The sequence below is a fragment of the Tamandua tetradactyla genome (assembly GCF_023851605.1).
Source record: "Tamandua tetradactyla isolate mTamTet1 chromosome 25 unlocalized genomic scaffold, mTamTet1.pri SUPER_25_unloc_2, whole genome shotgun sequence".
NCBI classification, from domain to species: domain Eukaryota; kingdom Metazoa; phylum Chordata; class Mammalia; order Pilosa; family Myrmecophagidae; genus Tamandua; species Tamandua tetradactyla.
Window position 1 is genome coordinate 46,454 of NW_027518257.1, and position 72,089 is coordinate 118,542.

Below are 72,089 nucleotides of genomic sequence, written 5' to 3' on the forward strand. Positions count from 1 at the left end.
GAGTAGACCAATTTATCAATTTTATTTAAGGGTAAGTGCTTTCTATATCTTGTTTAAGAAATCTACACACACACACACACACACACACCCATCATCACCAGTTTAAGAAAATTCCCAGACATAGCATTTTATCCTGTTATCTCTACTGTTTCACTTTTCAATCCACCTAGAATTATTTTTGTCTATGATGTGAGACAGGAATCATTTTCATTTTTTTCTCGTATTACTGAACTGACCCAGCACCATTTATGGAATTAACTATCCTTTCCCCACTGCTCCACATGGCTGCATTCTCATAGATAGAGGGTGACAGATGAAGAATCTATTATATAAGATGTGGTGAGTAAAAAGAAAAATAAATGCTTTATGTAAGACATATGTTATACAAAACATGTTGTATTGTACTTAAATAGCTAAAGTACAAGAAGGAAAATAGAATTAAAAAAGACAGAAGACAAGCTTGGAAAAAGTTGTTTACTTTCCAAAGTAAAAAAGTTTGTTTACTTCATCTGGGTTTTATGCTGTGGTGACATATACACAACACAAAATTTCCCACTTTAACCCATTTTATGAGTACAGTTCAGTTATATTTTCATATCCCCAATATTGTGCTACCATTGCCACTACATTACCAAAATGCTTCCATCACTCCAAACAAAAACTAACTCTGTAGTTTGTGTGTTTGTTTTTGAAGTCTATTCAATTCATCTGAATACATCTCAACTTTGATCACTCTGAGTTTTCTTTTTCCCTGAAATTCCTACTCTTCTTAATTTTAGGAAAGTTCTGTTTTATTATATCATTGAACTTTAAAAAAATTCTTTTGTTTTTCTCCACATCAGGATCAATTATCCACAAAAGTCTGTGCTTAGAACTAGGGCTATTCCTTGTCTCTCTCCAAATGTTTACATCAGCTCTGCTCTGCTCTCTCTCCAAAATATCTCCTCTTTTTTTTTTTTTTTTTTTTTTTTTTCAAAATATCTCCTCTTTTAAAAAACTCCAGTAAACAAATGGGTAGAGTCAAGTCCTACCTGGAATGGGTGGACTCAGATCTCCATCTAATCAAAAGTTCACACCCACAATTAGGTGTGTCACGTCTTTGTGGAGATACACTAATCAAAAGATTTTGCCCTACAGTATTAAATCAGGATTAAAAGAAATGGCTGCCCCACAAGATTGAATCAGGTTAAAACATGGCTTCTCTATGGGACATAATAGGTTCAAACCAACAAAGTTTCCATTGCTCTTTGAAAAAAAAATTCAAATTCTTTACTTTGGCTAACTGATCATATTTCATTGCAAACAATATGATTAAATTCATGTGTAACATATCAAAGGAAAAATGAGGCACATAATAATAGCAGTACCTAACACATATTGAATGAACACTTACTATTTTCCTGTTACTAGTCTAAATGCTTTGTGTGAAATACTCAACTTATCCATGGAAATTACCTTAAGATGTAAGTATTTTTAAGATTTACAATCCCTGACCTGCAGTTTTGAAAACCAAGAATCTAATGGAGATCTTAAAAGTAGTACTGATTAATATTTCAGTATCTAATCCTGAAGTAGTATGTCCTAGTTTCCCAGGATCAGAAGCCAAACTCAAGTTTGTCACTTGCAGTATGTCCCAAAATAGATGATTTAAGCTAGTTTTCAAATTCTTTAATAACTTTTTAAAAAGTAGCAAATGAAAATAACTTTGCAATCACAACTCTAAACATAGATTCCATCCTTAGTCAAATTGTAAATGTGTAAGTCAATAATTCAAGCTTATTTGTCTCTATCATACTCTACCTAAGTTATTGTTTCCTGGTTTCAATAATTTTGGGAACAACAAAATGTTGCCAACTGAGAAAGCATTTGAATCAAGAGCAAAGAGCAATTCTCTCTTTTCATACCAGGTTAGTGGTTTCTGATTTCTAAAACAGTATGTATTCCATTACTGCTAATATCTGTGTACACAAAATGATTGTAGGGATGAAGCATGAGGATGCACTGCTTATTAAGCCACTAGTACAGAAATATTCTGATCATATTAAAGAATGTGGATAACCCTTAGAGTTGCTGATAAAGTATATACCCCATAAGGTAGAGTCTTATGTATGTAGCTTTTAGAGTTGTTGATAAACAGCATAAAGTATACATGAATGTCCAGAATCATAAACTACATTTATTCTTATTTAAGAATACAAATTAAAACTTTTTAAAAAGGTAGCTATGGGTTTTTGTAATTGGTAAGCCTCTTTGTTTTGATTTAATTCTCAGAACAGATTTTTAATTAATCTGTTAATAAAGTATATCCAAAATAAATTCCCTGGAAGAGATGTTTGAGATGAGGAATGTAGAGGATGAAGTTAGCTGTAGTTTATTATTTTTTACCAAGGGAAATAAGAGTGAATGCTTACAATTTAAGATGATACATTGGCACTACATCAAATTTTATAGAGAGTAGGACAAAAGAAAAATCCAACTGCCCTTCTCAGGAGGCAGGCATAAAATGCAAATCACACCAAAATGTTAAGGCTTTCTAAATGAATTCTGATTTTAAATTACATTTAAAAGGCACCAAAAGTAACCTTCAAGGCTGATTGCCATGATAATTAACTCAAGCAGAATTTTTCCAAAAGACCTTTTCTTAAGGATGGCAGGAGAGAGAATGGACGGCATTTAAGATCCACTTGATTTTCTCCACTGCTGTGAACAGTTAATTTGAAGTCTACTCAGATGTAAATCAAAAAGTCAACTTTTTTTTAACCCAGCCAGCTTCTTCTACTAGGTTCTCTACTTTTATATTAAATAATAAAAAGACTAAATATTGTAAGTACTAAAAAAAGATGTTTAGGGGAGAACTGGACTGGGTCTTCTATAATCAAAAGATTACAAACTATCTCTGCTCCATTTTAGGAAATCTAAGTCTCTCAGGAATATCCATTGAATGGCTATATCTGAGTGAAGGAAGCACTGGATTGGTTGGTGTGTTTGGTGCCCATTTTAGAATTACAGCATCTAAGCACTTTTGCTTTGTATGTGAGTTCCCCAATTTGAGATTACTACATTGAGCTGCCATAGCTTGATAGGTGATGTGCTTGAGAGGTGAAAGTTCATCAATCCCTTCTTGGGGTTATTCCTGTATACTAGAGGATAGGGTTTGGTCATAAGATTTTTGGTCTACTCTGGTATAGAATCATCATTTGAACATCATTGCATGTCAAAAGTTCAGTCACAGAACTGTTCAGTTGACATATTTTCTGAAACCTATTGTGCTGGTTTCAAAGGATGTGTGTCCCCTAGAAAAGCCATGTTTTAATCTAAATCCCATTTCATAAAGGCAGAATAATCCCTATTCAATAATGTATGTTTGAAACTGTAATCAGATCATCTCCCTGGAGACATGACTTAATCAAGAGTGATTTTTAAATTGGATTAGGTGATGACATGTCTCCACCCATTTGGGTGGTCTTGGTAAGTTTCTGGAAACATTAAAAACTAAAAAAGAGGAAACATTTTGGAGAATGAAAGAGATTCAGAGAAATCAAAGCAGAATGACATAGCCACGAAAAGCAGAGTCCACTAGCCAGCAACCTTTGAAGATGAAGAGGGAAAATGCCTCCTGGGGAGCTTCATGTTCACCATGTGCCCTTCCAGCTGAGAGAGAAACCCTGAACTTCATCAGCCTTATTGAACCATAGTATCTTACAATCAGTTGTATAGAGAGTGAATAAATACTGTTTAAAAAAGTGGTATACATACAATGGAATATCATTCAGCTGTAAAAGTGAATGATGTTCTAATACATACTATAACATCCATGAATCATGAAGATAACATATTGTGTAAAATAAGCCTGACACAAAATGACAAATATTGTAAGAACTTACTTATGCAAAATAACTAAAAGAAGGAAATTTCATAGTGACTAAAGGCTTCTGTGTTACCAAATTATGTTATGTTACCAAAGTTTGGAGGGGTATAAAGGGACAGGGAATTGTTGTTTGATGTTGATGGAGAAGTTGAGATAATGGACATTGGTGATAGTAGCACAATGTCATGAATGTAACTGAGCCAATTGAAATGTCCACTTGAAAGTGGTTAAATGGGAAATTGTGGGTAGTTTAAGTGGTAACACAAGAACAAATTTTTAAAAATCACAGTGGCACTTCATATTCATGAGAATGGCTACTATTAAAAAAACAAAATAAATACAATGAGGCAGTGAATTAGAAACCCTTGTACAGTTCTGATGGAAATATAAAATGATACAACCACTGTGTGAAAGAGTTTGGAGGTTCCTCAGACAGTTAAACATACAACTCTCATCTGACCTGGCATACTACTTATAGGTATATTCCCCTAAGAATGTGGAACTCAAACAGTTAGTTATACAGAAGTACTTATAGAAATGGTTTTATTATAACAAAAAAATGGAAGCAATCCAAGGATGCATCAATGGAAGAGATAAAATGCATTGAATATACATACAATGGAATATTATTCAGCTGTAGAATGAAGTCCTGACATATGCTACAACATGGTCAAACTAGGAGACATCACATGGAATGAAATGTCAGGCACATAGAGACTTACTGTATGATTTCACTCATTTGAAATAACTGAAATAAGCAAGTTCAGAGACAGAAAATAGATTAGCATTTATCTGGTGCAGGATAGATGTGCAACAGTGAATTAGTGTACAATGGGTACAAGGTTTCTGTTTAGGGTAAAGGGAAAGTTCTGGAAATGGATGGTGATGAGTATCCATCCATAGACAGTGTCTATGTAATTAAGACTGTCTATGCAATTAAGCTCAGTGAACATTATTCTTAAGAGTGTTTGATATAGTACCATGCATGTTGTATATACACTTCCACAATTTAAAGAAAGGGCAACAAAAATGTCAAGGACAATTAAATGCAATGTATACACAAGGTTGGATCTAATAATGTAGAACAATCTTGAAAAGACCTTGTTGGACATATGAAAAAACTGGAAAACAGAATATGCCTTGTAACAATATTAAATGTGTTTAACTTGTTAATTCTACATAAGGCAGTTACATTAGTGATTATCCTAGTTCTAAGGATATTTACATAGAAGTATTGTGCACAAGAACAATGATGTATCAATCTATTCTAGCCAGCCAAACATGGAAAGGCACAAGACAGTATCTGCTGGCAATCCCTCTAGGCTTCAGGTTTCAAATAGCTTTCCCAGGGTTGATTCCCTTCTGCAGCTCCAAAGGTCTGGGCCAAGCTGTGAGTGCTGAGATGAGGTATGATGAGCTGCTTGCGTATATGCTGCATTGAGCTCTCTCTTTTAAGCTTCCCATGAATTGAATTAAACATCACTCATTGAGGAAAACACTCCCTTCAGAGACTGCAGATATAATCAGCCATAGATGAGTTTCATGAGCTAATGATCCAAATCCACAGCCACAGAACTAGACACCATCACCTGGTCAAGTTGACACCTGTACCTAACTACCATTCCAAACTACTATCAAATGTTTGGGAAGGAGAAAGACCTAAAGGAAGAAAGAAGGAGTGGCAAATGTGGGAAAATACAGAAAATGTTAAATCAGGATATAAGTGACAGGGGCATATTTTAATATTCTTTATTTTTTGCATTTGTCCTGTGTTTGAAAGGATTTATGCACCGTAGAAAACTATGCTTTAATCTTAATACAATTTTGTGGAGACAACCATTTCTTTAGACCCTGTTTGGCACTGTATGTTGTGAACTTGATTAGATTACTGAGATACTGCATGCAAATAATACCAAAATGTTAAATAAGCACACTGTAATAATGGATAAGATTAAAACATAGTTACAAAAAACAAAGAACTACTATATATAAAGTGTCAACTTATCAAGAACATCTAAAAATTATAAACTTTAATGCAAGAAACAACAAAGTACCAAACATATGGAGGAAGAAATAAGTGTATGTCTATTTGAATAGACATATAATTCTCTATTATGGTAGGTAGTTCTAACACAATAGTTGGAAAGCTCAATTTCTCATTTCACAAATGAATAGAAAAACTAGACAGGTGATTGATAAGGAAGGAAAGGACAACACGATAAACAAGCTAGTTCCAGCAGAATATTCATTCTTATGAGGTCCATGTGGAACATTTCCAGAATAGACCATATGTTACCCTATAAAACATATAAAAACATTGAAAACATAAGTATCTTCTTTGACTGAAGGGAATGAAAATAGAAATTAATGACAGAAGGGAAAGTGGGAAGTGCTACAAATATGTGAAAATTGACCAACACAATCAACCAAAGGGTCACAGAGAAAGCATGAGGAATATTAGAAAACACTTTGAGATATACAAAAGTGAATACACAACATAACTTACAGGATGCTCTGAAAACCTTCCTAATAGAGAAAGTTAAACACAAACACCTATATTTAAAAAGAATAACAATTTTAAATTGAAACCAGAATTTACATCTTAAGGACATAGAAAAAGAAGACCTACCTTAACCCAAATCTGGTAGAAGGAAGGAAATAAAGATTAGGTTAGAGATGAATTAGAGAATTGAAAAGTAGAACCAACACAACTAAAAGTTGGTCTTTGAAAAGATTAACCAAATTGAAAATCCTATACCTAGACAAAGAATAAAAGAGAGAAGAAACAATTTACTAAAGTTAGTAGCAAGTGATGACATTTCTAACCTTACAAAAATAAAATGGGTTTTAAGAAAACGCTATAAACATTTCTGATGCAAGAGATTAGATATCTTTGACAACATGGGCCAATTCCTAGAAACACACCGTGTCTACATTTATTATATTTACTCTTAAAGGTTTACTTTTTTTAAAAAAAAATACATATTTAAAAATTTTTTTAGTTAATCAAGGGTTTTACTTTTTATATTACTCATAGTTTTTGTCATCCTTTGTCTTTCTAGCTTAGCTGTTAGGCAGCATTTTGAAGGTAATTAATCTCTTTGAGTAAAGGCTGTATTAGTCAATGAAAATATACAGGCAAACAAGACAGTCAATTGTCTGTCCTGTTGTGTTTAAGTTTAGTTTACAAAGGATAATTTAAAGTTAAAAAATAACAATGTTAACTTGTGCACATTGTATAGAAGAACTTCATTTTTGAGGTGGGAAAATCTTCTTGGGAAGAATAGATGTGTTTTGTGAAACCTGAAGTATTCAGCTGGGCAAAGTCCTGGAAAATTTGCTTGGTTTACAAACTAGTTTAATGGGAAAATGCAAAAAATGCAACAATAGACTGCTCTTTGCAAAAACTGAGACTGGAATGGACTGCAGGCAATTGGGATGGACTGGATGGCAAAGGGTGACAGGGAGAAGTATTCAGGGTCTGAAGACAATTGTAAGCCCTATGGCTCTTGTTCTAAGGACAGTGTGCATGCATGGGCAAATTTAAAGAATGGCATGATGAGGAATCTGTGTCCAAGTGAGCCCTTTATGCTTAAGTTGTGTTGACATAAGGACTAAAGAGGTATATCAAGAGAAAATTTAGAATAGTATTGGTGAATTTTAAATATCCAAAGATGGATGCCTATGAGCCTTAATGAAAGAAATGGGACATGTATCACAGGATGAAACATGGAAATTGAAATCAGGTATAATTTACTACTCTCTCCTTGAATCCCACCTAGACTAAGGACAGATGACTTACTTGGAGCTTCACTTGAATCATCTTGCAGGAGATCCCATTAGTGTAATCTGGTACAGTTTAAGCATCAAAATAAGTAACAGATGAGAACACACTGAATAAAATAGAATACATGAATCTTGAGTACTATAACATAGCCAGTGAGCAAGCAAGCCCTTTGCAAGGTAGAAAACCAAATAAAATATAGAAGCACTGTTAGAAATGGAAAAAATAACCAGTTGGCAACCATTAGAGTGGTGGTTGACTGGGTTGAAAGGATGGGGGTGGAGGATAAGTGGAGATGACAGCATTGATATAATCTCAAAATATGTCTTTGTAAAATATTATAATACAAAGTGAAAGCATATTTTGCATATGGAAGAACTTGCAGAAATTTCAGCAGGATATCAATTTCACATCACCAATGGGTGAGGAAAGTGGATTTTTGATCACTGTTGATGGACTGCAGTGAGTAAAGCGTATCATCAAGCTAGGTTTCTACTGGGAATGTAGGGCCTAAATCTCAAAAGGGAACACTGGGAAGATGAAAGTTGGGGATCATATATGCTCCTTAAATTTGTCAAAGATGTGAAAATGAAAGAACCACAGGAAGCACTCCATATTGAAGTTAACTGGGAAAAATAGATATTTTTGAGACAGTTTGTGAAGGGTGGAACAGTGGATAAAAGTTGAAGGGGTGTGTGAGTGGGTTTATAGCATTGAAGCAAAGTTGATTTCTGATTTGAAGTTTTCTAGGAGCATGTCTTTGTTTTGTAGATAAATATAGTGGAGTATTTTTATGAAATGTTTCTTAGTGACCAAATATATTAGTAAATTATGGTAAAATTATAACAGCTGGAGAAACTTAGTAAATGGATCAGGAACTTTTCATACCTAGAAACTTACTCTTGTAATTTTTTATACATTTGATATTATTTCAAAATAAATTACTTTAAAAACACCCATGTCCTTCTCCCAACATCCCAGCAGATCTTATTAGGGCATTACTTAGAAATCATTCCCTTTCTAAACAATTTTTGGAGTATGAACATCAATGTTACATGACTATTGAGAACATGGTTACATCTTTTCATTCATTTGGAATGCTGTTTATGTTTTTCAATGATATTTCATGGTTTTCTTCACATAGAACTTTTCTTGTTAAATATATCTTATTGTTTATGTTGCTGTTCTAGACAGGACCTTTCCTTCAACTTCTATTTCTAGTTGTTGCTAGCTTTTCTCTCATTTACTCCTATTGTGGAGAAAAACTATTATTAATTTTGCATGTAGCCATTTTACCGAATTGTCTGATTAATTTTAGTTTTGCTTTTAAACTATAGAACTTTGTGTTTTCTAAGTCTACAAACATGTTATTGGCAAAAGAAAACCAGCACATATAAATTATACAAAATTTTTAGTCTTAATGCATTTCTTTGCTGGAAACAATGCAATATTCAGTAATAATGACATTAGTAGCAAAAAAAGAAAGAAATGTTTACAAAGAACAAATGTTCTAAATGGAAAATTTCAAGATTAATTTTTTAAAAATTCATCAGTAGTCTACATTTATATTTTTCTCCAGAGTAGAGGCTTTGGCTATTATTCCTTTCTTCATATTGAGTAATGGACTTTCTACTATAAAATATGCAATTATATTTCTTTCCATGATGCCTGAGTTGCAAAAAACTCAAAAACATAGTTTATCTTCCTATATAATGCAAATATGAAAATTACATATTTCACAATTTTGTAAAATAAAAACATCCATGTCACTACCACGGCACTAAGGTATTCAGAGGCCAAATCTACCTAAATGCAATTCAACCAAAATTTTGAAACAATCAGCCTTTTAAGAGTCTGGATGTTATTAAGTAGGAAATACATCATTATTATATTAATAGCACTATGGTGTTCTGAATGATTTGGGCTCCTTGTGGGAACAGTGAGGTGTTTGCATTCAAGTTTCACACAGAAACTCCTTCCTCTGTTACATATTTTGGAGACTGCCTGCACTATATCCCAGGTTGAAAGCCATGGAGAAAACCATGTATTATATGCATCCATTATCCAAGCTAGGGATGTCTTACTCTAGAATTTCTTGTGCTCACTCTGCCTTCAAGAGGTGGATCAAATTTTAGTCATATTTCTGTACTTGGCCTTTTTTTGCCTGTTTGTGCTTGTGTGTTTCAAGGGATTATCTATCTTTTTCCATTTCAGTAGTCTTCTGCTAGATATTAGTGACTTTTGGTAGATATTAGGGAAACGAGGTTGTGACTTGATCACAGCAGGGATTTGCCAGATGAAGAAGTCCTGTGGGCTATGAAATGTGAGGGTTTATCTTTATGTGTCAAGCTGGGAGGGTAACACATGTAAAACAGGGCACTGATTCTTGTTGAAAATAATTACAAACATATATGAAATTTATTAGTCTGAGATGATATACTGCACCATGAGAAATCAGTTAATAAATCTGAACAAAATTCCAAATAATATAAAAAGGTAGATGGTTCTTAGCCTTATACCCCCTACACCATATATCATTAAAGTGATGAATAGACATGAATAGATATTCAAATTTCAAAGTAGAGAAGAAGAAAAGAAATTGAAGTGGTTCATAACCTTTTTTTGCATAGGTAGGCTCTGGGAATCAAACCCTGGTCTCCGGCACAGCAGGTAAGAACTCTGCCAGTGGGCCACTGTTGCCCATTGAAATATTGACTCTCAGAGGAAATAGGCACATACAAAATGATGAGATTGTAAACTTACTTATTTCACCTTTCTAAGGAAATATACAAAAGTAAACTAAGTGCAGACTCAGAGTTTGAATTTTCAACAAGAGAAATTTACTTTCAATGAACACATCTGAATTACAAAAAAAATGATCTTCTGACATGGGTCTTCAATAAACTTATAATTTATAAGTGCCACACAAATTTTATCTTAAATAGTTTAAAGAGTATGCAATACTAGCTTCTTAAAGTCACAATACTGTCTTAAATATCAAAAACTAGTTTCTGTTCATGCATGAACTTTACTCAATGCAAGCGTATCCTCACTTGAAGTTTGAATATTTGTTAAATTCACATAGCAAATAACCAACTTAAAGTGTACAATTAGTTCAAGGGCATTTCAGTCTTTCTCATGTCATGCAAGTATCACCTCTATTGACCTATCTATATAAATAGTATAGTGTCAGTAACAGTAAAGCAAAAGTATTTTAGTAAGCTAAAATTAAAAGTGACTGAAGTTCATGACCTGGTCATGAGAAAATTGTAAAATGTAGCATTTGAAAATAAGAAAAATTTAAAATGTATATTTCAAAAATTTTACTCAGAAATTTGCTTTCATTAAAGCCATCAAAGTAAAATTATTATGAAGGATGGAATTTGGGGTAACTAACATTTAACATTAATATTGGGAGTTGTATTACCTATACCTGCAAAGTCTTCAATGTGTTGTTCAATTATGTAACTTTAGCAGGAAAAAATTAAATAAAAAATATAAATAATAGAGGCATATACCTGTGAGCGCCATTTTCTTGGTGAGCACTTTTACCTTGGACTCTGGTAAGGCTCAGCCAGAGCTGATCTGTCCCTCTACTGCTCCACTGGAAGGCTGAAATATTTTGCATATCAATTTCCATATTTTAGAATGATTTTCCCCTGTCTTTGAATCTCTATTAGGATTGTCGCTAGGAAGAGTCCTGACTCCATGAAAAAATTCCAGTTTCTGACCTGGCAAAGCCTCCCGATAAGCAGACACTTTGCTAAGATACCTCTTGCTAAGAAAGTAAAGAATGAACTACATGTAAGGAGTGCATAAAATGAAGCTTCTGTGCTTGCGATTTAGAAATAAATCTCAGAAAAACAGCAACAAAGTTCCCTCCTCAATCTAGGCATTAACAGGAAGCTATTTACTCACGTGGATGTACTCCAAGTACTCCCAGAGCTATGAGCGCCTCCTCTGTGTCTCCCATGGGAAGAAACTGTTTTTCCTTCTTGTGGTTGTGGTGGCGGTGGGGGGGGGGATGAACCAGCAGTTGTTTCCACTGCGGTTTGGCCAGAAAAGGCATTTTCGCGCCCCCTCTGCTGGTCGGCAGTCCATACTGAAGGAAGCTTTGGGCTCTGCTTCATTGTGAAAATGTGTCTATTCCCTCGATGGCTGAATAACTGAGTCTGTGTTCAGACTGTTCAATACCCAGAGACTGAGGCTGTGTGAAGTGAATTCCTCAGCACAGTTAATATTGAAAGGATCTGCAGAAGTAATGAGAGTTCTGTAACTCCTTCTCTATGACCTGATTCCTCTGTCCACATCATGATTTGGCCCCACCCTCACCTGTCTGGACAATTCCAGGATAAAACTCCTGGTGCATCACAAAGGGTATCTGTGACCTCCCATGTGACTCCCCACATTGGCCCCACTTAGCCAGAGTCCTGGCTGCCTCCATGGCACCAACTTTCTGCCTTATCCAGTTTAGAGATACCCACAGCTTTGTTGATGAATTTGTTGGACATCAATGTAGGTGATTTGTCCAGGATCTCACTGCCACCTGGAAGCATGGGAGGCCTGATTGCATGTTCCCAGCTTAGGGTACACAGAGTTCCAGGGATCGAAACAGCTTAGGAGGGGTTGTTTAAGTCTTAAGGAGTGGTGATTGAAGTCCCTCCTCCACAGCTTTTTCCTTGGAACCTGACCCATGGAATCCCTGCCAGGTGCTTACTAGAATGGGGGTTGGAGTGGCATCATGATGTAAGTAAAGAACCTCTTCTTTTTTTCATTCTTGTGAATTTATTATATATGCTGCTATTATGGTATGTAAACATTGTCCCAAGAAAGTGAACTATGAACAATTAGAATTGCAAAGCTTGTTTTATGCTGAGAAAAAAATGATGCTCCTGAAAGACTTTATATCATAGTATCTTATCCACCTCAAGCTCCTTGTAGTCCTGCAAGGTGTAATCAAGTGCCTGAATATTGGTCTCTATCTGACACTGTGTCTCTACTGTGTCTTCACTTCTCTCTGCATCTCTGTCACCAACCATATATAAAGAGAAGAAGGAGAACAAAACCTGACTCAGAGGGCTGCCAGGAGGTTTGTGGGAACCAATTAAAGAGCTGAGAATAATACCTGTGCTCTCTTTGAACTCTTTTATGGTCTATTCTGAATTTTTAAAACTCTATGAGAAAGTTTCAGGGTAACAATTTTCCATATAAATCTCCCCTTGATACATTGTACTACAGTTCTTGCATCAGACTTATGATGTGCATGGTTCATCCATATTTTTCCATCTACCTCTTTGTAGTATTGACAAGGCAAATGAAATCACTTCTCTATGTATCTGTTGTTGGTGTGTGAAATTAGAATATTTCCAATGGGAAGCACCTGGTATAGTAAGAATGAATCATTTAATCTGAGGATTAATCATCAAAATCTGTTGGTATAGCAGTGTTGCAGCAGGAGTTTGCTGACTCCATAGCACATGGCTGACATGCAAAATCCATATTCCCCTGTGCTTTGGTCACCAAATCTCCATCCTACCTTTTAACCATGAACTACAGGTTACCAAGATAATGTGATAACATCCCTTTTTCTTGACCACTCCCATGGAAAACATAAGTAAAATGTCTTCCTATGCATAGTGGATTGGTAGCGATTTATGGGTAGGAGAAATGAGAGACTGAATTTCCCAACTTCTGAGTGCTTTCATACCCCCTAATGCTGTTAACTCACACTTTCTGGAAAAGCTCTCCTATATGCTTCTACTTACAAATCTTTACACTCTGAGTTGGAGAAAAGCCCCAGGGATGCTGAAGTGGAAGGTGGGGAGTTGAAGGTGGGGAAAATGTGGAGTCCCCATGATCTGGAACCTGGAAACATGAAAGGCCATAGAAAAAATCCAAAGTGGTTGCCACAAAACTATGTTTTCTTCAGGTCACTGAATAAGAGATCAGGGAAGATAGGATGCTAGCTATGATCTCATATACACAATGCCATATTTTTAGATCAGAAAATAAAAGAAAGAAAGAAGGGCATACTATTCCAAAGATATTTCTATTTTCCAAAACAGGAGCAACTACACACACTATAATTCACAGAATGTGTTGAATGTACAATATGAATGTATTTTCAAGATGCCATTGCTTCTCTCAGAGCTGAGTCTCCTTGGAGTTGGCTATCCTTGAAGTGAGGTATTTGCAGTCCAACTCAGAGACCAAGGTTGTTCTCGACATTTGAAATTTATAGTTCATTTAACAGAGTACTGTGTAGAGCTGGCACTGAAAAATTATGTTGAAAATTGAAAATTTAATATATATATTATATGTATGTATTTGTATATATGTGTATGCATTGCATGTATAAATCAATAAAAAATAAATAAATGTATAAACACATGTGAATTTATTTGTATGTGCATAAATAAACATTTGTATATGTATTTTGGAACCAAAGGGTATGAAGAATTTGTATAACAGAAGTATTTGCCTCTCTAAGATGAAAAATACATAAAAGATCACTTTTATTGATGTAACAGAGGGATTTGAAATATTTAGCCTCCATGTGTAACTGAAGATAGCTGGACCACCCCGATCATGTTTGGAACTTTCTTTCAAGGGCCCTCCTGGGGATAGCTGAGAAGGCTTTTCCTGTCATTATGATTCATAACTCAGTGACATCAGCTGCATTGCCTTGATTTCAGTGCCAGGTCTATCCCTACTTAGATGGTCCATTTTGGGCAACTTGCTTATCCTATCTGTCCTTCCATTTACTCTTTAGAAAGTCAATTGATTGTAACAGTGTCCAACTCAGAGGATTAATAAGAAAAGTAATATTGGCAGTGTATGGGTAGTTCAGTGGTAGAATGCTCATTGTCATGTGGGAAACCGAGGTTCAAGTCCTAGCCCATGCAACCCCCAAAAAAGGTATAAATAAATAAATAAATAAATAAATAAATAAATAAATAAATAAAAAGATGAATATTGTAAAATACTTAGAGCAGTTCATGACATATTTCATTTAAATGTTAGCTTGTTACTACGATCATTCTCAAAGCAATCTTGGCAGAAGATCATAGTTCACAACTTCACAAATAAATGAATTACCCATCTGCTATGAACCCCTCTTCCATTCCCATTGGGAACATTCCATAATGCAAAGTGGTCAGTTATTGCTTTTACCAATGCTGGTCTCACTCACTATTATTTACATTTATATTCTCTTGGCTGCTGAAGATTTCCATGATTCCATGGTAAAAGGGCTGGTCACATGATACTATCTTGTCACAATGGGAGGATATATATATATATATGTATGTATATGTATACTTTTTTTTACAGGGGCAGGCACTAAGAAATGAGCATGGGTATCCAGCATGGCAGGTGAGAATTCTGCCACTGATCCACCATTGCACCACCCTGGGAGGATATTTTTATGAGACTACTTCAGTTAAGTTGCAGCCCACATCCATCATGGGGCTTTGTAGAATCTTGTATGTTGCCCAAGGTACTCTTTAGGATTGACACCAATGGTTTTACTTGGGGGTTGGAAAGTTATGATAGGTAGTAATGTTTAACTAAAGCTTGCATAAGAGTGACCTCCAGAGTAGTCTCTTGACTTTACTTGAGCTCTCTGAGCCACTGATACTTTATTAGTTACTCTTCTTTTCCCCATTTTGTTCAGGATGGTATTGTTGATCCTACAGTGCCAAGGCCATAATCATCCCTGAGAATCATCTCCCATGCTTCCAGGAAGATTTTCACCCTGGATGTCATGTCCCACATAGGTGGGAAGGCAAAGATTTCTCTTGCAGAGTTGAGCTTAGAAAGAGTGTGTCCACATATGAACAAAAGAACTCCTCCAGAAGTGACTCAGGTATGCCTATAGGTGGGCTAAGTTTCTCTACTTGTAAGAGTAAGCCTCAAGATCAAAGTCTTGGCCTACTGATTTGGGTGTCCCTAGGTTTCAGGAGATTCCCTAATGATAAAGCTTAACAGCTCCACATTTTTTTCTCCCATCCCTCAAGGAACTTTGCCATAACTTTTTGATTATCTGCTTAATATATAATAGGATGTATCTAGGCATTACATTAAGCCAATCAGGATTAAAGACCCTCATTCTCATTCTTGGCTCCCTGTGTTTCAGTTGTTCAGCTGAGCTATCCAAATAGATTATTTATTTGATTAGATTATTTGCTACAGGAAATTTAGGCTCCAGACAAAAGAAATCTTTCTTCCTTTGGTTGCAAAGAGTAGATGTGGTTCTAAATTATAGGCAATGTCTTCCTTAACCCTGTGTTCTGAATTACCTTAATCCTGACCAGATCAGCCTTATTATTATCTCTGAATAACAGATTTTAGATATATAAAACATCCTCTCAAAATCCAGAAATAGTAATTACAACTCCAGACCAAATGTGTCTGCTAGAAGAGCTTGCAATCAAGGCCCCCATTTTCCAATAAGCATTTTCTAAAGGAAACCACACAATAATTTTTCTTTTATTTCTGGCTTATTTTGTGTCACCAAATGTATCACAGGTTCATTCATATCATTGCATACCCCACAACTTCATTCCCTTTTATAGCAGCACAATATTCCATCATATGTATACTCCGTCATTCCCCAATCTACTCTCAATCAGTGTATCCTTCAGACAATTGCATTCATTAGGTATCATGTATAATGTCCAAAGTTCACAGTCCATCAAAATTCTCAATTTTTGACAATTTCATTGTTCCAAAGAGAAAGAAAACCAATAAAAACACACTTGCCAAATAAGAAACATAAACTTCTCCTTAACTCTTGTCCCTCCCTCCATTGTTGCTGTGCTACTGTGCATGTTTTACTTTTAAACATAGCCCATAGAATGTAATAGCAGTTTACCCTCTGTATCCTGGACTTAAACACTCTTTGTACAGTCATACCTTTGTAGTAGTTCTTGCAAGAACTTATTTGTATTTCTAGAATTAATCAGTGAGACACATAGGTCTAAACAATCATTTTCAATCATGTTCACCTTCTTATAGACCCAGTATAGAACTGCCTTCACTTCCATTTATTCCTTTACATCTGAATTTAACCTCATTAGGTGACCAATCACCCATCTCTAGCTTCTATGTATCTCCAATTACCATATATTCTGTATTATAAGCCTCTGAGTTTACCTTTATCATAGTCATAAAAGTGCAGTCATATCTATATATATATGTGTCTGGCTTTTTTCACACAGTATTTTGTCCTCAATGCTCATCCATCTTGCCATGTGCTTCAGAATGACATTTTGTCTTATTGCTGCATAATATTCCATTGTATGCATATACCACATTTTATTAATCAAGGCATCTGTTGATGACATTTGGATTGTATCTATTTTTTGGTGATTGTGAATAATGCTGCTATGAACATTGGTATGCAAATGTCCCTTTGTGTCACTGCTTTCAGCTCTTCTGGCTATGTACCAAGTAGTGATATTGCTGGGTCATTGTGCAACTTGAGATTTAGTTTCCTAAAGAACTACCAAACTATCTTCCACAGTGACTGTACCATTATACATTCCCACCAGCTGCACATAGGTGTCCCAATTTCTTCACATTCTCTCAAACATTTGTAGTGTCCTCTTTGTTTAATAGCAGCCATTCTTATAGGTGTGAGATGGTATCTCATTATATTCTTGATCTGCATTTCCCTTATAGCTAATGAAAAGGAACATCTTTTCATGAGCTTTTGAGCCATCTATGTTTGCTCTTCAGAAAAATGCCTATTCATACCTTTAGTCTATTTTGTAATTGGGTTGTTTGTTCTTTTCTTGTTGAGTTGTATGATTTCTTTACAGGATACCAAACCTTTGTGCAATGTGTGATTTCCAAAAATCTCTCTTTATATGGCTGTGTCATTACATTTTGACAAAGTCTTTTGAGGTGAAGAAGCATTTGATTTTGAGGAGTTTCCATATATCTATTTTTAATTTTGTGCTTGTACTTTGGATTTCAAGTTTACCAAGCTACCTACTATTGCTAGGTCTTGAAAATATTTCCCTACATTTTCTTCTAAAAGCTTTGTGGTGCTAGTTCTTATTTTTAAGTATTGGATCCACTTTGGGTTAATTTTTGTGTAGAGTATAAGGTAAGAGTAGTCTTTCATTCTTTTAGCTATTTATATCCAGTTCTCCCATACTCATTTATTGTAAATACAATTTTTTCCTAGTTCAGTAGCTTTTGGGACCTTGTCAAAAATCAGTTGACCATAGACTTGATGGTCTATTTCTGCACTTTCAATTCAATTCCATTGGTCAATACTTCTATCTTTGTGCCAGTACCATGCTGATTTGACCACTGTGGCTTTATAATAAGTCTTCAAGTCAGGAAGTGTTCATCCTCTACTTTCTCTTTCATTTTTAGGATGCCTTCAGCTCTTTGGGATCTCTTTCCCTTCCAGATGAATTTGGTAACTATCTTTTCCAAGTCTTCAAAGTAGGTTGTTGTAATTTTGATTGGCACTTCATTGAATCTGCAAATCAATTTGAGCAGAATTGACATCTTAATTATATTCAACCTTCCTATCCATGAGGAGGGAAGATCTTTTCACCTTCTTAAATATTCTTTGATTTCTTTTAGCAGTGTTATGTAGTTTTCTATGTACAAGTCTGTCACATCCCTAGTTAATATCATTCCTATGTACTTGATTTTTTAGTTGCTATTTTGAATGGAACTTTCCCCTAACTGACTCTTCAGTTAGGTCATGCTTATGTATTGAAATGTTACTGATTTTTGCTCATTAATTTTATATTCCATCATTTTGCTGAATTTGTTTTATTAGTTCACATAACTTTGTAGCAATTTTCTCAGGCTTTTCCAAGTATAGTATCATGTCACTTGCAAATAAGGAAAGTTTTAATTCTTCCTTCCCAATTTGGAAGTCTTATTTTTTTTTTGTCCTTCCTGATTGCTATAGTACAATGTTGAATAATAGTGATGACAGAGGGCATCCTTGTCTTGTTCCTGATCTTAGGGGGACTGCTTTCAGTCTTTCTCTATTGAGTATGATGCAGGCTAGTGAGTTTTTTAGATTTGCCCTTCATCATATTGAGGAAATTACATTTGATTCTGCTCCTTTGAAGTGTTTTTCTCAGAAAAGGATGTTGAAAAACAGTTTTTAAGCATTGTATTAGCTAGGATTCTCTAGAAAAAGAGAATTAGAAGGAAATAGCTATAGATATAAAATTTATAAAATTGTCTCATGTAACCAGGGGAATGTAGAGTCCAAAATCTGTAGGGCAGGCTGTGAAGCTGAAGACTCCAATGAAGGATCTGGGTGAACTTCACAGGAGAGGCTCATCAGCCAATGCAGGAAGAGACACTGTCTCTTCTGAATCCTCCTTAAAAGCCTTCCAGTAATTAGAATAAGCATCACTCATTGCAGAAGACACTCCCCTTGGCTGATTACAAGTGCAATCAGCTGTGGATGCCGCCACTATGCTCATGATTTAGTTCTATGAGATGTCCTTATAGCAACAGACAGGCCAAATCTTGCCCAATTAAGACAAACAGGCACCATCACCTGGTCAAATTGACACATGAACCTGATCATGACAAACAGCAATCAAGTTGATCGTGTAATTTATGTTTTTCAATTTCTTAATGTGGTGTTTTAAATTAATTGATTTTCTTTTCTTGAGCCATTCTGGCATTCCTGATATAAACACCATTCAGTCATGGTGTATAATTCTTTTAATGTGTTACTGGATTCACTGCTAATATTCTGTTGAGAATTTTTTCCTCTATGTTCATTAGTGAGATTGGCCTGTAGTTTTCCTTTCTTACAGCATCAAAATGATATTCTGGTTTGCTAGCTGCCAGATGCAATATACCAGAAATAGAGCAGCTTTTAAAGGGAGTGATTTTTTAAGTTGCAAGTTTACAGTTATATTCTGTGAAAATGACCCAATTAAAGCAATAGCTACAAAAAAAATCCAATATAAGGAATCAGGGAATGGTACCTTGGTTCAAGAATGCTGATGAAGATAAGGGTTCCTCTCTCAACTGGAAAGGCACATGGTGAACATGGTGATGGCCAATAGCTTTATCTCCAGACCTCTTGCTTCATGAAGCTATCCTGGGAGAATATTCTTTCCTCATTCTTCAAAGGTTTGTGGTTGCATAGGCTCTTGTGCTCATCATTCTCTCATCATTCTGAAACTTTTTCCAAAATGCTTCCTCTTTTAAAAGATTCTAGTAAATTAGTCAGGACCCACATGAAATGGGTGTAGTCACTTCTCCCTCTATTCCAAGGTAAATACCCACAATTGTGTGTGTTACATCTTCCAGGAGATAATCTAATCAAGTTTTCACCCAGCAATGATGAATAAGGATTAAAGGAGATGGCTTTTCTGGGGTCCACCACAGATTGAAACCTGAACAAATGATACTAGTTTCATAAAATTAGTTAGGTACAGATGTGAAAATAAATTGGGTAGAGGGAAATACTTGTAGTCAATGATGGGGAGGAGTAAATAGGTGCAGTATGTATGAGTTTTTTTCTTTCTTCTTTTATTTCTTTTTATGAAGTGATGTAAATGTTCTGAGAAATGATCATGGTGATGAATATACAACTATGTGATGATATTATGAGTCATTGATTGCATACCAAGTATGGAATGTTCATATGTTGAGAATGATCGTATTGTATATTGAATTGATTTTATTAATATCAATTTTTAAAAAAATAGGTAGCATTCCACTTCCCTCAATTTTTGGGGAAAGTTTGAGCAGGATTGGTATTAGTTCTTTTGGGAATGTTTAACAAAATTCCCCTTTGGAGCCTTGGGTTTTGCTTTGTAGTAAGATTTTTGATGACTGATTGAATCTCTTTACTTGTGATTGGTTTGTTGAGATCTTCTATTTCCTCCTGAGTCAGTGTAGCTTGTTTGTATGCTTCCAGGAATTTGGCCATTTTATCTAAGCTGTCTAGTTTGTTGACATATAGTTGTTCATAGTTTTCTCATGATTTCTTTCAATTCTTCAGGGTCTGTCATAGCACACCCCTTCTCATTTATGGTTTTGTTTATTTGTATCCTGTAGGAGCCAGGGTTAATGGAAAACCTGCAGAATTTATTGGGAGCAACTGGCTTCAGAGTGGCATCGGCAGTAAACTGTGGAGACTGTTATCTGCTTAATTGAAGGACAGTCTGAGAGGGAGAGAATGCTTTTTCTTAAACCCCAAGATCTTGTTAGCTATCTCTTGTATGTAAGGAGTAATATACTGAAAAGTAGGCACTCTGTCTTATTATGAAATGTATGCATGCTTTTAGTCACATAAACCCTGCAGTATATAAGCAGGAACTAGTTAAGAATAAAGTTGTCTGTTGCATTTATTGCTAAGCTTCAGACCCCCTGATCCCATCTTTCTTTCTTTCTTTCTTTCTTTCTTTCTTTCTTTCTTTCTTTCTTTCTTTCTTTCTTTCTTTCTTTCTTTCTTTTTCTTTCTTTCTTTCTTTCTTTCTTTCTTTCTTTCTTTCTTTCTTTCTTTCTTTCTTTCTTTCTTTCTTTCTTTCTTTCTTTCTTTCTTTCTTTCTTTCTTTCTTTTCTTTCCTTTCTTTCTCTCTTTCTCTCCTTCTCTCTTTCCTTCCTTCCTTCCTTCCTTCCTTCCTTCCTTCCTTCCTTCCTTCCTTCCTTCCTTCCTGCCTTCCTTCCTTCCTTTCTTTCTTTATCATCAGTCCTTAATATCATTCAAGCTCCATTTCATAGGAAGCAACATCCTCTCTCTTTTTCTTTGTCAGTCTTGCTAGTGGCCCATAAATTTTATTAATTTTCTCAAAGAAATGACTTTTAATTGTGTTGATTCTTTCTATTGCTTTATTGCTCCCCAGTTTGTTGATTTCTGCTTTCGTCTTTATTATTTCTCTTCTTTTATTTGCATTGGGGTTAGTTTTTCTGCTCTCTCTCTAAATTCTCCAGGTGACCAGTTAAATCCTCAAGTTCTGCTTTTTCTATTTTTTGATCTAGACATTAAGGCAATAAATTTTCATCTCAGCACTGTCATTCCCTCATCATATGAGTTTTAATATGTTATATTCCTATCATTTGTTTCCAGATATTTACTGATTTCTCTACCAATTTCTTCCTTGATGCACTGATTATTTAAGAATGTGTTGTTTAATCTCCATATAATTGTGAAAGCTCTGGTTCTTTGGTACTATTTATTTCTAACTTTATTCCGTTGTGATCAGAGAATGTTCTTTGGATAATTTAAATCTTATTAAATTTATAGAGACTCAGTTTGTGTCCCAGCGTATGATCTATCCTTTAGAATGTCCTTAGAGAAGAATGTGTATCCTGGTGTTTTGGAATATTATTATCTACATAATTCATTTATATTATTGTTTAAATTCACTGTTTCCTTGTTGATCCTCTGTGTTGTTCTTTCTATAGTGGACAGTGGTGTATTGAAGTCTCCCACTATAACTGTTGATATGTCTATAGCTCCCTTCAGTTTTTCCAATATGTGCTTCACGTACTTTGGAACTCCTTGATTGGGAGGATACACATTTATGTTTGTCATTTCTTCTTAGTGAATTGTCCCTTTTGTTAATATGTAGTGTCCTTGTTTGTCTCTTATGATGTTTTTACATCTAAAGTCTATTTTGTCTGATATTAGTATAGCTACTCTTTCTTTCAGTAGCAGCTAACATAGAAGATCTGTTTCCATCCTTTCACTTTCAATCTAATTGTATCCTTGAGTCTAAGATGTGTTTCTTGAAAACAACATATAGATGGATTATGTTTTTTGAAACATTTTGTCAGTCTGTATCTTTTAATTGGTGAGTTTAGTATATTAACATTCAAAGTAATTACTGTAAAAGCAGTTCTTGATTCTACCATCTTGTCCTTTAGTTTTCATTCATCAGCTCTATATATTATTTTCCTTCTCTCTCTCTTTTCCTTTAAATTACCTTTACTCAAATTCTTCAATTCTGTGCCCTGCTCCAGACATCCCTCTCCTGTCTTTGTTTATCACCTGGCAGGACTCCCTTTTGTATTTCTTGTAGGGCTTGTTTCTTGTTCACTAGTTCTCTCAATCTTTCTTCATCTTTGAAGATTTTAATCTCTCCCTCAATTGTCAGGGATAACTTGGCTGGATGAAGAATTCTTAGTTGAAAGCCTTTCTCATTCAGGATCTTAAAAGTATCATACCACTGCCTTCTTGCTTCCATGAGGCCTGTTGAGTAGTCTGCATGTGTTTTACCTTGTATGTAGTGGATTGCTCTTCTTATGCTGCTTTCAGAACTTTCTGTTTGTCTTCAACATCTGACAGTCTGATTAGCATGTGCCTTAGAGGGGGCTTGTCCAAATTTGTTCTATTTGGAGTTCACTGTGCCTCTTTGATGTGCATATTCATGTGTTTTATAAAGTTTGGGAAGTTTTCTCCAATTATATCTTCAACTAACTTTCATTATTGTGCTTCTTGTTGTCCATCATTCCCTTTGAACTTTCTGCATTTTTTCCATCTTTCTGGTCATTTGTTTTTTTGTGTGCTCTAATTCTATTGTTCTATATTCTAACTCACTTATTCTTCCTCTTGTTTCTTCGAATCTGCTATCATATGTCTCCAATATATTTTTTATTTGGTCTACTGTATCTTCCATTTCCATGAGATCTACTATTTTTCTATTTGTCCTCCCAAATTCTTCTTTATGCTCTTCTAGTGTCTTCCTGATATCCTTTATTTCCTTATAAATACCCTTGAATATTTTTCCGTATTCTATGTCCCCTATAGAATTTTGATTTGGTCATTTGGTTGGGTCATTTCTGCTTAGATCTTCATGTGTTTTGTGATTTTCTGCTGTGTTCAGGGCATTTGATTATCTTGATGTGGTTGTGATGGAAGTTGGTTTCCTTCACTCTTCTAAAGTTTTGTACTTACTTAGTTTTTGCTAAATGACTCCTTTTGTATTTTATCAGTTACTCTCTGCCAAATCAAGGTCCAAATCTCATGCAGAGGATACAGTTCAACTTAAGGGTCTATTATAAGGTAGACTGGAGTGCACAGGTATTTCAGTGGCAGAATAGCTGCCCACCACACAGGAGACCCAAGCTGAACTCTTAGCCTATGCACACACACTCAAAAGATCAAGAAAAGAAAAAAAAGAGATAATAATAATAAGGCAAAATAATAATATAATAAAAATATGAAACACAGAAAGAAGGACCACAGCAAAATACACTTCATCAATAGTAGGCACCAGAATCAAAAGGATACACCACAGGACATACTGGGAGTGAAGTTAGGCTGGTGTCCACCAGAGGGAGAGAAAATTTAAGATATCAGTAATAACAGTAATAATAAAAATGAATGAAATGTAATAGTAAAGACAATATGTGGAGTAAAAAATAGAAAATAGGTAAAAATGCAATATAAAATATCTATTAAAATTTTTAAAAATAATGAAGAATTATATTACTAATAAAATGTATAGAAAGAATATGTTTTAAAAAGGAGAGACAAAAAAGAATATTAATAAAAAATAAAATAAAATAAATAAAAATAAAAATAAAGGTCTAGGAAGATAGTATTTAACTTGCTTGCATATACCTCTTCTTCCCATCAGGTGGTGACCATGAGCCTCTTCCTCCTTCAAGCTCTTCCCTACCTATCTGGTGCAGCCAACTTGCACTTACTGCATTTGGCCAGCAGATAGCATGGCTGAGTCTCCTCCTCCCTCAGCCCTGCTCAGAAGGGGGGCTGCTTCAACAGGGGGACTGCTCCACTAAGGACAGCTGTCAGTGGCTCTCTTCCAGGCAATCTTGGGAGCCAACCAGTATGTGGCAGATCAGCTGATCAGCTGATCCACAGCATTGATGGGCCTCCCAGACACCACAACTGTGGGTGGCATTTACTGCACCCCACTGGGTGATCACCCCCCCACCAAGGCCTGCCCTGTGGTGGATCTCTACCTCACTTTTGAAGAAAGATTTGCCTGGGTACAGAATTCTTGGCTGGAAGTCTTTCTCTTTCAGGACCTTAAATATATTGTACCCCTACCTTCTTCCCTCTATAGTACCAGTTGAGTATTCTGAACTCAGTCTTATGTGGTCACCCTTGTAGGTAATAGATTGTTTTTCTCTTGCCACTTTCAGGATTTTCTGCTTCTCTTCAACATTTGACAGAGTGATTAACATGTGTCTTGGGGAGGGCCTATTTGGAGTTATTCTGTTTGGAGTTTGTTGAGCTTCTTTGATTTTCATATTTATGTCCTTTCTAATGGTTTGGGAGTTCCTCCCCCCATTATATCCTCATTTGATCTTCCTAACCCTTTACTCTTCTCTTCTTCTGGAACACTGATGATTCTTATATCTGTGCACTTTGTTTTGTCCATAATTTCCCTGAGATCTAATTAAAAATTTTCCCTCTTTGTTGACATTTATCATTTTGAGTGTTTAAAGTCAGTTGCCCTGTCCTTTAGTTTGTTTTTTCTTTCTTCTAGCTCTTCAAATTTGTTATGTGTGTCTCTATTATGTTTTTTATTTGGTCCACAGCATCTTTAATCTCTGTGCTATCTGCCATTTTTTCTCTTTATTCATTCAAATTCCTCTTTATGCTCTTCTAGTGTCTTCTTGTTCTCCTTCATGTCATTACTCATCCCATTTATTCTATTTAGTAGAGTTATATGCAAATCTTTGATTAGTTGTTCCAATGTCTGTGTCTTCTCTGGTATTTTAGTTTGGTCACTAAGCTGGACTATATCTATCTGCATCATGATATGTTCAGTGATCTGCTGTCTTCACAGACTGTAAATATCTAGATTGGTTTACTTTGGAAGATGTCTTCCTTCAGTAGTCTAAAGCCTTGTATTTGTAGGATGGCTGTGGAGCAGGATGCAGGGTGTGAGGTGAGAAGAACAGTGTGGTGATGAATAGTAGCACAGGTATATGTGCAAGTTGGGGATACTATGCTGGTGCCTGTAAGCATAGGCACCAAGCAGTGGGGAAAATGTGGTTGTGTAGGCGCACATATCTGTGGGACAGGGCCCTGGTGTGTGTTGGTCTAGGGTATGTGGCCCATTTCGTGCATTTGCAGATCTCAGGGCAGCCAGTTGACATTGTTATTGCATGAGCTGAGGTAGATGAGGCCTAGTTGTGCAAGTCAGTGCTTGCCCATAGCTAGGGGGCACATCTGGGGGCTGTGCACATGCACACATCTGGAGGGCCATAAACTGATGCATATGTGCACAGAGCTCATTTGGGGTGGAGTGTGGTTGCATGACTGTATGGGCTGTGGATGGGTGTAGACTTGGTATAGGGGTAAGTGTCCACAGCCTTTATGCACTGGCAATCACCTGCAGGGGGCAGGGAGAGGGAGGTAGGGCTTAGGATGGAAGGGAAAGCTTCACTTTTGCAGAATATGTGGGTTGGGACAGGTGTGCATGTGCTTAGGGTGGTGGTGTGGGATGGGTATGCATGCAGGGGTGTGGGTGGGATAGGGGTGCTTGGAGCATGAGGGGGGATTGGCTGCTGGGGTTAAGGTGACTGGTGTGTGGGGTGGGTCACAGGTCACAGGATTGCACTGGTGAGAGTAGCGTGCTCAAGGAATGAGGCTTGGCTTACTTCCTAATTCCTCTCTCCCCATCTGTGCACTCTTGAGGTCTCCAGGCTTCCAGGTAGGCTGTTTGTACCAGCCAGATGGTCTCCAGCTCTCTGCTTGATGGTCTCTGGTTCTCTGCTTCCTCTATATGCCCTTGAAGTAGCCTTTATTCTTCTTGTTGAATGTAAGGGAAGGGACTACCTTCTCCTTCTCATCTCTTTGAATATTTACTTAGAAAGCCAAAGCTGCAAGTAATACAACTTTCATTGTCCTTTTGAAATGCATGCATATTTGAAATGTGTGCAAAAGTTTAAATATGTCTCATCATTTTTTCCATGAAAAGTCTACACAAGAACAGAAGCCATTACTTCAAAATATAATCTAAGAAAATTTCTACCAGTTTCCTGATAAGAGATAAACATAACATCTGCTAGTCAGTATTGAGGGGTGGGTTATTTTTTATTCCAAATTGTGAACCTACTTGTGGTCTTGAAGATATGAGAAATAAATTGTGAATGAGTATGAAATATGCTGTATCTCCTTAGGCCCATACAAATGGCAAGATTTCTATCTGTCTTTGAATGTCTTTGTGGATTACCTGTAATTCATCACATTCTACTTTAATGATTATTCAATGATAACATTGTCCTTCTTTCTCTTATAATTTTGAAGACAATTTTTGGGAGGTTGGACATGATAATTTACACTTTTCCAACAGTTATTGGGCCTAAATAAAAATATATCTTGAATTAAAGACATTGCAATGCTGGTTTGAAGCCCAGAGATGAAATTCAGAGATACTCACAGAGAATCAGAGAAAACTCAGAAGAAACAGCTCTAGAGAAATTGAGAAGACCTGTGGGACTCAGAGAGAAATCCACTGAAGCCAGAAGCTGAAAACAATGAAACCTGGGAGAGAATGACCAGCAGACAGGTGCTTTCCTATATGACAGAAGTGTCCTGGATTCCACAAGCCTTTCTTTGGAGAAGGTATCATTCTGTTGATTCCTTAACTTTGATGTTTTTATGACCTTAAAACCATAAATTTGTGAGTTATTAAATCCCTGTCATAAAAAAAACATTTTTGGTACATTGCATCTGGCAGCTTTAGCAAACTGAACCAATTACTTCCCTCCAAGCAAGTGAAAGTTATATCTCCTCTCATTCCCAACCATAATTAATGGCTCCTTTAGGCAGCCAGGAATGAACTCTTGAAACCCCCTTTTGGTACCACAGAAACCCACTGGAAATCTGTTATTCATTCTGCACTGAACATTGTTGTCTTCCTTCATCTCCCCCCCAATCCAAGTTACAAATAAGTCCAGTTCATATTCATTTTCCTTCATCATCAGTTTAAATATTAGCCTCTCTTAATCCCTCCCTTTTATGAACACTCATCTACTTTAGCTTTTTCCTTCTCTGCTAAAGTTCTCTTGAACAGAACACTATTTTATCTTCAAGCAAGACCTGTATTTTCTCATTATATGTTTATTTATTTATTTATTTGACTTCCATCCCCTCCGTGGGACTAATTGCAGAAAAATAGACCCCAACATCTTAAAATATGACAGGTTCCTCTCTGAAAATTATTTATGAATTAAATCCTGGTGGAGTTCCTTCTCAACAATAATGGAACTTACCCTCAGGTAGCCTATAACTGATTATCTGCAGTGAAACACAATTGACTTCAGATTAAGATTAATTTACAAAATAAAGGAGGTCCATCTCTCCTGGGAAAAATTCCTTCCAGTACTCACCTGAACTCATGAAGATGGAAATCCAGGGCACACTGAGTTTGAGTATGCTATTACCACATTCTAAAGCTCAAAGCTTATTTCTTGCTCTAGAAAAATGAGTTTTGTTAGTGTCTTTTTATGTGGTTAATAACTTCATCAGCCATGTATGAAAGGTTACACCCTCTTCAACTTGAAATCCAAGGAAGAAAGATCTAATCTACAAATAACTAGTGTACATCTTTCCCTTTAATTGTGTAAATAATATATAAATATGCAGATGATGAAAATAGATTATAACTTTTCTTTCTTTGCCCAGAGGTCTCAGTGTTTTGTGGGTTCTGACTTTTGGGTTAATATTGTTCAAAACCTTCAGAAAAAGAATCAGTCCTGCTGAACACTTATAAAACTACCATCATTCTGGAAGATGGCGGCTTAGTAAAACGCGCGGGTCTTAGTTCCTCCTCCAGAAAAGCAACTAAAGAAACAGAAACAATACAAAACAGCTCCCGGAGTCACGACAGAGACCAAAAAGACAGCGTACCCCATTCTGGAACAGCTGAACGGGCAGGGAGAATCTGCTGCGGTGAGCTACCCGAGGGGCGCGCGTTTTCCCGGCCGGGGCGGCTGGCGACTGGGGTCCCCTCCACGCACGTGGCTCCCCAGTCTGACTGGGAACGTTGGATAGCGGGGCCCCCCCGTCACACTTGGTGTTTCGGGCCAGCTGGGCAATTAGGATCAGCACTCTCCCAAGCCAGGGCGGCCGGCGACACCCCCCGCCCTCCACGCGCGGTTTCCCGGGCCGACTGCCGTGCAGACAGACGAGCGCCACGAGCGCCACCTACTGGGCAGGAAAAGAAAAACAGAGCCCAGAGATTTCACAGAAAAACCTTTCAACCAGCCGGGTCCCACACCCAGGGAAATCTGATCAAATGCCCAGACACCAGCAGAAAATAATGGATGACGCTCGGAAAATTGAAGATATGGCCCAGTCAAAGGAACAAACCAATAGTTCAAATGAGATACAGGAGCTGAGACAACTAATGCTGAATATACGAACAGAAATGGAAAAATTCTTCAAAAACCAAATCAATAAATTGAGGGAGGACATGAAGAAGACATGGGCTGAACAAAAAGAAGAAATAGAAAATCTGAAAAAACAAATCACAGAATGTATGGGAGTGAAAGACAAAGAAGAAAAAATGGAACAAACAATGGATACCTACAATGGTAGATCTAAAGAGACAGAAGCTACAATTAGTGAACTGGAGGATGGAACATCTGAATTCCAAAAAGAAACAGAAACTATAGGGAAAAGAATGGAAAAACTTGAGCAGGGGATCAGGGAACTGAATGACAATATGAAGCGCACAAATATACCTGTTGTGGGTGTCCCAGAAGGAGAAGAGAAGGGAAAAGGAGGAGAAAAACTAATGGAAGAAATTATCACTGAAAATTTCCCAACTCTTATGAAAGACCTAAATTTACAGATCCAAGAAGTGCAGCGCACCCCAAAGAGAATAGACCCAAATAGGCGTTCTCCAAGACACTTACTAGTTAGAATGTCAGAGGTCAAAGAGAAAGAGAGGATCTTGAAAGCAGCAAGAGAAAAACAATCTGTCACATACAAGGGAAACCCAATAAGACTATGTGTAGATTTCTCAGCAGAAACCATGGAAGCTAGAAGACAGTGGGATGATATATTTAAAGTACTAAAAGAGAAAAACTGCTAACCAAGACTCCTATATCCAGCAAAATTGTCCTTCAAAAATGAAGGAGAAATTAAAACATTTATAGACAAAAAGTCACTGAGAGAATTTGTGACCAAGAGACCAGCTCTGCAAGAAATACTAAAGGGAGCATTAGAGTCAGATACGAAAAGACAGAAGAGAGAGGTATGGAGTAAAGTGTAGAAAGAAGGAAAATCAGATATGATATATATAATACAAAAGCCAAAATGGTAGAGGAAAATATTATCCAAACAGTAATAATACTAAAAGTTAATGGACTGAATTTCCCAATCAAAAGACATAGAATGGCAGAATGGATTACGACCCAGCAATACCACTGCTAGGTATCTACTCAAGGGACTTAAGGGCAAAGACACAGACGGACATTTGCACACCAGTGTTTATAGCAGCATTATCTACAATTGCAAAGAGATGGAAACAGCTAAAATGTTCATCAACAGACGAGTGGCTAAACAAACTGTGGCATATACCTACGATGGAATATTATGCAGCTTTAAGACAGACTAAACTTATGAAGCATGTAATAACATGGATGGACCTAGAGAACATTATGCTGAGTGAGTCTAGCCCAAAACTAAAGGACAAATACTGTAAGGTCCCACTGATGTGAACTGACATTTGAGAATCAGCTTGGAATATATCATTGGTAACAGAGACCAGCAGGAGTTAGAAACAGGGTAAGATAATGGGTAATTGGAGCTGAAGGGATACAGATTGTGCAACAGGACTAGATACAAAAACTCAAAAATGGACAGCACAATAATACCTAAGTGTAATGTAACTATGTTGGAACACTGAATGAAGCTGCACCTGAAATATGGTTTTTTGTTTGTTTGTTTGTGTGTTTGTATCTTTTGTTTTTGTTTTTTTTTCTTTTTCCTTTTTATATATATATATATTATTAGTATTATTATTTTAATTCTCTTCTCTATATTAACATTCTATATTTTTTTCTGCTGTTTTGCTAGTTCTTTTCCTAAATCGATGCAAATGTACTAAGAAATGATGATCATACATCTATGTGATGATACTAAGAATTACTGAGTGCATTTGTAGAATGGAATGATTTCTAAATGTTGTGTTAATTTCTTTTCTTTTTTTGATTAATAAAAAAATTAAAAAAAAAAAACTACCATCATTCTCTCATGTTTGAGTTCTCAATGCTACTCTGTATAAGTATAAATAGTTAGGCTTCCAATATGTGTTTAATGGAAAGCTATTTTTTCATGCATCAAGTATAAACATATCTTACCACCAAGGAATTGATGTACCATAGAACACAGTTCTCTTCTATTTAGACTTATCTGATGTCTTAAAACTATAAAATCCTAGAAGTCTCAAATATTAGGCATTCATTACTGATGTGACTAATTATGATGACTTCAACTTTTTGGGGAGGCATGAGTAGGCTCCAGGAATAGAGCCTGGATCCTCAGCATGAAAGGTGAGAATTTTGCCACGAAGCCACCATAGCCCACCCATTTCAACTATTTTTTAAATAAAATTAAAGGTTTAAAAGTCTTAGGAGCTCTCATGAAGGAAATAGAGATAAATTTGCAAAGAAAAACCGAGCAATAAAATTTAAATTTAGTGTAGAGACATTCATTTCCAAAGTAAATATTGTGTCTTTTACTCTTTAAATAGCTTTCCGAAGTTTTTTTAAAAAAATGTTTTTATTAATTTAGTAATGAGAATTTTGAGTAACGAACCTTGATTTTAGGGTTCTCTTATATGCTTCTATGTCTCTACATTTAAAAGTAAATATGTCTTCATATGCAATTGTAAGACTGCTTAAAATTTGTTTCTCAGAAGCCATCCAGCATTGAAGCTGTGGCAGGCACTTTACTAGTGGCTTGGGATGCCATTGTGAGAAAAATATCTGTCTTTCCATTCTTGACTTTCATATCAAAATGTCCAAACACTTGTTTTATTGCACATTCATTTTAGTTTGTGAGCTCCTGGATTGCAATATACCAGAAATGGAGCAGTTTTTATGAATGAGATTTAATAAGTTAAAGTTTACAGTTCTAAGCCTGTAAAAATGTCCAAAGTAAGGCATTCAAGGAAAGATACCTTAATTAAAGAAAGGCCAATGGATCAGGAACACCTATGTCAGCTGTGTAGTTTCATGGTGGGAATCTGCTGGTCCCTTGCTCCTGGGCTTTGTGGTTTTCAGACTCTGTTCTTTTAAAGGTCCCTCATTTTTCTGGGCTGGCTGTCATCTCTTGGCTTCACTAGGCTCCTGTTTCAGGCTTCCTTAACATATCATGTTGATGTCTGCTGGGCTTCAAGAATCTCCAAATGTCAACATCTCTGTTCTGAGAATTGGGTGTTAAATCTTCATGGAGATAATCTAATACAAAGTTTCCAATCTATAGTATTGAATCGGTATGAAAATAAATGGCTGTATGCACAAATTTGGTTCAATATTAAAATATGGCTTTTCTGGGGTACATAATATTCTCAAACCAGCACAGCATTGTATTAGCATATAGACATAAACTACAGAGTGATAGCAGAGAGCCAAACTTTGACAAAGAGCTCTGAAGGCTTGTTTTGGAGAGGATTTACTTCCTAGCTCATTCAACTGGCATTTTGCTGCATTTACTTCCTCTTAAACTAAAGGATGGATTGAAGACCTTTGTCTATGACTGTTGGCTGGAACCTAGACTCTCCCACATGGAGGTTTGCTTCTTCCAAGCTTACAATTTGAGAAGAAAGTAGAGTCTTTTAGCAAGTTGGTAGCCACAGTCTTTTATAACTTTTTATAATTTTAGAAAATTATTAACTATTCCTTTGGAATATTCTCTTCTATTCACCAAGGTCCAGTCTTCAACCTAAGGGAAGGGTTTACACTAGGGTATGTATTCCAGGTGTCAGTGGCCATTAAGGGAGCCCTTCTATAAGTCTACCTGACATCTTCCTTTTCAACAAATTCTGGTTTACATGCAGTCAGCCAGCAACCACACTTCCTGTAGACTGCTTGCTGGATAAAATATCAGTTTTTGGCTCTTGTCTCTCTTGTCTTTAGTTTCATAGTCCTTTAGTTTATCCAAAATTTCATAAGAATTTTTTGAAACTATATGAAGTGACTTGTACTGACCTAAGGGCAAAATAGTTAAAAATAATCACTGTATGATCCTGTGACCTTTGGTCTTCTGAGGAGCAGTGTGGTTCTCCTACCTGCAATAAGTGACACTCTGGACTCTTGGAAGATTTTGAGTTCTCATAAAATTCCCATCTGAATAGGTCAGAAAAATTACATTATTGGATCCATGTGTTTCAGACAAATTTTTAACTGTATTTTTTTGTAGTCAAAATTTAACATATTATTCCTTCAGTTTAGTTTCTTTCTACAGTGCTGTAGAAACTTTTACACTGGAATAATTGGGAGGATGAGAATATTGGATGATATCTCCTCTGAGAACAGTATTTTGATGTTTTAGTTTTGTTCACTGCAGGATGGAAATGGTGATAATGGAGAGAACTTCCTCAGCCAAATGCTTCTGTGACCTGGACTCCTTTTCAAAACTCCAAGTCATCATAACAGTCTGTTCTCTTCACTTTGTGAGTGTAAATATATAATATACACTTATGTTTCCCTTTAGAGGTGTTGCTTAGTTAAAAATTATTGTATATATATATGAGGTCATAAAAATTAGAAATTGACAGAATAAAGAACACAGAGATAAATTTAAGGCAAAACCAAGGTCACCAGCTCAATATGGTGAAAAGAGCACAGCACCCCTTCCTTTAGCACTTTATCTATTATTCAAAGTGCTCTTGTTCTGTGTCCAGTCCCTATGCAATTCCTTTGGTCAGAATTATGGGTTTGGTAAGGACAAGCCAATACCTTGTCAACTGATATGTTCATACTGAGATAAAAGTATAAAAATTTGTGTAAGAGGAGAAAAAGTGTCCGTTGAATATTTCATATCCCAGATATCTTAATCTGCACAAAGAAGAATATCTCATTCTTCAGTTTATTCCTCAAATGGATGTATCTGACCTCCCAACCACCCATCAATCCTGCTAGGGTCCTAGATGGGTAAAATCCAAGCCTGCTTTCTTGTAGCTTTGGATAGCATCCATTAAGATCCTCAAGGCTTTGGGGGTCTAATTAACATTCAAGCAATCCCCCACTACCTCCCTATTGGAAGCTCCAATATTTCTGAGATGAAGCATACTTTCCTTCACTAAAGATGCAGCCAAAAAGGCAGTTTCAAAGTCAAGTATTCACAACCAAGGGGAGACTTGAAGAAGGTTTTCATGCCTTTCATTATGCCCAAGGCACACATAAACACACAATCTGAGCAGAAGCAGTTTGTCTCTTATTTAAACACAGCTTCATGTCAGACAAATCACTGTCCCTTCTAAGAAATACTGCCACCTTGCAGCCCCTTCCCCTTCACACACCCCACATTCATGATTCACTCATGAGCAACCACTGGGGTAAAGGGAGCACTGAGGGTCAGAGGAAGCCCATATTCCCTTTAGGGAAGGATATAGCATTAGGTCCTTTTTTTTCCTACCCTATTCTTCAGATTTCATAGGACTGGGACCTCAAAAGAAGTCCAGTCTCAGGGTGTGAAAAGTGACAGAGATGACCTTGTAAAAACAAAAATGAAGGACCAATTCCCACTTTATGTATCATTACCAAAGCTGTTGTGTATAATGAACCACAATCAGTCCTTTACATGAAGTAACTCCATTTGCCTTCTTTGACCTTGTCTTTGTTTCATGGGTAGCTTGGGAAAAGAGGAACCCCTTGAAAAAACACTTAACTCCTTTCCCCCTTTCCTTCTTTCCAGAGGTTCCTCTTGCTGGGTCATAGTTCCTGAGGGTGGAGTCTCAATAAATATGTAATGAGCTTTGGTGTTAAATGGGTTACTGGCATTCCATACAGAGAGGCAGCAGCACATGCGTGGGTATTCTGTATTACAGGAGATGTTTAATCTATATAACTTGTGCAAGCTCTTCTGGTTAGTGAGATACAGCTATAAAATGTGGATCCAGGATCTGACTACAAGGTCTGAACTCTTAACTCCTTAACTGCTTTGGAGTCTATGTGCCTCAGTATATGCCAGAAAATATTAGAGGTTTCTGACTTAGAGGATACTGTCTGGAGATTAAAATGTGATGTTAACTCCTTGATAAAATTGTGGGATGAAATGTAAATTAAGCAGTAACAACACAATAGAGAGAAAGACCCATCAGTAGCACCCAACTTCTGGGGATCCTAATACTAACCACAAATCTCACAAGTAACCAACTAGAGAATGTGGAATGAGGGTGCTCACTGAGTGGTCCCTTCTCCCTGCTTAGGGTGGATACCAAAAGTCCAGCATGTCAGAATTTAGTAACAAAATTAAAACTCAGAAATAAATGTGACAACTCTAAGACAGTACAACCTAAGAACCTTTTCAATAAACCTTATTGAACATTTCAAACTCATTAATCATCAATTCCCCAATTTATGCCCATTTTTAACCTCCTGATAATCTATGCTCTCAACTTTAGTTCTCAGAGCTTACTCATTATAGTAAATTTATATTAGTGAGATCATATAACATTTGACTCTTCTTTTCTTGAATATTTTGCTCAACATATCTTCAAGTTTCACTGAGGCATAACTTCATCCCTTTCTGCAGCTGCACAATATTCATCATATCTCTATCTGTATCTATATCTATGTCTATGTCATGTCTACATATCTATATATCACAATTCACCCTCCAACTCATCAGTTGATGTATACTTGGGCTACCTCCATCTATTGACAATTGTGAATAATGTCACAATAAACTTTAGTGTGCAAATGTCTATTCATTTCCCTGCTTTCAGTTCTTTGGAGTATAAACCTTGTACCTGGATTGCAGGATACTATGACAACACTGAGTCGACACTAGCTACTGGGAGGAGGTCAATCTGGAGTTGTCAGTGCAGAATTGAGATAATCAAAGGGCCTAAATGTCACTCAGTCCATTTTCTGACTCCAGAGGAAGGTAAGTATTTGTAGGTCTTTGATTTCATGCATACTCAGCTGTTTCAGATAGAGCCCTGTGCCTTGATGCATCACTTTTTGGGATCAGATTGCCATGAGATGAGTGTGGGAAGCTGCTTGATCCATGGCATGAACAGTTTGGGATGCATTCCAGATTTAATTGAGAGTCAGTAAGAGGTGTCTCATCCCAGCTATGGATATATATATTGCATTTCTGAGGAAACCCAGTAGCCAAACTTCCACAATCACTGATAAATGCAGAATTGAACAATTGTGAAATTTTCAAGTCAAGGTGCATCAAGAAGGAGATTTACCCATTAAATTTCCTGCAGCACTTTATTCTAGACCATGTCCCTGCATTTGCTAACAGGTTAATAAAGACCTTGTCCAGCTGAAGACTCTGGGCTCACTGGTTCTGTTGGATGTTTCTCTACCACCTGTTGATATAATCATGGTGATTCTGTCTGAAGTAGATGGCTTCCTGAGCCTAAAGCTGGTAAAATTCTTTCAGTAGATTGGCTCATTCATTCAGAAGACAACCATCTTCAGAAGCTAGAGAAGCTCAGTATGAGAGTAAGTTGGCAATAACCAAGAATTTTCTCATCCAGAAGGTTTGGATTCACCGAAGCATTTAGAATTAAATAGTCCTCCTACTACTTAAGACTTCCCCTGTACTTCTTACATCTGTGCAATTTGTATCTAGGTGCAGACATTCCAAACTCTCAATCACCTAAGTGTCTATACCCCAGGCCAGGAGAGAGAGGATGCCATAACTCCTCTGCAGAAAGTCAGCTTCTATACTGCACAGTCACTTGTAATTCCATGCCAAAGTTGTCCACTGACTAGTGGAAAAGATATCATAACTCAGACCCACTCATAACTCAGACCCTCTATTCCCCACCCTGACATAGACACTCAGTGTCATTTTCATTCTTCCTCTTCCTACAATCCAGCTATGCACTTAGGATTCCTACTTTCAGAAGCAATCTGGGTCTTGATATTATATAACACATCTTATACTGTAGTCAGAGCATGTAGTTTTATTTTTAATTTTTTTAATTTTTTTTACTTTGTATTGCTATATATTATATATTCACATACCATGCAATCATCCGAAGTGTACAATAAATGGTTCACAATATCATCATCATCATAAAGCTGTGTATTTATCATCAAAATTAACTTTCTTCTTTTTTGTGAACAATAATGTATACACAAAAAAACATAAATTTTAAAGTACATCAAAACATTTAGCTGTAGAACAGACTTCAGAGTTTGGCATGAGTTACAATTCTAAAATTTTAGATTTTTTACTTATAGCTTTTCTAAGTTACTGGAGACTAAATGAAATATTATTGTGATTCAGCAATTATACTCATTTTTTAAACTCTGTCTTCTCTGTATAACTCGACCATCATCTTTGATCTTTCTCCCAATCTTTAGAGGTATTAGGTATGCTCATTCTAAATTTTTTCTGTTGGAAGGGGCTTTTAATAATATGGGATGTGGAGCGGAACTAAGTGATGTTCTGGAGAGTTTTGCCCCTCTTCATTTCAGGACTTATCTGGTCAAGGGACCCATTTGGAGGTTGAAAGTTTCTGGAAAGTTACCCTACTGCATGTAACCTTCATAAACTCATTTAATGTCCTAGGTGTTCCTTAGAATTGGCAGCAGTGATTTGGTTGGGATTTGGCAAGATATGATAAGTAACAATGTCTAACTGAAGCTTGCATATGATTGACCTCCAGAGTAGCCTCTCTACTCTATTTCAACTCTCTCAGCCACTGATGCTATATTTGTTACACTTATTTTTCCCCTTTTGGTCGAAATGGCATTGTTGATTCCATGATGCTGGGGATAGGCTCATCCCTGTGAGTCATCTCTCATGCCACTAGGGAGACTTTCATCCATGGATGTCATGTCTTACATAGAGGGAGGGCAATGATTTCACTTGCAGAGTTGGGCTTAGAAAGAGACCATATCTAAGCAACAAAAGAGGTCCTCTGGAAGTAACTCTTATCATACCTATAAGTAGGCTAAACTTCTCCTCTACATACATAGACTTCAAAAGAGTAAGCCTCAAGATCAAGGACATGACCTATTGATTTGGATGCTCCTAATATTAGATATAGTATCAGAATTTCCCCCCATGGTAAAGTTTAATAGTTCCCTATTTTTTCTTCCATCCCTCAAGAGCCTTTGCCAATACTTTTTGACTATCTGCTTAATGTTTTCTGAGATTTATCTAGGCATTATGTTAATATCTACAAAATTAAAGGCCCTCATCTTATTCTGGGCTTTCTCTATTTTGACTGAATGATCTATCCAGAGAAGTGGAGTTAGATTATGTCCTACAGAAAGTTTAGGTTATGTACAAAATAAATCTCTATTACTTTGACCTCAAAGAGTAGATGAAGTTCTGTAATACAATGCCTTCCTTACCCCTGTATTCTGAGTTAACTTAGCCCCAATCTGATTGGCTTTTTTCCTATATCTAACTACCAGGTTATACATACATAAAACATGCTCTCAAACTCCAGAAATAACAATTACTAGCCCAGAATAAATGTGACCACTGCAAGAGCTCACAATCTAAGCCCCTGTTTCCTTATAAGTATTTTCTGCATGAGACCATACAATATTTGGTCTTTTGTTTCTGGCATATTTTGCCTCACCAAATGTCCCACAGGTTCAATCACAATGCTGCATGCCTCACAAATTCGTTTCTTTTTGTACCAGCACAATATTTGATCATATCTATACACCATCATTCACCAGTATACTTATCAATCAGTGCATCCTGCCATCCTCTCCATTCATTGGGCATCATGTGTAATGTGCAAAGTCAACAGTCTATCAAAAACTATAATTTTAAACAATTTCATTGTTCCCAGGAGAAAGCTAACCACTAAACACACCCTCACCAATTATAAAACCCAAATGGTCCCTTAATTCTTGTCCCTCACCCCATTATTTACCCCAGGTATTGCTGTGGTACTTTTGATGTTTTCGTGTTGAACATAGCCCGTAGCATGCAAAAGCAGTTTTCCTCCTCTACCCCAAACTTACACACTCTTTGTGCAAGATTCATACCTTTGCAGTAGTTCATGCAAGAACTTATTTATATTTGTAATGTTTATCAGTGGGACAAATGGGTCTGTACAATCCCTTTCAATCATGTTAACCATCAGTAAGGTAATATTACTTATAGACCCACTAGTGAATTGTCTTCATTTCTATATATTCCCTTACTTTTAATTTCAACTGCATTAGCTAACCTCCACCCATCTCTTGCTTCCATATATCTCTGGATCTCCTAAATTCTGTATTATAAGCCTCTGATTTTAACTTTACCTTGGTTATAAAAGTGGAATCATACAATATCAATCATTTTGTGTCTGGCTTATTTTCCTTAGCATTATGTCCTCAGAACTAATTCATTCTGTCACTTGCTTCAGAATGTCATTTCATGATACTGCAGCATTATATTCCATCATAAATATATAGCACATTTTCTTAATTCACTCATGTGTTGATGGGCACTTGGATGGTTTCCATCTTTTGATGATTGTGAATAAATGCTGCTATGAACACTGGTGGGCAAATGTCTGAGTTCCTGCTTTCAGGTCTTCTAGGTATATATCAAGAAGTGGTATTGCCAAGTAATAGGACAACTCGATATTTAATATCTTAAGGAAATATCAAGCTGTCTTTTATAGTGTCTGTACCATTATACATTCATCAAGCAGTGCATAAGTGTCCCAATTTCTCCACATACTCTCCAGCATTTGTACTTTCCTGTTTGTTTAATAGCAGCCATTCTAATAAGTGTGAAGTGGTATCTCACTGTAGTCTTTGTCTGCAATTACTTTATAGCTAATGAAAATGAGCACCACTTCTTATGCTTTTTGCCCATCTGTATTTGCTCTTCAGAAAGAAATGCTTATTCATATCTTTAGCTCATTTTATAATTGGGTTGTTGGTTTTTTTGTTGTTGAGTTACTATCTTTTCTTTTGTTGCTTGTGCTTTGGATGTAAAGTTTAGGATGCTACTTTTTATTAATAGTTCTTGAAGATAGTTCCCTATATTTTCATGGTACTGGTTCTTACATCTAAGTGTTTGATATACTTTGATTTAATTTTTGCATAGCATGAAAGTTAAAGATCTTTTTTCATTCTTTTGGCTATTGATATCCAGTTCTCCTATGTCATTTATTGACAAGAGTTCTGTGCATTTGGGGGCCTTGCTTCAGATCAGATGACCATGGGTTTGGTGGTCTATTTCTGAGCTCTCAATTCAATTCCATTGATCAATACTTCTATCTTTGTGCTAGCACCATGCTGTTTTTACCACTGTGACTTCATAATAAGTTTTGAAATCATAAAATGTTATTCTCCCACTTTATTCTTTTTTAAGAATACTTTTATCTATTCAGGGTCTCTTTCCCTTCCAGATGAATTTGGTGATTAAGTTTTCAAAGTCATCAAAAATCAGGTTGTTGGAATTTTGGTTTCTACTGCATTGAATCTGTTGATCAATTTGGGTAGAATTGTCATCTTAACAACTTTTAACCTTCTTATCCATGAGCAAAGAATGTTCTTCCAGCTGTTTATATCTTCTTTGATTTCTTTTAACAGTATTGTATAGTTTTCTGTGTCCAAGTCCTTTACATCCCTAGTTAAGTTCATTCTTAGATAGTTGGTTCTATTCATTGTTATTTTGAGTGAAATATTTTCCTTAATTGATTCATCAATTAGGTCATTGCTTATATAAGAACATTACTTATTTTTGCACATTATCTTTATATACCACCACCTTCCTGAATTTAAATATTATCTCAAGTAATTTTGATGTAGAATTCTCAGGATTTTCCAAATATAGCATCATGTTGTCTGCAAATAATGAAAGTTTTACTCCTTCCTTTCCAATTTGGATGTCTTCTGTTTCTTTCTCCTGCCTAATTGCTCTAGCTACAACTTCTAGTACAATGTTGAATAATAGTGGTGACAGAAAGTATCCTTGTTTCATTCAAAATCTTAGGGAAAATCTTTCAGACTCTTTCAAATGAGTACAATGTTGGCTATGTACTTGACATATATGTCTTTTACTATATTAAGGAAGTTACCTTTGATTCTTTTTTTTTCATTTTTATTCAATATTTCCAAATGTAAAAAAAAGTCAAAGATTCTTGTACCAATTATCTCAAATGATACCATGCAAAGTAATTCAGTGTGTAAACAATAATTTGCCCCACCTCATTTTTGCTGTTTTATATAGTGTGTAATCAACAGAAAACTGAATGGCATGTGCTTGGTGGAAAATGTCACCTGTTTACAAAACATGCAGGGCACTTTCTACACCTCATGTCTGCAAGTCTTAATTTACAAAACCTTTTTTATTTGGGGGGAGGCACAAGTGACTGAACAGTTTAGCTGCCCAATTTTATCCAACTGCCACACAAAAAACATAAATGACAGTCCCAACACTGCAAACTCTGGAGGGCTGAGATAGCAGACATTATTATCTGTGGTAGGTTCAACTGTTTAGCTTGAAAATGTTGGCTTTTTCTCTTAGGAGAAAGAAATTTCCTTAGGGTCTTTCCTCTAAATTTGCTAGACTCCAGAAGAATCCTCCACAATTTATAGTGTGACAGTTGAAATGTATTCTATTGCATCATACAAATAGAAGACCTTGGAATGTTGCTAGTTGCATAAACTAAAAAAGATGATTGTTTGCTAAATGGCACTGAAGAAAATCCTGACCCAAGTGGCATTATTTAGTCTAAGTGTTTCTGACAAAAGAAAATTATACAATAGTATTTATTTGCTAACTTTTTAAGAGATAGTTTATATCAATACTGTATACATTTTACATGTCAATTACATAGTTCAAGAGTTTATAAAATAAGATCATGCATTATTACCTCTAAGAATATCATATACAAGAGAAATCTTCCCCAAATACTTGTGACAGCATTTCAAGTGAAAGCAGTCTTATATACAAAAATATCATTTCTCTGCTGTGTTAAGAATATAATTTAAAAAATTTTAAGAGATTACTAAAAAAAGAAAAAACAAAAAACAAGAAAATCTAGCCCATTGAAGATTGATACAAAGTGTCAACTGTGGAATTTTAAATGTTTCCTTTTGAAAAAACATCCAGAATACATAGCCTCTGTAAAAAGAAAAATACAAAATTCTGGGTGATCATATTTGATTACACTACATAATTTAGAATGAAATTATGTCATTGGTTATTTTCTACTTTACCCATTCCCTCGACAGCATTAATTTGTGAACTAAGGTCTATATTTTAGTTCAGCTGCATTTATGGCACAAGGTCTTATCTCAAAACATGGCACCAACTTTCCTTAAGTGTAACAGCACTCTATTTTTTAGTAGCAACTTTTTAAAGGTTAACAATTTTTGGAACAAAATGTTCTAACTCTAATTTATATTCACTAGTAAAATTTTTATAAATGTCTTAAGTCTGCACAGAATGATCTTTCCTTTTCTCCCATCCTACATCTTAAAGGTTTTTTTCTCCCATTTGATTGTGACCTGGTGGGGAAAGTGCAGGAATTTCAGGAAAGATACCCAGTGCATTAGAGATAGGATTCTGGATTTTGAGTGATTAAAAAGGGAAGTATAAGACAAAATAATTCTTAGTTCAGGATGTTATAGTGCCCCAAAATTAGTTGTATGATAAAGAGTACCTACTGATAATTTATAAAAGTTGAGGCATTCTAGCAATTCTTAAATTGTTCTAACTAACAATTTAAGTCTGAACAGTGAACAAGAGAGCCATTTTACTCAATTGTGGTGCACCATCACTGCCTGGACATTTAAGGTTAGACTCCAATCCTGTGGCCATTAGCAAACAAGGAAATTTAACTGAAGAGATGTCACTACACTCAAAAATAAAATGTGTTTTAGAAGCCATTTATTGTGACAGAAATATGGTTCCTAGGTATACTGTGTAGAGAGATTGATAAAGGGAACTGGTCACTGAGCATGTTAAATCAAATACCATGAATATAGTTTTCATGAAATTTATTTACTGCATACAATTTGTTAACAATATCTCCCTGAAAATCACTAACTCTGTAGTTATACTTTGTGTTGAACTACTGTTGAGTTATAGGGGAAATAGTTGTATCAGGTAGCTATTGATACCATACCAGTTATGAAAATTAAGACAAACCAGCTGACATTCCTGAAAAGAACAAATTAAATCCTTTGTCAAAACAGTTATTGCACAACACAGAAGTAGTTCAAATCTGGAATTTATCAATTAAAATTGTGATCCTACAAAACAAATTTTGGAATGGATGTATAATTTCTTCAATACTGTTCTAGTTTGCTAGCTGCTGGAATGCAATATACCAGAAACAGAATGGCTTTTAACAAGGGGAATTTAATGAGCTGCTAGTTTACAGTTCTAAGGCCGAGAAAATGTCTCAATTAAAACAAATCTATAGAAATGTCCAATCAAAGGCACCCAGGGAAAGATACCTTTGTTCAAGAAGGCCGATGAAGTTCAGGGTTTCTCTCTCAAGTGAGATGGCACATGGTGAACACAGTCAGGGCTTCTCTCTTGGTTGGAAGGGCACATGGCAAATACGGTGTCATCTGCTAGCTTTCTCTCCTGGCTTCCAGTTTCATGAAGCTCCCCAGGAGGCGTTTTCCTTCTTCATCTCCAAAGGTCACTGGCTGGTGGACTCTCTGCTTCGTGGTGCTGCAGCATTCTCTGTTTTGTCTGAATCTCTTTCTCCAAAATGTTTCCTCTTTTATAGGATTCCAGTCATCCAATCAAGACCCACTCAAATGGGTGGAGACATGTCATCCCCTAATCCAGTTTAACAACCATTCTTGACTAAATCACATAACCAGGGAGATGATCTCATTACAGTTTCAAATATACAATATTGAATAGGGATTATTCTACCTTTAAGAAATTGGATTTATATCAAAGCATGGCTTTTCTTAGGGGGCATACATCCTTTCAAACCAGCACAAACACCAATAAGTACCTTGCCACAGAAGGAGTTGAGTGCATTAATGCTGTGGGAATGAGAAGACAATTTAGGGGGGAAATATACCCACAAGTAAGTTAACCTGACAAAATAAACCAGATTGAATCAAATGGACAAAAAAAGTTAGAAAAAGCTGTAAAAAAAAAATGACAACCCAAAATAACATGGGATGGGGGTAGAGGGGCCATATTAAGGCATCTAAAAAATTCCTCATGGCTTTGGCTTATTAAAATATTTTTACACTTAAAAAAAATGAAAGCATCTGAAAAACATGCAAATTGTTTTAAAATCCTGTATGGCAAATTCAGACAGTTTGCAAGTGTCATTCAGATGTTTGCCAAGGAAAATAAGGAAGCCTCTCTCTCCATAAGCTGGCATATGGTGGTCAAGTTCCTCCCAATTCCATCTATTACTGAATGGCAACCCAGAACTCTGTGCAGCAGTTACAAACAAGGCATTTTACTATCTGGAAGGGAAGGGACAGTGGAATTTCCATTGGTTGGTGGAAAACGCAGCTTCAGTTTTTCCAGATACTCTGCATGTATAGGTTTATGAGACTGGAGAACTTTGATTGCATCTTCTACTTTGAACCACTCTCTCTTCCTTCCTATATTAACAGAATCTTCCCAATCTTCTAATATTTCAGCGACTGCAAGAACATAAACATATGTTCTGTGTTTTCGATCTTGGTTCTCAAATATGCCCAAGAGTCTGCCTAATTTTCCTTTGACTCCACCCTCTTCAAACACCTCCCTCACGGCAGCACCGCCAGGCTCCTCCTCTGGCTCCATCCCTCCTCCCGGGACAATCCACTGGTCTGGATACCGACTGCTGCGCATAAGCAGCACCTCGTCCTCCTGCTCGCTCCAGAAGCACAGACACGCGCCCGCTTCTTGAAGCCCTCGCGGTCATAGGCTCGCCTCTGGTTCGGCTTGAACTTCATTCTCGAGGCGGCCTCTCGCTGCTCCTGCTCCGGCCGCCGCTGCGTGGGCCCGGCCGCCGCCACGCCGCCGGGGAGTGGGGACTAGGATGAGTCAGGGTGCAGGGGTGCGCGAGGGGAGGGGCGGCGAGGCCGGGCTGCTCCCGAGACAGCGGCCGCTTCGACACCGGGCAGGACACGAACGCCCATCACTGGAGCCCGGGGGCCGAGGTGGGGGCGCCGCCTCTGGCCAGATTTTCGCCGCTCTCCAAGGAGCCCGCCACCCGCTCGCAGCTGCCAGCCGCCGCCGCCGCCGCCATGGTCCGGGAAAGCGAGGAGCGAGGCTCGCACCGGGCGGGGACAGTTGCCGGAACTCGATCCGAGTAGCAGCCACGCCGCGCCCTACCTTTGATTCTTATCTTTTGAAATGTTTTTATCAGAAGAGAGTGTTGAATATTGTCAAATGTTTTTTCAGCTTCAGTTGAGATGATCATGTGACTTTTCCCTTTTGATTTGTTAATGTGCATTCATGTTGTACATCCCAGTTGATCATGGTGTATAATTATTTTAACGTATTTTTGGATTGGATTTGCTGAAAATTTTTGCATATATGTTCATTAGGGAGATTGGATTGATGTTTTCCTTTCTTATAGAAACTTCGCCCAGTTTTGGTATTAAAGTGATGTTCACATCATAAAATGAGTTAGGTGATATTCCTGATGTCTGATTTCAATCTCGCTTTTGTGATTGGTTTATTGAGATCATCTATTTATTCTTAAGTCAGTGTGGCTTGTTAGTGTGTATGTATTAGTTATCTACAGAACCAGCAGGGGTTATCTATAGATATGAGATTTATAAAAGTATCTCATGCAACTGTTGGGATTTAAGTGTCCAAAATCTGTAGGGCAGGACATGAGCAAGCAGCTCCAATGATGGAGTGCAATGAACTCTCAGGAGAGGCTGGTTGACTGAAGCAAATATGGGATCATCTCTTCTGAATCCTCCTTAAAAGCCTACCAGTGATTAGATTAAGTGTGATTCATTGCAGAAAATACTCCCCCTAGCTGACTGCAGATATAATCAGCTATGGATGCAAACAACATGCTCATTCATGGTATTGTCCATGAAATGTCCTCATAGCAACAGATTGGCCAATGCTTGCTTGAATAGACACCTTGACATTATCATCTGTCCAACTTGACACATGAACCTAACCATCACAGTTGACCTCTTGTCAAATTGGCATTATACACATCACCTTAAACCATATGTAATCTCTAAATAGAAAATAATAACAGACACATTCTTCCCAGGCCAAACAATTCTCAACTGTCCTGTATACAACTGAAACACATTAAATCTCTCCAGAATAGTGTGTAAATCTTGGGTAAATTTTACTTATTAAAATAAGTATTCTTATTTTTATTACTTAATATTAATTATATTAACATTATTTATTTTTTAATATAATTATCTTAATTATATTACTTAATATTCACTCTTAATCTTTAGATCTTACAATTTAAATACAATAATGAACAAAACAACTTATGTTATATGATAAGGAGATAAAATAGAAAAACAAAGATACTTGCTTTATGTATTCATACATAGATACTAACTACAAAGCAAGGAAGAATAGTCATACCATTATAGGCCTCACTTCTGTAACTGATCACATGATTGTAGTTCACATTTATCACTATCTTCTTCCACTACCCATATCATGCTCCCTTTATCCTCAGCAAGCACTTCAGCTGGACATGGCTCTTTGTCTGGTGGAGTAACCCAAATCTTCATTCTTGAAGTTACTGAGCTGTTGGTAATCATTGCTGTCTCTCCTGGAAGAAGCACTACTTCTTCAGAAACTAAAACCTGTAGACCAGCAGAGCTCAAGTTTGCAGGGATAGGATGCAAAAATTTTCCTGGTGGATCACTGGGGTAATAGTAAGAAGCACAACTCTCTTATCCACCCCTTGATTCCTGAACCCATGAATCCTGACCATGGGAAAAACAGCACCATATATTGGGTGCTGGTACAGAGCATGCACAGCCTCCTGTAGAACATTGCTACAACCCTGCAAGGTATTGCTTCCTAGGTTTAACCGTGCTTGAGTTTTCAAAAGGCAATTCCATGGTTCTATCAACCTAACTGCCTCTGGATGATGGGGACAAATTGCAACCAGAGAATTCATGAGCATGTACCCATTGTTACACTTTATTTGCTGTGAAGTGTTTTCATTGTTCACAAGCAATGTTGTGTGGAATATCATGCTGGCAGTTAAAGCATTTCTTAAGTCCACAAATGATAATTTTGGCAGAAGAACTGCATGCAGGGAAAGCAAACCCATATCCAGAGGAAACATCTATTCCAGTTAGAACAAATCATTGCCCTTCTATGTTGGACATAGTCCAATGTAATCAACCTGCCCCCATATAGCCAGCTGATCACCTCAGAGAATGGTGCTATATTGGGGGCTGAGTTTGGGTCTCCTCTGCAGGCAGATTGGGCACTCAGAAGTAGCTGTAGCCAGGTCAGCCTTGGTGAGTGGAAGTCAATGTGGCAGAGCTCCTGAATAACTACCGGCCCTACCACCATGACCACTTTGTTCATGGGCCCATTAGGGAATGATGGAAATGGCTGGGGAAAGAGGTTGGCTGGTATCCACAGAATGGGTTATCTTATATATTTCATTATTAAAACCTTCCTCTGCTGAAGTAATCTGTGGTGAGCATTCAGATGGGACACAAGTATTTTCATGTTCCATGTCCACTCAGAAAGGTGATCCACACACTTCTTCCCAAGACCTCTTTGTCATCAATCTTCCAATCATGTTCCTTCCAAGACCCTGACCATGCAGTGAAAGCCTTAGCAACAGCCTATGAGTCAGTATACAAAAGCCCTTCTGGCTAATTCTCCTTCCAAGCAAAATAAACAACCAAGTGTACTGCTCAAAGTTCTGTCCACTCTCAGTCGGTACCTGCATACTGTGCAGAATTATCTTTAAATCAGGTCTGAGTTTTCTCTTCCTCAGCTAATTGACTGTAAGGAACTCCCCAAGAAGATATAGCTCTGGGCTGGGAAAGAGATGTATGTGAGAGAAGAGCAGATGAAGGGCCTTTAGTCCACTTCCTCATGTAACTTACTGTGCATCCAGGACCTGTTCTGGCACTACCATTTCCATTTTATGAAGTAGTGCTCCTGTGCATGCCCAACCTTATGATTTGGTGGGTCAGACAATATCCAGTCTATGATGGGCAACTCAGGTCTCATGGTAACTTGGCACCACATGGTTAAGTGTTCAGTCTCTACTAAGGTCCATTAGCAAGCCAACAGCTATTTATCCAAAGGAGAGACATCATCTGCAGTGCATACTATGGCTTTGTCTACAATTCTAAGTGTCTACATTGTAATTCTGCTATAGAAGCCTGTCAAAGGCTCTCAATGACATCTTTGTTTGCCACTAACACTTACAGAAACATTGGATCTGCCAGATCATATTGTCCAAGTGGTAGAGCAGCTTGTAGAGCTGTCTGGAGCTGTCCCAGAGGCTCCTCTTATTAAAAACTAGCTGCCTTTCAGGTCACTCTGTCGATGGACTAGAACAACACACATTAATTTAGGAATATGTTGTCACCAAAATCCAAAGAGGCCAACTTGGCATTGCACCTCTTTTTTTTTGTTGCAGGAGGGGTCAGATGCAACAACTTATCCTTTACCTTAGAAGGAATATCTCAACATGCCCTACACTACTGGATACCTAGAAAACTGGTGAGGTGGAAGGACCCTGTATTTCTTTTGGATTTATCTCCCATCCTCTGGCATGTAAATCCATTACCAATTAGTCTAGAGTAGTTACTTCTTCTTGCTCAGTAGAGCAAGTCAATATGATATCACCAAAACAATGAGGGTGATGTCTTGTGGGAGGGAGAAATTATCAAATTCTGTGGGGAGAAGATTGTCATTTATGGTTGGAGAGTTGATATACCCCTGAGGTAGGACAGTGAAAGTATATTACTGACCTTGCAAACTGAAAGGAAACTGTTTCTGGTGGTCTCTACTCGTAGCTATTGAGAGAAATTTGCTAGATCACTAGCAACATACCAAGTACCAAGGAATGTGTTGATTTGCTGAAGCAATGATACCACATCTGGAAGAGCAACTGCAATTACAGTCACCATCTAATTGAGTTTGTGATAATCCACTGTCATCCTCCATAACCCATTTGTTTTCTGCACCAGCCAAATAGGAGAGTGGAATGGTTATATGCTGGCAATCACCATCCCTGCATCTTTCAAGTCCTTAAGACTGGCACTAACCTCTACCATCCCTCAAGGAATCCAGTATTGCTTCTGATTTACTATTTTGCTATGCAGTTCCTTTCCTTTTTGGCCTTTCCTACAATAACAGCTCTTACTCTATGAGTCAGAGTCAATGTGAATATTCTTCCAGGTGCTCTGTATGTCTATTACAATAATGCTTTATGGAAATGGAGAAATAACTACACAGTGGGTCCAGAGACCTATTAGACCCACTGTGAGATGGACATGAGCTACAACTCTATTTATCACCTGACTTACACAAGCCCCTACTCTGACAAGTGGACCAGAGTGATATTTTGGGCCCCTGGAATTAATGTCACTTCTGAACCAGTGTCTAGCACTTCCTGATATTTCTGATCACTTCCTTTTCCCCAGTGCACAGTTACCCTGATAAAACACCAGAGTCCTCCTTGGGGAGTGCTAGTAGGAAGATTAACAGTATAAATCTGTGGCAGTATAACAGAGTACTTCTGCAAAGGAACTTGGCTTTTCCCTTCATTCAAGGGGCTCTGGGTCTGTAAACTGTGTCTGTTTAGAAATTATTTAAGAAGCAGGACCATTTCTTTTTGTAACTCAAGTTAAATTTCTGTACAGTTGACATAGAACTCTTCTACTTATACAGCTCAAACAAGAACAGAGTAGAGTATTCATCTATTGTACTTCTATGTACCCCATGATCTATGTCAAGTACCAGAAGTCTCTGTAAGTCAGATTATTTTGACTCCTGCTCTGAGTCTGCTGTCCATTATGATAGCCATGCCTACCTTGTCTTTGGTGATTAAGTGCTGCCACATAGCTTCTGCCATCTCAAGATCTGATCATCCCTATTGTGTTTAAGGATGCCAGCTCAAGGACAGCAGTTCCCACTGTAACATCTTATATACAAAGAAGGGCAGCTATAGAACTCTTCAGGGATGATGGACCTAGTCCCACAAATTTATTTCTCACAGTTCTGGTAAAAGGTGTGCCCTCTGGATATTTCTTGGAGGTAGGAGCAGACCTTCCATGATAAATCCACCCTAACATTCCAATCTCCTTCAGCCTCTGTATCCACTCATCTACATAAAGCCTGGGCAGTTCTGGCATTTCAACCTCAAGAAATGTCCACTTTTTGATCCATATTTCAGCCAACCACTCAAAAAACTGTTACTGTCCTTTATAAACCTTCGAGCTATACCTCTGAATGCAGAGTCTCTGCTTAGTGGACCCATATCAATAAATTCAGCCTAATCCAGCTTTATGTTTCTTCCACCATTTTCCCACACCCCTGAAATTCATTCCAACATATATTCACCTGATTCCTGTCTGTACAAATTGGAAAACTCATGCAGTTGGAATATAGTTTATCTCCTCATGGGTAATACTTTGTACCTCAATTTTTGGGACCTGCTCTGACATTAGTTATATAAATCTGGAAGGAAACAGGGATGGTGGAGGTGGGTCATGACAAGAATTAGAAATGTCTTCCAAGCCAATTACCTCAAGGCATTCCTTTGCAGTTTCATCTGATGTGACAGGATTAATCACTCCAGGTAGAGGAGCAAGGACTATTTCCACATGGCAGGTAGTTACATTCCTTGGAGACACTGAATGGTTACTCTCTTCATGAGGAGGTTTTATGGCTCATTCATCAGGACTGACTGGATGTCCAGAAGTCATTTACTCCGGGCAGGCTAGAGGTGGAGCTACAATGTCTTCAGGGCAGATCATTACAAGTATATCTGGAAAAGACTCAGCAAAATACATGGTTTCAATATCTACACTGCCATCATTATGAATCTATAGGTTGCCATTTCATTTTTAAGGATCCCATTCCTTCACAATCAATGCCCTCACTTTAACAGCACATACCTTGAAATGTTGAGATTTCAGTTTACATTGTAAAGCTCTTACTGTAACAATCTGATTTTCAGAGATCTCAAGTCTGTAGCTACAAATAATATTTTCCTTGAGGCCACTCATTGAAACATTTACATTTTCATTTGGCACTTAAGCTGCAAACTTGAAGCCTTCAACTCATCCCTTTCCCTCATTACTGTATCCAACATACCTAACAATAACCAGGCAAAATCACCATATCTCTTAACTCCACAAAACCCTGTAAAGGTTTCAAAAACATTTTCACACAGAGCTTTGCCTCATATAAATGTAAAATTAACAGAATCTAATGGTAGCATTTTGAGTACCTCATTTGCCAACTCACACCATGGACTGTCAGTGCCATCCTATTATGGAAAACAGAGATATTAGTAGCTCTGAGTCTAGTTAGAGTAGTAAATCAATTGTAAATAGCCATTTTTAAGATTTTGCTTCTCAAGAACCACTCCCAGTTGTAAAGCTGTATTAGTTATGGTTCTCTAGAGAAACAGAACCAACAGGAGATGTCTGTACATATAAGATTTATAAAAGTGTCTCACACAACTGTGTGTTTGGAAAACTCCAAAATGTGTAGGGCAGACTGTGGCCTGGCAGGTCCAACGAAGTTTCTCAATGAACTCACACAAGAGTTTGGCTGGCTGGCTGGAGCAGAAAGAGGGATTTTCTCTACTGAATCCTCCTTAAAAGGTTTCCAATAATTAGATTAGGTATCACTCATTACAGAAGATACTCCCCTTAGCTGACTGTAGATGTAATCAGCTGTGGATGCAACCAATATGCTCATGATATAAGTCCATGAAATGTCTTCACAGCAACAGATAGGCCAGTGCTTGCTTGACCAGACAACTGGGCACTGTTATCTGGCCAATTTGACACATTAACCTAACCATCACAGTGTTTTTCTGGAAATTTGTTCATTTCATCTAAGTTATCTAGTTTGTTGGCTTGCAGTTGCTCATAGAAACTTCCTATGATTTCTTTTATATCTTCAGGGTCTGTGGTAATGACTTGTCTCTCATTTCTGATTTTGTTTATTTGAATTATCTATTTTTTCTTTGTCAGCCTTGATAGTGGTTCAATGATTTAATTAATTTTCTCAAAGAACTAACTTTTAGTTTTATTGATTCTTTCTATTCTTTTTGTCTCATTCATTTAACCCTGTTTTAATCTTTGTTATTTCTCTTCTATTTGCTTTGGGATTGGTTTGCTTCTTTCCCAAGTTCCTCCAGGTGGGCAGTTAAGTCTTCAAGTTTTGCTCATTCTTCCTTTATAATATAGGTATTAGGGCAATAAATTTCCCTTTTTGCACAGCCTTTGCCACCTCCCATAAATTCTGATGTATTGTAATCTCATTTTCATTCATCTCCAGAGACTACTTATTTCCCTAGCAATTTCTTCTTTCACCCTCTGGCTGTTTAAGAGAGTGTTATTTAATCTACACATATCTGTGAAAGTTCCATTCATTGGTGATTATCATTTCCAGCTTCATGCCATTGTGATCAGAGAAAGTGATTTGGATAATTTCAATGTTCAAAATGTATAAAAAGGACAGGCCGGGCGGGCCGCGGTGGCTCAGCGGGCAAAGTGCTTGCCTGCTATGCCGGAGGACCTCGGTTCGATTCCCGGCCCCAGCCCATGTAACAAAAACGGAGAAACAGAATACAATAAAACAAGAAAATGTTTAAAAAAAGAAAAAAAAAAAAAAAAAAAAAAAAAGGACAGGCCATGGTGGCTTAGCAGGCAGAGATTTTGCCTGCTATGCTGGAGGTCCAGGTTTGATTCTCAGTGCCTACCCATGCAAAAAAAAATGTATAAAGACCTGTTTTGTATCCTAGCATATGATCTGTCATAGACAATATTTGTGCTGGTTTGAAAGGATTTATGTATATTAGAAAAGCCATGTTTTTATCCTAATCAATTTGTGGAAGCAACCATTTCTTCTAATCTCTATTTAGTGCTTAAGGTAGGAAGCTTGACCAGGTTATCTCCATGGAGATATGACTCAATCAATTGTGGGTATTAAGCTTGATTAGATAGAGATGAGCCTCCACTCATTCTATGTGGATCTTGATTAGTTTACTGGAATATTTATAAGATGAAGCATTTTGGAGGAAGATTCAGAATGACATAGACATGAGAAGCAGAGTCCACAGACAGTGACCTTTGGAGCTGTTGAAAGAAAATGCCTCCCAAGGAGCTTCATGAACTAAGAGGCCTGAAGAGAAAGCTAGCAGATGCTGCCATGTTCACCATGTGTCCATCCAGCTGAGAGAGAAATGTTGACTGTCATCATCCTTCTTGAACAAGGTATCTTTGCCTGGATGCCTTGGATAGGACATTTCTATAGACTTGTTTTAATTTGGATAATTTCACAGCCTTAGAACTGTAAGTTAGCAACTTATTAATTCCCCTTTTCATAAATCATTCTGTTTCTGGTATACTGCATTCTTGCAGCTAGCAAACTAGAACAATGTTTCATGAGCACTAGAGAATAATGTATATCCTAGTGTTTTGGCATGCAATGACATATATACGTCTGTTAGATCTTATACTTTTGTCAAATTGTTTAAGTTCTCTATTTCCTTGCTGATCCTCTGTCTGGTTGTTCTATCTATAGAGGGTGAGGTATAAAAGCCTTCTACTATTATTATTGAAACATCAATTGTTTCCTTCAATGTTGCCAATGTTTGTCTCATACTTTGGAGCTCCTTGAAGTAACAGTGAAATTTTTCATTGCGTGTTGCATCTTTATAAGCCACAGGCTTAATTGGAAAAGTGCTGGTTCCATTTTATTCCACTTTCTTCATGAATGATTCTTGGTGGGGATCAGATATTTGTGTGCAGATGAGGGGAATCACAGCAATGAGATACCTGAATAAAAGATTCTTGCTGTTTTATGGAGTTGGGGCCTGGAGAGGGAAGTGGTAAGAGAGTAAGGAATTGAAATGGACTGAGAAATGACCCCAGGTGAAAAATATGCCACTGGGGTTCTCTCCTCTCCCGATATAAAGGTTTCAGCTTTGCCAGGTTTGGGCAAGCAGGGGTCACTTTCCAGTTCCCAAGTGACCACAGAGAGCTCCTCTTCCTCCAATTCAGACCTACTTCAAGAACAAAAGAATGTTCAAGAAGTTAGGACCAGGCTTCCAATTCATGATGCTGGCCTTCCTTCTGCCCAACAGGACATTCATGGGCTTTTGAAATCCCTCAGCTCCAGGCTGTGTTCACCATCCCAGCCTGCAAATCTGGCACACTTCAAAGGAACTGAAGTCAACCAAAGGCCTTACAAGAGTGAAGCTGACCTCCAAGAAAAGATAAAACCCTGCAGACATGCCCACATCATGGATTCTTCTTCCTTCTATTCATTCTGGACTGCTGATAGTCAGAAAGCAGCCTCCCACTTCTCCTAGTCCTCCTGAAGTATGGGAGCTCATCCAACTGTCTGTTGGAAGTTCACTTCATCTCAGTGGTTTTGGAATAAGAGTTCCATAACAACCTTCACCCACTGCTTACATTTGAAATACAGGCTGCCGGTATCTCCAGCAACTGGCAGAGCACATAATCAAATCTGAAGTGGGCAAAGTCATGATTAATAACTTAGCACGTATCCCTTTCTTAAGTGCCAATGATACCCTTAGCAAGGTGGTGTCTAGTGTAAGGGTAGGTGGCTTGCCTTTGGGAGCAGGTGGCACATTAGAGCAGAAGAAGCTTAGACCTTCCCCATTTCAAAGGCTGTTTTAGGGTACTGAGTTAAGAGCTGGAAACATGTAACTTGTGGCCTCTCTGCACCCTGGAATCCTCTGATCAGAGAAAGAGTATGGATGTCTTTACATGAGGGTGTTAGAAGTGTCCCTTTAAGGTCAAAGTGTCATAAAAGTGGGACTGAGGTGCAATGTCAGACCTTTTGTGTAGGGTTCTAGACAGTCCCTGTAGCCCATGAGTTGGCCCCTGAAAGCCCCTCTGGTACACTTACAGGGGCCTTGCCTGCCTTTATCTGTAGTCTCCCCTTTCCTGCCTAAACCTCCAGTGCCTTATTACCATGCAGTTTTTGTTTTCTTCTCTTGTGTGCCCAGCCTTGTACATTTTATGAAGGCCTAACTCCAACCATATCCATGTTGGATTCTGCTGGCACACTGAAAGATTGTTAGGGAAGGGCTAGTCCCCCCCTAAAATGTCATCTAGGGCCCTAATACAAGCTGTCAGTACTGGCTGCTACTCTTTGGGTGCAGGCATTTGGCAGCCCTTGCACTGCCCTCAGCTTCTCAGACACCTGGTGTTCTTGTTCAATGTGGAAAATGACTGAACATTCCAGTTCCACCACTGGATATTTGTCAATTCAGAAGTACTCAGGAAGACCACCTTGGAGGGCTTGTGAAGGAGGAAATGGAGACTCCTATTCCCAGATTGCATAATGCCAATGACTTTTACTCCCTGGATGGCCATGTAGCTATTTCTCATCAGTTCATGCACGCTGCTTATCCATCTCCAAAAAGTTACCTATGATAGAAGTACCATCCACTGACTGCTGCAAATGTGGTGGAAATACTCCTGCACTCTGGGAAAATTGTTAGAGTACAGCAGAGTCATCTATGAGAATGAGATCAAAAGAGTAATATCAAAGCTGGTTGGGTACTTCTTTTCTTTGAAACTTGTTTGTATTTTACAGGGGAATTGTGGAGTACAGCAAGGGGGTGGGGGGCACCTGACAAAGATTTCTGCTTTCTCTTCATTGAGCTTCCATCTCCCCCCCTACCATCACTACTGTCAAGGAAGGACTAAGGTGCCCTCTCCAGGTAGTTCCTCCTTACTGAAAGTTTGAATTGAAATAGACAGCTTCTAGGCAAAGGGAAAGAAGCTTATTGGACTCTTCAAGTACTGACTGTAGGGTGTAGTTTGTGGAGCTACCCTGTTGCAGACATAGTAAACACCTCAATAAAAGGAAGAGTATCTCAGAGGAGCTATTCTACACTGCCATGGTCCCATGGGGCAGAGTCAAGAGCCACAGAGGATCATTCCAAGATCTGAAATCTAAAAGTATTTTATCTACTAGGTTTCAAACTGGCTTGTGACCAATGATCCTTTTGTTTCTTCCAATTTCTCCCTTTTGCAAATAGAGTGACTATTCTATTCTTTTTCCATTATTTTACTTGGGAAAAAGATTACTTCTTTTCTGTATTCCCTGGTCCACATGTGAAGATATAATTTGTTCCCAGGATGGATCATATCCAGTAATGCCTGATTTAGGTAATTTAGATGTATTGGGGTCTCATTGAGCTAATGATGTTTATTTGAGTTTTTGGATGTCAGAGTTGATGCTTTTATAGGTTAAGTCTTTTGCAGATGCAAGGTTGGGATGAGTGTATGCAAATGTGAAATGGACCTGAATTTTGGGAGGTCAGAATGCAGATGTAGTGAGTTGCATGTTGTCACCAAAAATTCTTATCTGCTGACAACCTGTTAATAAGGACCATATATGGCAAAGGAAGTGATCATTTTAAATCCAATAGTGGAGCATCCTTATAACAGAGAGAAAAGGGTGAAAGACAGAGACCCCTTTTGAAGATGTACATTAAAATCTCACTAGATCCCTCTAACTGTCTGCACTCTGAGAGTTTCAGAGATACTTTCAATGATCACTAAACAGATCAGGGTTTCTTTCATTTACATGTTGTCTAGATTCCATTTCAAGACAAATCTAACAGGTGGCAGTATTCACTTAAGATTTTTTAACTCAAATATAATTTGCATAACATAAAATTCAGCCTTTTAAAGTATACAACTCTGGGTTGTTCAATCAGCACCTCTATCAAATCCAAGAACATTTTGATCACCTCAAAAAGAAACTCTACCCATAGCAATTCCTTGCCACCACTTTTTTTCTCTCATCTCCTAGTGATCTCTAATCTTTTATCTGTCTTTATGTTTTTACTTACTCAGCACACTTCATGTACTCACAATCACTCCTCCATGGACTTTGTTTCTTGCTTCTTTCATGAAGCATAATATTTTCATTTTCATCCCTGTTTTAGCAAGTATCAGTACTTTATCACCTTTTTTGCTTGACAATTTTCCATTGTATGATTTACAGAATTTTAAAAATAATTTCTTCAGGTGATTAACATTTGGGTTGTTTGCACATTTTTTGGTGTTATGAATAATGCTACCATTCATATTCTTGCACAAGTTTTATGCAAAAGGATGAATTTACTTTATCATAATATTATTCAAATATTTACATAATAAAATTCGGTATAAAGCCCTTATGTTTATGTCCTTGAATCACCATAATAATCAAGTAAGTTCACGCATTAAAATTATTACATTCAACAAATATTTGTTGACGATTTATTCTGTGTCCAGGGACCCATAGATTCAGTATCCAACAAAAAGACAAACTGGATTCCTGCCTACCCATCCTGCACTAAGCTTCAGTTAGGAGAATAAACAAGTGAAGGAAGAGACACCTATTCTCTTTCTATCTTTGGGTTACTTTTTGTTTATATAGCTTTTCTTTCTTTCATATCCTAAAGTGAGGAATCAGATCACTGATTTTTATATCTTTTTCTCTCTAATATACACATTCATTACTATAAACTCCCTTCTAAGCACCTCTTTTCAATGTATATTTATCTCAAAATTTATCATATTTATCTTAAAAATGCTTATTTCTCTTGAGATTTTCTGTTTGACCTATGTGTTTTTTAGAAGTGTGTTGTTTACTTTCCAGGTATATTGGGATTTTCCAGCTCTCATGCTGTTTTACTTTTTTGTTTAATTCCACTGTCATCTGAGGGCATACTGTGTATGATTTTCATTCTTTAAAATGTGTATAGATTTGTATTCTGATCCTGGGAATATTTTATAATTTAGTGAGTACTCCAAATGAGATTGAAAGAAATGCTTCCTCCACTGTTGTAGGAAATATTCTATAAATGTCAATTAAAACCAGTAGATTGATGTGCTGTTCAGTTCAGCTCTCTCATGATTTTATTCCTGCTGGATATGTCAGTTAATGAGAGAGGAGCAGTGAAGTCTCCAATGCTAACTGTGGATTTGGCTTTTGCTCCTTGCAGTGCTATTCTTTTTTGTCTTAGGCATATTTTTGTTTTCTTGTTAGGTACATACATATCAAGTACTGTTGTGTCTTCTTGGAAAATTGATTCCTTTTGTCAATATGTAATATCACTCTTTCTCTTTGATAGTTTTGCTTCATCTGAATTTTGCTTTGTTAAATTCATATAGCTACTCCTGCTTTTTTTGAATTACTGTTTACAGGGTACAGTTATTTCAATTCCTTTATTTTTGTTCTATCTGCATTTATAGTTAAGGTGGATTCTAACATCCCCAAGTAGTTTCAGTGTACAGCAACCACAGTGAACCCAGAGACTAGTGATAATCCACCACAGGGGGGTGGCTAAGGAACTGAGAGGCAGAAAGCTGGAGTTTGGCACAAAGGCATGGAGCCCATAGGAGTGAGCAGGGGACTAAGAAGTAAGCCAGACCACGTTTCTTGGGTGCACCAACCTCACCAGTGCAGCCCCTTGACCAATGACTCACCCCACACCCCACACACACAAACCCCAAAACCCACTTCCATTCCACACACTCCAGGTGCCCCCACCCAACCAGCCCCCAGTGCACACACTTGCTCCCCTGCACCCCAAATGCAGCACAGTCCACCTCTCCTGCACCTCTCCCAAGTACTATATCCCCTTCCCTGTTGCCAGCTTATAAAGGCTGTGGCTGCACTAACCTACATACTCGGGCTACCCCTGCTTCCCTGCTCATAGTATTGCGCATCCTCATCATGCTCCCCTGAACTCTGCACATCAGTTTATGGCACTTCTAGACCCATGCATGTGCACAGGCCCCAATCACATCATTCAGCTCTGGGAACCTCATTTTATAGCAGAACTAGGACCATGCATGTGCACGGCCGGCCTCAGCCACACTTCCCAGTTCTGAGAAAGTGCTGACCTGTGTAATTGGATCGCATCAACACCCAATACATGAAGGCATAATACCAACCTGCTGCCACAGCTCTACATTTGTGCACAAAGGGCCCCATGCCTTAGACCAACACACACAAGGGTTATGTCCCCCCCAGACCAGTGTAACTGCCCAGCTGCATACTCCCTGGACACTGGGTGCCCACATTCACAAGCATCAGCATAAGATCTCCAAAGTGAACCTATACCTGCCCTGAAACAAATCACCACACTGAGTGCCCCACACGATACCTTGCTTTCTGCTGTACAAACATCCCACAAACACAAGGCCTTAGGCTACTGAAATAAATCAACTTCCTTAGTAAATCAATCAAGACATTTACATGCCACAAAGACAGTAGATCACTAAGCTTATCATGATGCAGACAGATATACCCCTGCCTAATGACCAAATTAAAATACCTGAGGAGACAGACATTGGAACAGTTAATTAAAGATGTTGATACAACTATACTTCATGAAATAAGTGGGATAGCAAATAACATAAGTGTCATGGTTAGGGACAGGTGTCAACTTGGCCAAGTTGTGGTACCTGTTCATCTGATTGGGCAAGCGCTGGCCTGTCTGTTGCAATGAGGACATTTCATAGGATTAGGTCATGATCACGTGTAGGAGATAGGATTAACATAAGACCTGCGGAACTACTTGGGAGTAGATGGCATTAGGGTGGTTGCAGCAGTAAGCTGCTTTATGTTATCTGATTTATGTAAGACAGTCTAGGAGGAAGAGAATGTTTGTTTACCCCAAATGGTTATTTTAAGTACGAAGGAAGAACACTGAAAGATACGAACTTTGTTCCCTCAGGAAATGCATGCATATCTATTGACATCCTGTGGTATATAACAAGGATCTGGTTGAGAATAAAGTTGTCTGAAGTCTGTCTGAAGTAAACTCAAGCTTCAGACCCCCTGAGCCCGTCTGTGTCTTTCTTTCTTTCTTTCTTCCTTTCTTTCTTTCTCATCATTCCTTAATATCCTTTGAGCTCCGTTTCAATAGGAAGCAATATTTGGCACCCAACGTGGGGCTCGAAGAAGAAGACTCCAAATCAATATTAAGGAGCCAAGGAAAAGTCTCATTAGAGGCACGTGTGTCCAGCCGATAGAAGAGGACTCGAGTCATATTGGTAAAGTAAGCATTTTCCTTGGATCATCAGGGTAACGGGTAATCATAATAGGCAGCTGGAGGAGTATGTGTGTGTGTTAAAGCTACTGGGGTGCCTGTTAAAACATCTGAATTAGTAAGCTTATTTGATTTCATTCAAAAACATTGTTGTTGGTTTCAGCCTTAAGGCCATGTTTTAAATCTTAAGTAATGGAAATTCGTTATGAAGGCTTTGCAGTAAATATAAAATGGGGAAAATATTCCTGTTTCTATTTGGTTATTGTGTTCAGTCAGGCAATGAACTACCTGGCTCATGCTTTGTCTTAAACTCTAAGTTGTGAACTCTAAGTTGTGTTTCTTCTCAATCTCTCACTACCACTTCTTACCCTGTTTCGACAGTTGCTTGAGCCGGACTCGGCAATTGGTGCCCAAACAGGGATCTAATAAGGGAACTCTTAAAGCATAAAGTGAGGAGATGCTCCAGGGACATCCACTACAAATACTACAGGCGGGCCTTTTTGGGTTAAGCAGTGGCCCTTATCTGTAGAGAGGTTTGAGGCTCTGACTCGGTTGATTTGGGAACAGTTTGGAGCAGGATATTTAGAGGAGTCTCATGGTTCTTGGAATTCTCCAATATTTATTGCAGGAGGGAGGTCAGGAAAATGGAGAATGTTGACTGATTTGATAAAAGTTGATACTGTGGTTCAGCCTATGGAGTCATTGCAGCCTGGCTTGCCCACACCAGTTGTAATTTCTAAGAACTGACTTATTATGATAGATTTTAAAAATTGCTTCTTTGCTGTGCCTTTGGCAGAGCAGGATAAAGAAAGATTGGTTTCTGGGCTTGTTCTTGATGGGCTGCCTTTATATAGGGATTCATGTACACCTGAGTCAGAAAATATTCAGTGAGAAAGGTGCCATACCAAACGGGGGTCAGTGCTCATTGATGGTTCCTGTGGCAGGTTGGTCCCCAACAGGGTGTGCAGTTTGGGATTGTAGTTCTGACTCAAGGTATTCTGTTAGGTTACCTTTGTTTAGTCTGAATGATTATTCTATGAGATTTATACCAGTTCTACAGGTAAAGTCCTATGACTCAGAATGGGAACGGCAACCCCATCTCCTTTTGTTAACTTAAATCCTCAATAAACAGCAATTTGGAAACTGGCCATGAGTTTAGCTCCTATTCATGTTTGAAAAGAGAAATATATTTTAAGAACTTTAAAACTAAAAATTCCTGTTAAAAACTATATATTGATAGTTAATGCATATTTGAAACATTAAAGTATTTTAAATATTTAACATTATTCTAACAAATTTAATTTTGATGGTAATTACATATGTGGTAAAATATTTGTTCAAAGTAATGATTTAAGTATGAAAAATATGAAAGATGTATTTTTATTAATAGGAAAACAGAACAGTTTTATCCTAAAATGAATAACTGTTAACTAAGCGAGAAAAATATAGGACAAAGCCTAAACTAATATAATAAGTGCTGAGGGTTTATAAAAATAGAAATTATGGTTAAAATCAAGAAAGATTTAATGAGTCTAAAATGACAATGTTTTCTTGGACTTTTAGCCTGTTCTAATGAAAGGATATAAAAAAAATTCTAAATAATTAGTTAGAAAGCAAAGAGTCTGTGTTTTATCAAAATAACTTATGTTAACTTTTATCATGTTATTATCTGTATAAAAAATACTGATTTTCTCCTGGGTATCATCATACTGGCAAAAACTGCTTCTTGCCCTAAACCAGGTGGCTTAATCTATTAATCTAAGTACTATTACTATAAATGAATCTATTACTGACTAAATAATATTCAAATCATTTAAATACCTAAATTCCTTTAAGCCAAAATACTTTAATGCTTTGTCCAGTGTTTATATAAACTATATATGTATAAACTAAATTTATCCCAAGATAACCATGGCTTATATTGGAAGCAGATCAGATTTGAGGGTTGAATGCAAGGAAAAAATATACTTGTGGAGTCTTTTTTGTTCACCTGATGTTGCCATTACATGCAACTGATATTGCTATCACATGACCTTGGTAAGAAATAGTTAAAATGTACACTTTAGCTGGAAGGACTGGCTATCCCCCCAGAAGGAGGTGTACTTTAATAAAGATATCTAGGTCCCAGGAAGCTCCTCTTGGTCCCTAGCCAGTTCCCAGAGGACCCAACTGGGCCTGGTCATGTAAGCAAATCAGAATTTGGCCACTATTGTGAGAAAATATCATAAAAACTGCATGAAATAAATTTAAAATTAGCAAAAATGCACAACCAATTATAAAGAATCCACATTCTTGCATTCCTTTTTAATCAATCCAATGAATTCAATTTTAAAAATCTGGTCATTTACTATGGGTACACGTCACTATTGACACTCTGCTTTCATTTTTGCTACCTGCCACTTTAGGGTTTCCTAATTATATGTTACAAAATTTGTTTGATATTTTACAAGGAGATTCTGATTTATTAAGCATAAGGCAGTTAACAGCTGTAGCTGAAGGAGAGTTACAATTAATTGAACAATGCATTCAAAAAGGACAGCTTGTTCAAATAGATCTTAAAAAGCCTGTTGATTTTATTATTTTCTTTACCTTGCAATCTCCCACAGGCCTATTTTAGCAAGACAGTGTTTAAAAATGGATTTTTTTACCAAACAATTGACAAAAATGTTTAAATACATATTTGCAAAAGATTATTTCTTTAATAGTCAAAGGTCACCAAAGATATTATCAATTAAGAGGTCATGATCCCTAATTGCATAGTGTGTGATCTCACAAAGGAAGAGGTTCAAAGTCTATACATTTTCAATACCTCTTGGCAAATAGCATTAAGTGACTTTAAAGGACAAATGAATAATCATTTGCTATGTCAAAACTTTTACAATTTTTAAAAATGAACGCAATGGATTTTTCCTAAAATAGTTCCGGCTTCCCTGCTAGCCATTACTGTCTTTACTGATGATAATATTAATGGGAAGCCTGCATATGTCACCCCAGTGGAAAACAAGTTAGAAAATGCCTTATACCTCAGCCCAGCATACTGAATTAGCAGCTGTAATTCAAGTATTGCAAAGTTTTCCGCAATCTCTTGATATTGTTTCTGATTTTGAATATGTTTACCAAACAGTTACTCACATTGAGATGGCTTCTTTGTTTAAAAGAAATGAATTGTCCTGAATGTTTTTACATTCACAAACATTAGTCAAAAGCTGAATTACTCCCCTTTTTATCATGCATATAAAGAGCTCAAACCAATCTTCCAGGTCCTTTATCATTACAAAATCAGCAAGCAGATACTCTTATGGGGGTAATGCAAAATCCCACAACACTTCACAAATTGACTGATATCAATAGCAAAGGGCTGCGAAAGAAATTTCCATCTTTATCTAAACAGCAAACTCAGGACATTGTTAGGACTTCTCAAATCTGTGGACCTTTAAATGCACTCCCATTTGCATCAGAGGCTAATCTTTGAGGTCAAAAAGCAAATGAATTATGGCAAATGGATGTTATTCATATTTCACATTTTGGTAAAATGCAGTATCATAGACACTTTTTCTCATCTCATCTGGGCTACCTCACAATATGGAGAACTTTTCTGCCATGTTGGATCACGTTTACTTAATGCTTTTGCTGTTATCTAATAAAATGGCAATGGTCCTGCTGATACAGGAAAGCAATTTTGTAAATTTTATACTACTTTTCCTATTATTCATATCACAAAAATTTCCACATAATCCCCCAGGAAAGGAATTATTGAATGAACAAACCAGACGTTAAAGTCTATGCTCATAAAACAAAAAGGGGGAGATCAGGAGGATGACGTTATGAAAATATGTACACCAAAACATCAATTAGCAAAAACCACTGTTTACTTTAAATTTTTTAAAACATTTTTGATGATTCATCACAGACTCCTGCGGAACAACATTTTAGTACTTTGGGAAAGAAAAATGATACAACCCAAACAGAACTGCAGCTGTAGTCAATCTATTGGAAAGATGTTAAAGATGATTTATGGAAACCAGGAATGGTAAAGGTGTGGGGTAGGGGTTTTGCTGTTGTCATTACAGATGACGGAAACTCGGTTTGGATTCCCTCGAAGAGAATAAAACCCAGACATGTCAACACGGACAAAAATAACTAAATGGGTAATGTATATTATAGGACATATAATTTTTATTGCTGAAGGACAGGGACATATTTATACTTATTGGGTTTATCTGTGAGCCCTAACATGGGCCAATCCAACTTTACCAAAATAATCTGAATACAAGTTTAGGATTCCCAGATCCAGTAAGAAGAAAACTGGTGTCGAATTTAATTCTTCCATTTTTAGAAAGACCTGTATGCATAAATCTATGGATACAAAGGATACTTGCCTGTTAGATGGGAAAGAAAGTTGGAATGGATGGCAGTTATGTCATATGGATTGAGCAGTTATCATAATTAATGATTCCTATGGAATTGTAAGAGATGCAGCCCCTGTGGGGTCTTCCATCTCTAACTTGAAGATAACTGAGACTGTATGGATAGGCAAGCTAAATCAGGGTTTAATTCAGGGAGGATAATTTGTGCCAAATTCATGGGATGATAAATATAGCATTAGTGAAAGAAATTGACAGAAAATTTTCCTAGGACTGAGACCAATTTTTATAGCCAATTCTAGTAACTATAACTTCTTTTTAAATAGCAGCCATAAGCACTATATACAAATATGTATTAGAGATCCATATATACTTGTTAAAGTTCATATGCATATAAGAAATCAAACTTCTATTTGTGAAAATTATTCTCTATTCATTTGTCCCCAAGCATTTATGTTGCAGGAAAATGAGACGATTATAGCAGCAAGGAGAAGAGGTATTTGGCTGCCGGTGAAGATGTCAAGATCTTTGCAATCTTCTCCAGAAACACATATACTGATCCATTTGGCAAAATATTATCTAAAAAGGACTAATAGACTAATTGGATTCATTATTGCATCTGTCATTGGAATCATTGGAAGCATCACAGTGGCTGCAGTCACTGGAACCGCATTGCAACAAACTATACAGATGCAGCATTGTTAGAAAAACACCAATGAACTGTGGCATAGACAATCGCATTGATGAGCAAACTAATAAGGGACTAAATGATATAGAAATGACATTGGTTCATATTGGAGATCAAATGTATAATTTAAATTTTTTACAAAGTTTAAAGTGTAAAAGGAATAAGAGCAGTTTTTGTATTACCCTCTTTTAACATATGGCTTGTTTGAAATAGAATGGGAAAAGGGAATAGGCATCTTTTAAGGCTTTCAGATAGTTTAAATCCTGATATCTTAGAATTACAAAAAAGGGGTATTAGAATGTAAATTAGAATAATCTACATATAGCCTATGGAAGTAATGTTACACAATCACTTACCCAAGAGCTAAAAAATCTTAGGTTTGGGGCTGTTTATACTTCGCTTCCTCCTCAGCTGTGTTTAACAACAAAGAAAAAGGTGATTCTTGCAAAAACTCGTTGGCTCCCTCCTGAATCAAAGTCAGAGAGCTTGACTGGCAGCCAATGACAGGTAAGACCCTTCAGAGCCTAAGGGCAACCTAAGACAGGCGTGGTCACATCTGCTTATATCAAAGTCAGAGAGCTTGACTGGCAGCCAATGACGGGTAAGACCCTTCAGAGCCTAAGGGTAACCTAAGATAGGTGCGGTCACCTCGACTTATAAAAAAGGGGGAAATGTAAGAGATAGGATTAACATAAGACCTGCGGAACTACTTGGGAGTAGATGGCATTAGGGTGGTGGCAGCAGTAAGCTGCTTTATGTTATCTGATTTATGTAAGACAGTCTAGGAGGAAGAGAATGTTTGTTTACCCCAAATGGTTATTTTAAGTACGAAGGAAGAACACTGAATGATAAGAACTTTGCTCCCTCAGGAAATGCATGCATGCCTATTGTCATCCTGTGGTATATAACCAGGATCTGGTTAAGAATAAAATTGTCTGAAGTCTGTCTGAAGTAATTCAAGCTTCAGACCCTTTGAGCCCGTCTGTGTCTTTCTTTCTCTCCTTCTTCCTTTCTTTCTCATCATTCCTTAATATCCTTCAAGCTCCGTTTCAACAGGAAGCAACAATCACGTTAGCTACATCCAGAGCTGATTCCATTTGTAATCAGCCAAAGGGGAGTGTCTTCTGCAATTAGTGATGCTAAATGCAATCATGGGAAGCCTTTTAAGGAGGACTCAGAGGAGACAGGTTCCATTCCTGCTTTGGCTGGGGAGCCTCTCCTGTGGAGTTCATCCAGGCCATCCATCGGAGTCATCGGCTTTGCAGCCTACCCTGTGGATTTTGGACTCTGTGTTCCTATGGTCACTTGAGACTCTTTCATAAATTTTATATTTGCAAGTGTTCCCTGTTGATTCTGTTTCTCTAGAGAACCCTAACTAATACATCTTGGTACCAGGAGTGGTTCTTAAGTAACAGAATCTTAAGAATGGGTTTTTATGAATGGTTTTCTACTCTGACTGGGCTCAGAGACACTAAGGACTCTGATTCCCGTAATCAGAATGACACTCCTAATCCATGGACTGAGTTGGCAAAGGAGATAGTCAAAATATCATCATTCGATTCTCCTAATGCTTCGCTTGTATGAAGCCAGACTGGGGGATAATGTTTTTGACACCTTTACAGAGTTTTGTAGAAATAAGAGTTATAGAGATCTTGGTTGGTTGTTGTTAGATACACTGTCTACATTAAAGGGTGAAAGGGATGGGCTTAAGGCTTCAAACAAGAAGCTTAAGTGCCGTCTGAAAGATGTAGAGGTTTCTATGAGTATCCTGAAGGAAAATTTTATTTCCTGTAGCCGTAGACTTGAGATCTATGAAAATCAGACTCAAAATCTTATTGTTAGAGTAGCAACTTTACAACATAAACTGAAATCTCAGTCTTGCATGGTGTCTGCTGTTAAAGTGAGGGCATTGATTGGAAAGGAGTGGGACCCTGAAAAATGGGATGGTGACATATGGATTGATAATGATGTTGGGGGTGAGGTTGAAACCCTAGACCATGCTGAGCCTTCTTTAGATAACCCTGTAATAGTCTGCCCTGAGGACATAGCCACCCCACCTCCAGCCTGCCTTGAGGAATTGGCCACCCAACCTCCTCCTGAAGGGATTAGCCCTAGAGTTATTAATCCTGTTTCACCAGATGAAACTGCAAATGAAAGCCCTGAAGCAAATGGCTTGGAAGATATTTCTAATTCTTTTCATGACCCACCCCCACCACCCCTCATTTCTTCTAGACCTATAACTAGACTAAAGTCCCAACAGGCCCCTAAAGGTGAGGTACAAAGTATCACACATGAGGAGGTACATTATACTCCAAAAGAACTGTGTGACTTTTCCAATTTATATAGACAGAAATCAGGGGAATATGTGTGGCAATGGATTTTAAGAGTGTGGGATAATGGTGGGAGGAATATAAGGCTGGATCAGGCTGAATTTATTGATATGGGCCCACTAAGCAGAGATTCTGCATTCAATGTTATAGCTAGAGCAGTTAGAAAAGGTGTTAACAGCTTGTTTGGTTGGTTGGTTGAAACATGGATCAAAAGGTGGCCAACATTACCTGAGGTTGAAATGCCAGAACTGCCCTGGTATAATGTAGATGAGGGGATCCAGAGGCTTAGAGAAATTAGGATGTTAGAGTGGATTTATCATGCAAAGCCTGCTCTTGCACCCCAGGAATGTCCAGAGGATGCACCTTTTACCAGAACAGTGAGAAATAAGTTTGCGAGACTAGCACCATCATCCCTCAAGAGCTCTGTGGTTGCACTTCTCTGTAGGTCAGATATTACTGTAGGAACTGCTGTCACTGAGCTGGAATCCTTAAACACAATGGGGATGACAGGATCCCGAGTTGGCAGAAGCCAGGTGGCAGCACTTAATCACCAAAGACAGGGTAGACGTGGGTATTATAATAGAAAACAAACTCAAAGGAGGCATCAAAATTATATGACACGCAGAGATTTGTGGCATTGGCTAGTAAATCATGGGGTGCCTAGAAATACAATAGAAGGGCAGTCAACTAAATTCTTGTTGGAGCTGTATAAACAAAAGAGTTCTAGGTCAAGGGATCAGAAGTCTAACCTGAATTACAAAAACACAGAGTCACGGCCCCTTAACTAATTTCCAGATTTGAAACAGTTTACAGACCCTGAGCCCCTTGAATGAAGGGGAGGCCAGGTCCCTATGGGGGAGAAACCTGTTACACTGCCACAAATTTATACTGTTAACCTTCCTCTAAGTCTTCCCCAAGGAGACCGATGGTCTTTTACCAGGGTAACTGTGCATTGGGGAAAAGGAAATGATCAGATATTTCGGGGATTATTAGACACTGGTTCAGAAGTGACATTAATTCCAGGGGACCCAAAACGTCACTCTGGACCACCAGTCAGAGTGGAGGCTTATGGAGGCCAGGTGGTCAATGGAGTTTTAGCTCAGGTCCGTCTCACAGTGGGTCCAGTGGGCCCCCAGACCCATCCTGTAGTTATTTCCCCAGTTCAGGAATGTATAATTGGCATAGACATACTGAGCAACTGGCAGAATCCCCACGTTGGTTCTCTAACTTGTGCAGTGAGGGCTATTATGGTGGGAAAGGCCAAGTGGAAGCCACTAGAACTGCCCCTACCAAGCAAAATAGTAAATCAAAAGCAATACCGTATTCCTGGAGGGATTGCAGAGATTACTGCCACTCTGAAGGACTTGAAAGATGCAGGGGTGGTGATTCCCACCACATCCCCGTTCAACTCTCCTATTTGGCCTGTGCAGAAAACAGATGGGTCTTGGAGAATGACAGTGGATTATCATAAACTCAACCAGGTGGTAACTCCAATTGCAACTGCTGTTCCAGATGTAGTATCATTGCTTGAGCAAATCAATACATCCCCTGGTACCTGGTATGCAGCTATTGATCTGGCAAATGCTTTTTTTTCAATAGCTATTAGTAAGGACCACCAGAAACAGTTTGCTTTCAGCTGGCAAGGTCAGCAATATTCTTTCACTGTCCTACCTCAGGGGTATATCAACTCTCCAGCCCTATGTCATAATCTTGTTCGCAGAGACCTTGATCGTTTCTCCCTCCCACAAGACATCACACTGGTCCATTATATTGATGATATCATGTTGATTGGACCTAGTGAGCAAGAAGTAGCAACTACTCTAGATTTACTGGTAAGGCATTTGCCTGTCAGAGGATGGGAGATAAATCCAACAAAAATACAGGGGCCTTCCACCTCAGTAAAATTTCTAGGTGTCCAGTGGTGTGGGGCATGTCGAGATATCCCTTCTAAGGTGAAGGATAAATTGCTGCATGTGGCCCCTCCCACAACCAAAAAAGAGGCACAACGCCTAGTTGGTCTTTTTGGATTTTGGCGACAACATATTCCTCATTTGGGTGTGCTACTCCGGCCCATTTATCGAGTGACCAGAAAAGCTGCTAATTTTGAGTGGGGACCTGAACAAGAGGAGGCTCTGCGACAGGTCCAGGCTGCTGTGCAAGCTGCTCTGCCACTTGGGCCACATGATCCAGCAGATCCAATGGTGCTGGAAGTGTCAGTGGCAAATAGAGATGCTGTCTGGAGCCTTTGGCAGGCCCCTATAGGAGAATCACAAGGCAGACCCTTAGGATTTTGGAGCAAAGCCTTACCGTCTGCTGCAGATAACTACTCTCCTTTTGAGAAACAGCTTTTGGCCTGCTACTGGGCCTTAGTAGAGACTGAACGCTTAACCATGGGCCACCAAGTTACCATGAGACCTGAGTTGCCTATCATGAGTTGGGTGTTGTCTGACCCACCAAGCCATAAAGTTGGGCATGCACAGCAGCACTCTATTGTAAAGTGGAAATGGTATATACGAGATAGAGCCAGAGCAGGTCCTGAAGGCACAAGTAAGTTACATGAAGAAGTGGCACAAATGCCCATGGTTTCCACTCCTGCTGCCACATTACCTTCTCTTTCCCAGACCAGAGCTATGGCCTCTTGGGGAGTTCCTTACAGTGAATTGACTGAGGAAGAGAAAACTCGGGCCTGGTTTACAGATGGTTCAGCACGATATGCAGGTACCACCCAAAAGTGGACAGCTGCAGCATTACAACCCCTTTCTGGGGTGTCCTTGAAGGACAGTGGTGAGGGGAAATCCTCACAGTGGGCAGAACTTCGAGCAGTGCACCTGGTTGTTCATTTTGCTTGGAAGGAAAACTGGCCAGAGGTGCATTTGTATACTGACTCATGGGCTGTTGCTAATGGTTTGGCTGGATGGTCAAGGACTTGGAAAGACCATAATTGGAAAATTGGTGACAAAGAGGTCTGGGGAAGAAGTATGTGGATAGACCTTTCTGAGTGGGCTAAAAACATGAAGATATTTGTGTCCCATGTGAATGCACACCAGAGGGTGACTTCAGCAGAGGAAGATTTTAATAATCAAGTGGATAAGATGACCCGTTCTATGGATACCAGTCAGCCTCTTTCCCCAGCAACTCCTGTTATTGCCCAATGGGCTCATGAACAAAGTGGTCATGGTGGTAGGGATGGAGGTTATGCATGGGCTCAGCAACATGAACTTCCACTCACCAAGGCTGACCTGGCTACAGCCACTGCTGAGTGCCCAATCTGCCAGCAGCAGAGACCCACACTCAGCCCCCGATATGGCACCATTCCCCGAGGTGACCAGCCAGCTACATGGTGGCAGGTTGATTACATTGGACCACTCCCTTCATGGAAGGGGCAGCGATTTGTTCTAACTGGAATAGACACATACTCTGGATATGGGTTTGCTTTCCCTTCACGCAATGCTTCTGCCAAAACTACTATCTGTGGGCTTACAGAATGCCATATCCATCGTCATGGTATTCCACATAGCATTGCTTCAGATCAAGGAACACACTTCACAGCAAATGAAGTGCGGGAATGGACACATGGTCATGGAATTCTCTGGTCTTACCATGTTCCCCATCATCCAGAAGCAGCTGGATTGATAGAACGGTGGAATGACCTTTTGAAAACTCAATTACGGTGCCAACTAGGTGGCAAAAACTTGAAAGGCTGGGGTAATGTTCTCCAGGAAGCTGTGTATGCTCTGAATCAGCGTCCGCTGTATGGTGCTGCTTCTCCCATAGCCAGGATCCATGGGTCCAGGAACCAAGGGGTGGAAATGGGTGTGGTGCCACTCACTATTACTCCTAGTGATCCACTGGGAAAATTTTTGCTTCCTGTCCCTGCTACCCTGAGTTCTGCTGGTCTACAGGTTTTAGTTCCAAAACAGGGTGTGCTTTCTCCAGGAGAAACAACAGTGATACCACTGAACAGGAAGTTAAGATTGCCACCTGGCCACTTTGGGCTACTTATGCCTCTGGATCAACACACCAAGAAGGGGATTACATTATTGTCTGGGGTAATTGACCCTGACTATCAGAAGGAAGTAGGACTGCAACTACATAATGGAGGTAAAGAAAAGTTTTCTTGGAATATAGGAGATCCCTTGGGGCGTCTATTAGTACTACCATGCCCTGTGATTAAAATCAATGGAAAACTGCAGCAACACAATCCAGGCAGGACCACTAAAGGCTCTGAAACTTCAGGAATGAAGGTTTGGGTCACCCCACCAGGCAAAGAACCACGGCCAGCTGAAGTGCTTGCTGAGGGGAAAGGGAACATGGAATGGGTAGTGGAAGAAGGTAGTGATAAATATGAACTTCGACCACGTGATCAGTTACAGAAACGAGGACTGTAATGCTGTTTTGTTTGTGTTATACTATTTAAGTTGTAAGATATCAAGTTTAAGAATGAATGTTGCCCAAAGATTTGCACCCTATTCTGGAGAGATTTAATGTGTTTCCAGTTATATGCAGGACAGTTGAGTATTGTCAGGTAAAAGAAAACATGCGTGCTTATTTGTTTTCACTTGGAAATTAAGTATGGTCTAAGGTGATATATATATATATAGGTGCCAAGTTGACAAGGGGTGGACTGTCATGGTTAGGGACAGGTGTCAACTTGGCCAAGTTGTGGTACCTGTTCATCTGATTGGGCAAGCACTGGCCTGTCTGTTGCAATGAGGACA

The 72,089-nt window shown here is 37.9% G+C and overlaps 1 long non-coding RNA gene and 1 pseudogene across 1 annotated transcript; one reads left to right on the top strand and one right to left on the bottom strand.

Moving 5' to 3' along the window:
• Positions 1 to 12,108: 12,108 nt before the first annotated feature.
• Positions 12,109 to 33,271, top strand: LOC143673038 (uncharacterized). The gene is made up of 3 exons (XR_013170150.1): positions 12,109 to 12,239; positions 12,324 to 12,398; positions 33,166 to 33,271. It is a non-coding gene; the product is annotated as an uncharacterized LOC143673038 (long non-coding RNA).
• Positions 33,272 to 44,187: 10,916 nt separating this feature from the next.
• On the bottom strand, positions 44,188 to 44,687 carry LOC143673040 (diphosphoinositol polyphosphate phosphohydrolase 2 pseudogene; annotated as a pseudogene).
• Positions 44,688 to 72,089: the final 27,402 nt, after the last annotated feature.